The sequence below is a fragment of the Lactuca sativa genome, chromosome 5, assembly GCF_002870075.4.
Source record: "Lactuca sativa cultivar Salinas chromosome 5, Lsat_Salinas_v11, whole genome shotgun sequence".
In the NCBI taxonomy this organism is placed as follows: domain Eukaryota; kingdom Viridiplantae; phylum Streptophyta; class Magnoliopsida; order Asterales; family Asteraceae; genus Lactuca; species Lactuca sativa.
Genome location: NC_056627.2, coordinates 245,689,699 through 245,761,049, shown reverse-complemented (window position 1 = coordinate 245,761,049; position 71,351 = coordinate 245,689,699). Strand labels below are relative to the sequence as shown.

The following is a 71,351-nucleotide window of genomic DNA, read 5'->3' as shown; positions in this document are numbered from 1 at the left end:
TTTGATCTATCTCCATAGATCCTTATTATGCATGTGTCTTGTATCTCCTATGTATATCATAGCGAAACAAGTCTCATACCAAGCCAAGCTTTTACACCTGCCAAGTTAGAATACAGTTTCCTATAAATCGTACATTATCTATGTACAATACAAGGGTGACTACAGTGCTCCCACTAGCACTAACATATATATGGCTTATCTATGTTTCTCGAAATTCAAACTCCTTGAACTTTTCTCATTGAAACAAAGATTCCAATTACTCCCACTAGCTTTGACATATACATGGCTTATCTTTATTTCTCTAAATTCAAACTCCTTGAACTTTCCCATGGAAATAATGATCCCACTTGTGAGATGCTTATTTCGGTCTATAAACGAACTTATTAAGCTTACACATCCTTCAAAACCTATATTGGTTTAATTATGTGTTTGATCCTATCCATGATTGTCTCTACTTGAAGATCCGCTTGCACCTAAGGGTTAAGGTAAAGTGTTGTCTACCAAATAACAACATACATGGATTGAATCTCGCTTTCCATGTCTTCCTTCCATGTTGTAGCCTTTAGGGCCTACCATAACTTCTGATAGCTGGTATACTCTGATTGCTATCTACCAGTGACTTAAATACCTTAGCAATATAAACTCTTATATAACTAGGTCCATGACGTATTCTATCAGATCTATAAGGAAAAATGGAAATATGTCAGTTTCCTTGATAGCTCTTTCAATTCCAAATTGAATGTTATGTCTAACTTTAGGCTCTTCATTGGTTGACTCTTGAATCTTATCAAGATAAATGTGGCTCCCACTAGCCCTTTTGGAAATCAACTCCCTCTCTTGGAAGACTGCCCTTTGAGCAACATACACTTTTTTCTCAGAAGGTTGTTAAACAATTATCCAAAACGCTTGATGGGCTCTCCAACGAGATAACACATCTTTGATCAAAGTCCTAGATTGTCGAGCGCTTCACGACAAGCGTAAGCCTCATAATCGTAGACTTACATATATGGCAGTGAGGATAGAATCCCACTTCACATATCATAGAGTGTTTCAGGAACCTACTTAGTTGGCACAAGAACAAAGGACTTATTGTAAGACTATTCATGGTACAATCCATGAATTGTTAGCAAACATAGTGCGGCTCATCTAGTACAAAATCAATGAGCAATTAGTTTCTTTATCCAACTAACACTTCCTAGTGGTACTGTTTTGGGCAGAGATAGATCATGAAACTCTTTCACAATGACTTAGATGATCGATAAAGTTTGGACTGAGATTCTCACTATGAGTGTCTCATCCTATTGCCCAATTGATTCTTAACTTCGCTATATGAGAGCTCTGAACACCTGAGAGGTTCCAGACTCACATTCATACGAAGTTGGTCTCACTATGTATCGTGGTTAATCTGAATGGTCCATTAGTGTGAACTAATTCCAACAGATACTCACATCGCCCAGTGACACATTCATCATCTATCTTGATAAACAAGATATTCATTTATCATAAGACTCGAGGTTAAATGATATCCAAATTTTGATCCAATTGGATACTTGGTAATGCATTTCTCATTTATGTATCCAATACTATGATTCCACAAATACATTTCACCTAAACATTTGGATGTATTTGAATAAGTACTTATTATGGTCAATCTGAATGATCCATTAGTTGAACTAACATCAACAGATATTCACAATAATACACCTTATTCAAATATTCGAATCAATTTTGAAGTATTGCTACTATACTAGCCTCATAGATTTCATGACTTTCTTTTAACATGTTAGAATGCTCCACATTTAAATAAGTCAGAATTATCTCATGAATCATAGTATAAACAATTTCAATTATAATACCATAGACTAAACATTTTGAAAAGAGTTGTCTTTTGATCCTATGAATGTAGCAAGGGCTTGGCATTCATGATCAAATTATCTTCTCCATGTTTTAGTCTTCGTACTTCATTTTAGTGACTGCACATTCTTGCAAATGTCAACACTAATCCTTACCCAAATACTCAAGGTTTAGAAGTAATGTTTTGATGGCATTATAAATCCATATATTTGTTTGAATAACAAACAAGGAAGAACTAGTTATCTTTTGATCCAATGGAAAGTAGCACGGGCACGTGATCCATGATCAAATTTAACTTCTTCATGTTCCAGTCCTTTCACCTCAAATATACATTTGGGCAAGTTTGATTGCTTAGTCCTTTTCTTGTTATGGAAATAAGCAGCTATCAAAACATGTCTTAGAATAATCCTTCCTTTGTCCTAGGTATTTGGGCCTAGATTAGGTATACCAATGGCCTTTTAAACCATAGGCAATTGGCTTTCTTTTTCTTGACACTTCTTTCAAGATAGTAAAATATGGGAGTGTTTTGAAGTATGAGTTTCTATGATCGGCCATGCTAATTCCAAAAGGAAACCTCAACATGCTACACAACTCCTTAATGGACATTCCAAGTTGTTTATATCAAAATCAAGATGAACTGATCATATGTACATGTTAGCTAGTCGACTAACCATAGTCAACTCCTAACTCAAGGAAGTTCCATTTTACTTTAATATGTCAATTTACAACGTACATTTGATAATTGCTCTTTTTAACAATTTAGAATGCAATGTTTGAAGTAACCTAGGAAGAGCTTTAACAAAGGCGTGATCTTTCCTTTCGTTCATGAGAACTATTCCCAAACTATGAAATTGAAAAGATTGATCATCCTCATAACTAATCCTTTCAAAGGTTTTATAGCAGTAGATTTTAGTGGATAAGGTTTTCGACATCATTCAATAAAATTCCATTATAGTTTGTTTTACTTATCCTTAGAAATAAATCACCCTAAATAGTTTTAGAAGGCTAGGATCCATATTTGGCTCCATGATGAGTAAAGGGATGTCATAAACACACCATAAAGTTATTTAGGTAGGCAAATCTCTTTGCCAATTTCGATCACTACAAAACTCCTAGATCTTTGAGATTCATTAACTATCAATGGCATCTTAATCTCGGATTACATTCATCTCAAATTCAATGACGAGGTCATCGCGGATCACTGAACAGATGGTGAATCAACCATACAAAATTGCGTGGTCCCCGACTCAAGTTACGCTTGAGATTCGCGAGTTCCACATCATTCTCTATCTATACTCTCGAATTGACGTGCTGGTTAACCACATGAGCTCTATCAACAAGTTATAAAGAGAATGTGCAACTTTTATGGATAACATCAGATTCACATTAAATAGATTGAGAATTAACCTTGCAAAATCACATGGTCCCCGGCTCAAGTTACACTTGAGATTCGTGAGTTCAATATCATTCTCAACAATATTCTAGATTGATGTGCCGGTTAACCACATGAGCTCCACCAACATAATATAAAGAGAATGTGCAATTTTCATGGATAATATAAACTCACATTCTATTAATAAAACGGGATTTTGTTTTATACTTGTATTTAGAATACTTTTAGATTGACCATTATCACTATCAAACCCTTTCGGTAACTCCATTCTCAAAATGCAATAGGACAGTGAGGGTGGTAAGTGCGAAGCATATTAAAAACCAACCCCATTAGGAATCATAGAGACCTTCTTAAACCCTTACATTAGAACGGGTGAACCTAGTCGAGGTAAGACTGACAATGTCAATATTTAAACATGCGAGGGCGCATGTTGTAACTTTCTTATACATATAATAGACACAATTCTAATATATATATATATATATATATATATATATATATATATATATATATATATATATATATATATATATATACAAGGGGTAAAATTAAAAACTCTTTAAATTTAGTTGTCTATTATTAATTCTAATTAATTGCGAGGACGCAATGTAACAATTAATAAATCATGAGGGGTTAATATTCAAATTTATAATTCTCTATTAAAAATAATATTAAATATTAAATTCACTATTTAAATAATAGATAAATATCCAAATTCAAATAACATATTTAAATAATATTTATCAATTATCAAATAAATATTCAAATACACATTTAAATAATATTTATTAATTTTCCATATTCAAAAACAATTTAAATTAGGTATTTATCCATGTTTATCAAAGCTAAATATTCGAAAAATGGCAAAAAAACTGAAACCCTAAATTATGCTGAGCTCACGCCGTGAACTCCTAGTTCACGTCGTGAGCTACGACTAAGGTTTTTATCAATTACGAACCTTTCATCTAATCTTCTTCCATTCAATTTCAAACAAGTTTAAGAAAAACAAGGATCAAGGGTGAAAATAACCATGAACCAATGACTCTGATACCACTGTTGGGTTTTCTACGCATCAAATACACTCTAAAACTAGGCAGTGGAAAAATCGAAACAACGATATACCTAAGTGTATGTGCATCCTATGGATCTATGGCTTCATGCTAATTACATCAACCCTAGAAAACTAAAATATACCTCTTATGTATCCCTTGATCCCCATGCTTGAGATCTTGAACCTCCATGAAGTTGCTTGGATGAAATGATCCAAACCAGAATCCCTCTAATGGTATCACACCCGATGACACCAAATAGTGGAATAAAAATAACTAGGAGAAGGATCAATTTCACAAACCCAAAGGGGTTAGAAATCATCCCTAAGAGGGGGAGGAAGAAGGGTTGGCGAATACTTCAAGCCAAGGTGCAAGGAGGAATGAAATCCCTAAGGCCCTATTTATAGCCTTTGATGCCTCCTAGGGTTTAGTACTCCTTCCCATGTGGGATGGAGGCCTAACCATGAAATTTCACTCTTTTCCCATGTGGGATGGAGTGGTTTTCATCCAACCCTAATTTCATAAGGTTCTGGAACATTCCTGATTAACCAACTATCGATTAATGAACATTCAAGCCTTTAATTAATTAAACTGCTAATTAATTCCCAAAATATATTTCCAAAATATATTTCCAATTAGTTTCTAATTAATTATTAACCCTAATAATTAATAAACTAATTTCTCCTTTATTTATTCTACTCAATTTGGGTCTTGAGGGCAACCTAAATGGACCCTGCTATTATTAGAAATATTACCAATAGTTAATGACCTTGGACACTATTCCAACACCTTTGCTGTAGATCAAATTCCAAAAAGTTAAGGAAGATAACAACCAAAGTAGATTGCCTCTAATGGTTCACCCGCATCAAGAGAAAAGAAAAAGCTCCAAGTGTATAAGGGGTGGGACGTTATTGAAAGAAAGCAAATTTGAATAATTTAATAATCTAATTTAATCCATAATTCAAATCTTTTCCTTATTTATATCCTTGGATAGAAATTCAAGGATTTATCACTTAGAACTTTCGTCCACATCCAAGGGGATCCATAATGTTCCAACTATTCAATTATTGAACAATTGACATTTAGTCTTTTCACCTTTTAAGCAACACAAATTAATTCTAGTTAATTCCTATTGTTGAATGTGATTCAAGCATTTGGAGCATTTTCATGGAGCATTTGGAGTACTTAGAACTCATTGAGCACTTGAGGTTCATGGAGCATGTGACAAAGGAAAGCATCATCTAATATGGCTTTGGATCATCTGACAAAGGAACGGATCATTTAAAATGGGTTTGGAGCAACCTGAAATGGCTTGGAGCAACTTGGAGTGACTTGGAGCAACTTGGAGAAACCTGTAGCAACATGGTCCAACATGTTGAACCAAGTGAAGATGTTATGCCAATTGAAGATGTTGGACCTTCATGGAGAAGTTGAGCCACCTCTGGGAGATGTTGAGCCAAGCATGAAGGATGTTGCGTCATACTTACACAAGATGTGCTAACATCATACATGTTCTGCCATCTTGGTGCAAGATATGTCATATTGGTTTCTTGATGAGCCATGATATTTCTGATGAGCCACGTATGATATGAAGTCATCTATGATGCTCATAAGTTGGTGATGCTCAAGGAATACACCATGTTGTGCCACCACGATGGATGTTAGGCCACTAGTGTTCATGTTGTACCACTATGGATCAAGGTGCTCCATCACGTGTGTTGCTGATGTTCATGGGTTGTATACTTGTATGACATGGATGACCGTTCCAGAAGATGTTACATGGCGAACTATTATTGGTTGACACCATTCATGGGCTTATGGGCTAATGGGTTTGGTCCATTAGGGTTTTAGGTCTAATCCATAAAGTATAAATAGGGATCCGTTCTAAGTCATTTTGTATCTTGAATTCCAGAATGTTAGGCAAATCTCTGCGACATTCCAACAAGAAAGGAAGCAATTCGGCGACATCAATATGCTATTTCCTCCATGTTAGGGGTTTTTAGGGGATGGAGAACATAACATCATGAGTGAGAGATATAGAGAAAGAGTGATGACTAGGGTGCACTGTTAGGGTAGTGTATGTGTGTGTGTGTGTTTTGTCCTTTATTGAAATAGTAAAAAAAATAATTATAATAAATTTAAAAAGAAATATTTAAGGGTATATTCGTCATTCCAAGTTAGATATGGATCAAATTCACAAACAAATGCCAAACATAGGGACCAAAACTGTAACATATGGTTTTAAGACGTTCTTATTTTGAATTTTGTCTTGGTCGCGACATGGTGATGAAGGAACCATGATGTGGCATTGTCTGTTGGAGGAAAGCGCTTCTACGAAACGCCATGTCGTGGCAAAGTCTTGGCCACGAGTTGGTGGTTAGTTTGGTCCAAAACCCTAGACTTCTGAGTTTATACCATATTAAGAGACAATAACTCCTAGGGTTGCCTTATTTGGCAACCTCCACCCTCTGATATGATACCACATCCAAACCCTAGCCTCCATATGTGTGTTTTGAGTGTGTGAAGCCACTTTTGTGGAAGTTGAAGGAAGGAGTCCATTTTGGTGATTGTGTGCTTGGTTCCAGCTTAGATCTTGCATCTTCATCACATTTATGGTATTTTGGAGGTATAAAGTCTTCACCTTTCTCATTAGTGATGAGAATTATGCAAAACATATAAATCTTATGTGTGCATGCAACCCTAAAAATTGATCTATGATTTCTCTAATTGAACATACAATTTTAACAACAAATTAGAAACCCTGGAACACTAACATATAATCAAAATACACAATTAGGGTTAGAATAATCATACCACAATTGTTATATAGTAATAACAGTGAAAAAACTTGTGTTGTTAAAGCTTTTAGAGCAAGCATCACAAATGTCACGCCTCTAATGGTTCACACCCAACACTAGCAACCAAGGGGCTTTAGGAGTGAGGATGGAGAGAAGGGAAATTCGGCCTAACCCTAGGATGAATGGCATGGCCGAATTTATGAGGCTAGGAGTCTTATTTATAGTGTAACAGCAAAACCCTAGATAAGTCCCAAAACAATAAAATAACATTATCTTACTTTTGGTATTTATCTAACTTCCTAATTATCCTCTAAGGATAATTCTAGATAATCTATAACCATATCAAAACCGTCCAAGGCTTATGGATGGTTCAAGAATGCCTCTTGTTCAACTATTGAACAATTACACTTTCATCCCTGCACTTTTAATTAATCTAATTAATCCTAAGATTAATTCCAATTGATTTCTGATTAATTATTAATTAAATAGTACTATTTCCAATTAATATATTATTCTCATAATATATTAACAAATTATTTATTTTGATTTAATTTATTAACCATAAATTAATAAATCATTCTCTCTCTCTAAAACTTATCCTATTCAATTGCTAGGTTTGAAGGTAACCCAAAAGGACTGTGCTACTATCAATTCAAATATATACCAATTATAGTTATGTGTTTAGACACATAATCCAACAGTCTCCCACTTGGATTTCTTTAATAACTATAACTGCCAGTATAACTTCCAAATTGTAGCTCTCAAAAGTCGTTATCAAACTTTGACCTAGTCAGTTACGTGTCCTAAGATAAGTGATCAAATATTCTTTCGTTCTACAAGATATTGTACAAACATAAGACATGGATTATAATGAATCTCATTGTCCAATTTTTATTTCCCGATTTCTGACTTATGATGACTGAAATCGGACTACCAATTGAACACGTCAATTTAGTCCAAGCTTGGCCAAACACTTTTGATGTCATATCATCGAGGGACCCAAAGATATCGCTTTTACCATTATGGCAAAAGGAAAGAATAAACTTTGACTTACATGCTTGCACTATTTACTCATCAAATTACGCACAACAATACGTTTTATAACATCAAGTTACTGATGCGTTTATGTATTATCAATGCACAACCAACTTGTAAACAACAACTCATATATCTTCGTTTTAAGAATATAAAATATTATCGTCTCAAAATTACTTGTGATAAAATCCATGAAGTAATTCTTTGAGCGTGGGTTTTATCCAATACTTAAAATCCCCATTTTCTAAGTACTCATGAACATTGCAGCAAAGCTATTGTTATGTCTAATTCCCATAGAAAATCTACGATTCAATTCATGATAGCCTTGATTTCCTACTTACTTCCAAAAGTATGAGCGACTGTGGATGTTTTGAATAATCAAATTACTCAGGAAGTAAAACATGCAAAGTGAAACATAATAATAACCTGACTATCTATGGTCTCAAAATATTGAATTTAATAAAACTCTTATTATTTAATCATCATATTAATTAGACTTTATTCAATGTATAATGTTTCGAGTAATCAACTAAACACTTTAATTAAACATCAGTCATGTCATGCTATAAACATGCATACTATGTCTCTCTATGGTCCTTCCTATGTGAACAGATTGACTGGACATTATTCCAATGATGCTTGTTTCACAATTCTAAATTCTTGTTATTATCTTAAATGTATTGAAATTCCATCTTTACATGCATTGTCCTTTTGTGATGTCGAGGCTTCAAATTCACAAAGACTTAGCCAAGGATATTACAAAATGCTCCATTAGATCTTTGTTACTGAAAACAATTCCATGAGAAGAAGTCTCAAATTCAAGATACACTCCTTGAACACCTTCCTAGCATTAAAGTTTCCAATTCACACATAGATTTCAACTCCCATCATGGAAACATTTCCATATTTTCATATGACCATCAATTTTGATCAAGAATCACGTCAATCTAAAACATGTCACTGTGGTCATTCCAAACAATACTATAATATAAGGTGTATTTCAAAACATTTTAAAACATCAAGGGTTTAATCTTTTAATAAATTAAACTTTTAACTTAATTAAATTTAAACCATTTTATGGATTTATTAATTATCCTTTAATTAATCATTTAATTAAATTAATAATAAGATCTTTAAACTTTTCAAAGTAGTAGGGTTATATTTTAAAGTTTCAAAATTAATATTCAATTAATTAAATTAAAAAAAAAACAATCATGAATTCAAGACAAGGATATCCAATTACATAGATAATTATTCAGTTTTACTTAATTAAAACATTATTTAAGATAATTATCCTAATCAATTCGTGAGATATGCAAAAAGTCCGAATTTTAAGGATCTGAGAGCTCAACATGCCGTGGTGGATGAGCACCACGACGTGTAGGGACAATTTCGAAGGCCAACACGCCGTGGTGGATGAACAACATGTTGTGTTTGCGGAACATAATGACGATTATGTTTGCTTCTTCGTGTTTAAGTTCAACCATTGTATCAATTGAATAGAAAACTAAACCTACGCTCTGATATCACTGATGGAAATTATGCAAAACATATAAATCCTATGTGTGCATGCAACCATAGAAATTATCTATGATTTATTTGATTGAACATACAATTTGAACAATAAATTAGAGACCCTAGAACACTAACATATAATCAAAATACACAATTAGGGTTAGAAGAATCATACCACAATTGTTATATAGTAATAACAATGAAAAACCATGTGTTGTTGAAGCCTTGAGAGCAAGCATCACAAATGTCACACCTCTAATGGTTCACACCCAACACTAGCAACCAAGGGGCTTTAGGAGAGAAGGGAAATTCGGCCTAACCCTATGATGAATGGCATGGCCGAATTTATGAGGCTAGGAGTCTTATTTATAGTGTAACAAAAAATCCTAGATAAGTCCCAAAACAATAAAATAACATTATCTTAATTTAGCATTTATTTGGTTTCCTAATTATCATCTAAGGATAATTCTAGACCATCTAGAACCATATCAAAACCGCCCAAGGCTTATGGATGGTTATAGAATGTCTCTTGTTCAATTATTGAACAATTACAGTTTAACCACCACACTTTTAATTGATCAAATTAATCCCAAAATTAATTCCAATTAATCTTTTATTAATTATTAATTAAATAATACTATTTTCAATTAATATTTTATTCTCATAATATATCAACAGATTATTTCTTTTGATTTCCAATTAATTTATTAACCATAAATTAATAAAATCATTCTTTCTCTCTAAAAGCTATCCTATTCAATTGCTAGGTTTGAGGGCAACCCATAAGAATTGTGCTACTATCAATTCAAATATATACCAATTATAGTCATGGGCTTAGACACCCAATTCAAGAATTAGATCACTAGATTTAGTTCTAGATCATTTTATATTTTTGGTCCAAAATCTTATTGTTCTTGGAGTTGGAGTGAACTTTAGGACCTTGTAGTGCTCTATTTGGTTTCTAAACCATGTTGGTGGTTAGAAAAAGGACTTGTATGACTTAGTTAGGTGTTCATGTATTTGGTGTAACCATTAAGAGCGTAGGATTAGAGATCTTGGCTTATTGGGAAGTCTTAATGGATAAAGTTGGAAACTTTATCCATCTAGATCTTGGGAAGGTTCAGATATGAGATTTGTGGCTTACGGGGTTAAAGGTTAAGAGCTTAATTCATTAAGCTGTGAGAGTCTAGTTCCTACGACGTGGCAGTCTGCTCGCCACGACGTGGAGACTGGTGTCACTACGATTGTTTTGTCGTGTAACTGCCAAGACGTAGCCTATGGGCAGCCACGACGTAGAAGGCCAGTTGGGGTTGACTTTGACCATTGACTTTTTGATGTGTTTGACTTTTGGTCAAAGTTGGAGAGGTGTTGAGTTGTAGTATGAGGATTAGCTTGTCATTAGTTTAGGAGGTTCATGTATATGATTTTGTGAGACTTGGAGTAGTGGATTTAAGCTCTTCGATCAGGTGAGTATTCTAATTGTATTACCTATATCATAATGGCGTGCATGCTAGACTAGTTGAGTCTTATTTGCTTATTGTTGTTATGTGTATTTATTGAGTTGCTGATAATTTCAAGACTGTTGATAGTCTACAAGGTTGTTGACAACCTATAGGGCTACTATGAGCCCATAAGATTGTTGATAGTCCACATGACTGTTGATTGTCCCGAGGTTTCTAATAATGCATAGTTGTTTATATTGTTTTGTTGATATTTAGGACTGCTGATAGACATAAGGTTGCTGATAACCCATAACTGTTTATTATGTCGTGTTGTATGTGAACTTTTGGGAAACTCACTAAGCTTCGTGCTTACAATTGTGGATTTAAATGTCTTTCAGGTACTTCAGATGATTTTGAGAAGGCGAAGACTTAATTATACACACTCATCAACAATTTTTGTGATTCCGCATTATTATGATATTCTGATTTTAGGACGACTGTATTTGATACTCATGTTGTTCTTGACTGAGTTTTATGGAAACAATGTTTTTATTTAATTTAAAAATAAAAAATTTGATTTTGAAAATGGGATATTTCAAAAACCACACAAAATATTTAAAATTAGACTACTGATGCATCACCAAACATCATATCATACATACTTATAAAGCTAACATTTTTTTTGAATCTCATGCATTTGAAACCCCCATAAAATTTTGCCAACACCTCATTCATTTGAAACCCCCACACCCTTTCACCTTCAAAGTAATTAATCACACATAATCCTATTCCAAGAAAATCACACACTCTATAAGTTCAACACCTCATGCATTTCAAACCCCCACACCCTTTCACCTTCATTATATATGTAGTTATATTTGTACATTTTTCTCACAAAAAGTCGTCCTTTAGTTGAAGATATTATGATTCAAAAGTTTTCATATAGTTGAAACATTCACGATCCAAATATGATGATTTGAAGAAATGGGTTATGTCACATCGATAGTAATTGTAGTATGATTTTTTCTTTCAACCAAAACAAATGAAGCTTTTCTATTCTTTCTGTATATTGAATTTCTCATTTAACCTTTATATGTGATTTGTATGTATTACTCAATCTTGAACGTGACTCTCCAAACATCAATGTTTTGCTTGGAACATCTTTCTCATTCTTCTTTTTCAAGAAAAATATTTTGATTGTAGGTTAGTGAAGAATTGTCATTAAGTTTCTATGGTTGAATGATGTTCAATAAAGAAAGAAAATTCAAAAAACGGATATAGATTTTTTTTGTTTGAACAAAGTTGACGAATGTTAGTTTTTTCTTTTGATTTAAACGTATATTTTGTAGCATTTTTATTTATATATTCAACCACCCAATGTTCTTATTTATTTGATTGTAGTTTTTCAATTTTGATTATGTTTATTTTATATTATTTTTTTGTTGGGTTATCCTACACAACATATTTAAAAAGACAACATTTAAAAGATAACATAATTTTTAACATTTGATATGTAATTATGATGACTTATCATGATATGTTCTTCATATGAAAGTAATTTATCCATATTAGTACGACAAAATTTTCATATGACATTTACAAAAATGTATATTATATGTGATTTGTTTAACATATATATGCACCTATGTATGTTATAAATTTATAATTAAATATCTTTTTGTTTAATAATTGAAGGGATTAAAATGATGCGTCAAAACCAATTATTTAGACGAAATAATAATAATAATAATAATAATAATAATAATAATAATAAATACACATTTCCAAGTACTGTATTCATTTGAAACTCATACTACAACTCAATAGTTTTCTAATTTATGTATATTTATTAGTTACAACTAAAGAGTTTTTAACTTATGATTATTGATTAGTAATCAATAATAACTTTTTTTTTATAAGGTTGTAAAGTTTTACTCATTAAAAACATTAATGTATTTGAAGAGATTTGTGATTTAAATATGAAAAGTTAATTTAAATGTTATAATAAATGTTTTAGTGTTTTTATGTTATTAAAAGTTGTAGTGTTTATTTTTCATATTTTTATTATTTGTTGTATATATATCTTTTGAAACAATTACTGAAATCGTCTCTGTGGTTTGGGTAAAATTACGCGTTAGGTCCTAACGTTTTTTTTGTACTCGGATGGTCCCTAACATATCATATTCTTGCGTTTTTCGTCCCTAACATATCATATTTTTACGTTTTTCGTCTCTTGTAAAGATAAAAAGACTATATTGCCCTTTGTATTTTCTTTTTCAGTTTTTTATTAATTATTTTAATTAATTAATTAATATAAATGAAATATGAGTAATTTATAAATAAGGGGTCCGATCTACTCCACACCCCCGTCTCCCTTCCAATCCACTGCCCATCGCTCACCTCCACCGGACACCTCCGACAACTATTCCGACAGCACCTCCATTCAAACATGGTTCATCTCCAGCAACCACTGCAATTTACACCAAATCAAAAGAAATTAAACCAAAATCAAGCACCAAATCAACTACCACACCCACCACTTTTTACAAAATCATAACCAAACAAAAACAGTAATCAATGTATACAAAATCAAAACCTACGATCAACACTAAACCAAAACCATAGATCAAAACTAAATTCAAAGCTCAGAACCAAACCAAAAAAAAAAAGATAAAACCAAACCATGTAATCAAATCTAAAATCAAATCTCAAAATTAAACATAAAATGGGCATTTGTATCTTAGTACAAGCTACAAAATCAAACTTGAATCAAAATTAAACATGGAAAACGAACTTGATGAAATTTAGAAATAGGGGTGAACTGCTGCAACCAGGGTGACGATGAGAAACATGGTTCTGGCAAAACTTATCTCTATCAGGGAACCGAACTTGATGAAATCTACTTTGTCACCATCAAGAAATGAAAAACAATGAGGTTCTGGTAAAACTTATCTCCATCTCCACACATCAATCTTCGTAACAGATCTGAAACTGAACGTCGGTGGGAAAATCGAACGAAGGCGATGGTCTCGGCTAGGGTTCGATATTATCAAGGAGAGGGGCAGAGGGAGGATAGGCGATGTTCTTTCAGGGGAATCCAATGATCTTTGAGGATCTGAAGTAGAGAGAAGTGGGGGAAGAGAGAGATGAGAGAGACGAAGTAGACGGTGGCCCGTGGGTTTAACCGAGATGAAAGAGTTTAGTGGGCCCCACATGTTTTATTAGTTTTTTTAAATAATATAAATAATAAAAAAAAAACTTAAAAATAAAAAACAAAGGGTAATATAGTCTTTTTAATTGTGTTAGGGACGAAAAACGTAATAAAATCATATTACAAGGACGGTCCGAGTGAAAACAAAAGTTAGGGACCAAACACGCAATTTTGACCAAACCACAGGGACGATTTCAGTAATTTGTTCATATCTTTTTTAATACGAATGTTATAATATATGTTTTTGTATTTTTATGTTACTAAAAGTTGTAGTTCATATTTTTGTTCATACATTTTGTTACCTGTTATATATAGATTATCATACGTTTGATATATAATTACACAATTTTAAACAGTTTATAAAATTATCAAATAATTGTATATATCACAATGACTTTAAAATTAAAACTATAATCACCATATCATATCATACTATATTAGAAAGGAAACATTTTTTCTTTCACCACATTCATTTGAAATTCCAAACTTTTCATATTTCCATATAATATACTTAATTTATTAACTAAAATATGCTTTTAGTTGTAAACATTATCATAAATGGAAGAATTTGTGACTTATCAATTTGATATACTTAATTTGTTAACTTTAATATATAGTTAAATAAATAACCTACATTAATATATCAAATAAGCTTAAAAATTTAGTTTAAAATTTAAAACCTAAAATAAAATATCAAATAATGTTTAAAAAAATTCAATAAATATTTTTTAACATAGATAAAAGGAAAACATTAAATATAATAACAATAAAAGAACCTAAATTGATGAATTGAATTAACTAAAAGGTGTCTGGAAACTATATTTTAACAATATATTTTTAATCTGTGTCGCGCAACGCGCGATAATTCGTGTAGTATACTTATAAAGGAAACATTTTTCTTTTCATCACATTCACTTGAAACTCCCATGTATTTTTTCTTTCACCACATTCATTTGAAGCTCCTATGACTTTTCAATTTATTTCTAATAATAGTTATGAGTTGGTTAATAAGATTAAATAAATATCAAACCTAAAGTGTAATCATATATAAACTAAACTTCAATATTAAGATAATATCTTTACTTCTACTTATAAAGTTATGTTTTTTAACTTTTAACATATTATACTTAATTTGTTAGTTTTAATATATTGTTGGATGTAATCCATTATCATTTTAAAGATATAACTTTGGGACAATTAGTATAAAATATTTAAATTATTAATTTAAATATAACATTACAGGGTCAACTTAAATATTAATTTTAGTTTAACTTAACCAACTCAAAAAATATTTTGTAAATAGTTAAAAGTGATAACTGGTAGTGTCTTTCCAATAATGATTATAAGTTGGTTAATAAGGTTAAATAAATATCAACCCTAAAGTATAGTCATAAATAAACTAAATTGCAATTTTAAAATAATATCTTTACTTCTACTTATAAAGTTATGTCTTTAACTTTTAACATATTATACTTAACTAGAGGGGAATCATGCGCGCCGTTGGCGTTGTGGTAGTTTTTTTCTCTTGTTTCAAGTTCTATCATGTAGTAGAACATGTATAGCATAAGCAATCAATAAACATCTCAAAGAATTTCTTCCATTATCAGCCAAATCCTGGAAATGTTGGAGGCAAATCCTGCATATGAAAACGTACATATGAATTAGGAATTAGGGGTGGCAATAAAAATAAAATTTATTATAATCTAAGAAGTCAAGTTAATTTATAGTGACAACATCGACACATATTGAATCCATCCAACAAATCCCTTTCATGAATTACAGACAACACAACATAACAAACACACATAGCAGAAAATCAGATTCACCAAAATCCAAATGATACTGTACTTCCTTTTCGTGTTTAAGAATTTTTTGGAATTTGTTGCAGCTAACTGTTGTCCAAAATCAACATACTTTTAATTTTTAACAAAGTAATTTAACTTTCATCCATTATAGCAACCTACATCACTCATATTGATAAAAAGAACAAAAAGCAGATTGTTATTTTCTGAACTTTATTTAAATTGATACCTGTATAGAACCAGTTTCATGATTTTCTATGAAGGTCGGGGGATGGCCACCATGCAACGACACCTGGCGGTTTGTCTATAGTTATCTTCATTTTAATCCATCTCACCAACATTCTCTAATAATAAAATATGATTCACTTGCATGCATGTAATCTTTTACATAACCTCACAAAATGAAGCCTCCTCCATCAATCATATCCTATTTCCTACCTGTAAATATCAAGATTCAATAACGACTTAAAAAACTGTAGGATTTTATAAAAAAAATTTATCTATATTTTCTCTTATTACATCTTGACTAACCTCATTCAACATAAGTATTCTTTATGATATTTCCTTACATAGTCCTGTGAATGATCAATATTCAACATAAGTATTCTTTATGATATTTCCTTACATAGTCCTGTGAATGATCAATATTTGGAGCATCATGAAAATTATCTCCACTACTCTTCTTTCCTCAACCCTACAAGATAAACTTCAAATTATTACAAAAAGGTAATGTAGATTTCAACATTTAAATATATAAAGAAAGTATTTATACGTGGAAGTGAGGATCATCACCAACAATTGCACAATCATCTCAACTCAAACTACCACCGAAAATATTCCGAACACCTTTTTGATTCTAAAAAGCCTTGTTCTTAAATATTGATGTTTTATCTAGATATGATCCACTTGGAATTTCCCATTTTTTATTCTCATCCTTGCATACAACCCAATCAACAACAACTTCAGTTTATGTATGGAGAATATTATTGGCAAATTCAGGACATATCTTTATGTAAACTCATGGAGTTATCAACCAAAGTTTGTTTTACTATGTCAAATTCCTCATAAAAAAGATTCCTCTTATGTATAGATTCTTTTGCATTGAAACCTCCAGATTTCTACAAAATGTTCGATAAATGTCCGAGAGTCCCTGGTTTGACTAAAATAGATCGGTCAGTCAGGTTGTTAGAAGCAACAAACGTTGAAATAAAAGAAAATGATAAAAAAAAAAATTAGCTTTAAGATCAATATTGGCATTGAATAAAAATGTTTCATAGACTGGCCATATGGAAAAATCTTGTTTACTTTCTATAGTATTGCCAATTGCCATCATCATTAGATACATTTTTAAGAGGCACCTTAAAATTCTCAATCTTTTTTTTTATGGTATGTGTATTACTACTCATTGAAGAGGAACAAGTTTATAGAATTTGTATCAAATTACTTAACAAAAAAACAAAAGAAAACAAACAAATTTATAGCATAATTAAGCAAAACTGAAGCGAGACTCGCAATTATCCAGAGCAAAATCCATATAGCAATTTGAAATTGAAAATGATTAGAGTTCAATATAGAAAACTAACCTGAAGCAAGGTCGTTAAGGACAGTAAAAGAAACAGTGGCATCATTCTACAAATCTATCAAAAAAATTCATGACCAATAAAAAATATAGTCTTTGAACAAATGACTTTAAAAGAAGAAACAAGAAATTATGATAAGGACAAGCGATAAGGAAGTAATCACCCAATATTCTCCTAGGGGCATTTGGGTTTTTTTTCTTTGGTTTTGTTTTTTATCCACCCGTGCATTTGCTTTGTTCTGCTTGCATGCTGTTGCTTTGGGGTTTTTCCTACTTGAAATACATATATAAAAGGTTAAATTTATAAGATGCAATCAAAGTATGATCCATAAAGGAATAAACATAATAAAAATTCATAAAACAAAGAAACAATGCTTGTGATCCTACCATCCATTCACAAAGTTGTTGTAGATCTCAATAACAACTGAAAGTGGAAATTCATCAAAAGAGGAGAACAAAACCGGAAGATTGACCCAGCTACTATGGTAAGGTTTTTTTCTCCGTAAGGACTTTCCATCAAACATCCAATGTGTGAAATCAAACATCTCGTTGATCTAGCAGGTTTTGACGTTCTGTATCCCCTGAAATCTCATACATATAGAGATATTAAAAAGGTTATTATTACTAATAAAACTCACGAAAACAGTTAACATGCGTAGTTAAGAAGGCTATTTGTTGATTTATAAGGATGGAATCGAATATCTTTAAGAAGCCATTCATCACCAGCAGCAGTGAGATAAGTGATCAAATTCCTTGCAGGAACAAAGATAAAAAAACATAAAAAAAAAGTCAAAAAAGTTACCAGGACTAGGAAGAACAAAAGCCCCTTTGCATATTGTATATTTTTTTGGTACCCTCCCATTTGACTCATTAAATACCTAAAAATAACGACAATCACAACTATAGACAAACCTGATGAAACTATTTAAAAAACGATAAAAATCATGATACCTTTACAACTGTTTTGAAATCAAAAATCAAAGAATTTGTGCAACTTTTCATCTGTCACACAACAAAAACAAAATAAATTATTAAAAAGATAGAAAAAACTACTTACCTGATAAATATTCATGGCATCCAATGTAACGCTCTAAAAATTCAACCAATTTTAAGCTTTTCAAAAACAATCTGGTTTCATAAAGTTATTACAAAAAGGTTTTCAATACAATTATTTCAGAGTCTTCCCAGAACCACATCACAAAACATAATCATGAGGAGCGGTACGATCACGCCTTTGCCTTGCCACGGTCTCCTGAAGAACTTGAAAAACATTAAACCACAACTGTAAGCCCGAAAGCTTAGTGAGATACCCCCAAAATACTAACCACATATACCATACACGCATAACATGTCATATCATAATAGAACATAGAACAACCATGCACTTCGGGTCTACTATGTGACTGGTCCGCCGCACCGGCCTTCAGTCCACCTGGTCCACCCTCCGAGTCTAGCCACATACATCGAGTCTATAGTGTGATTGGTCCGCCCGCACCGGGCCTTTAATCCACCTGGTTCACTCTCCGAGTCTACAGTATGACTGGTCCGCCCGCACTGGGCCTTCAGTCGGCCTGGTCCACTCTCCGAGCCTCGGCACGTCTGGTCCGCCCTCTTAGGGCCTACAGCCTATTCGGACCGCTCGCTGGGCCTTCGGGATAACCGGTTCGCCCTGGATATGTTGGCCTACAGCATAAAGCAGGACCTTCCTCAACCCAACCCTAGTCCAACAACCATGTGCACATAAACATTCAATCATATAACAAATCACATTCAATCAAACCGATCTAACAGATCACATAGCATAACATCATCCTAACCAGGATACCGACCTAACCGGTCACTAGCATAGCATCATCCTATATACCAGGATACCGACCTTAACCAGGTTTCTACCATATACCATCCTAACCAGGATGCAAACATAGCAAAGCAATAACATAACAACGATACCCGGATCACAATCCGATAAAGGGCCGGCCTTGGTGTCGTAGACCCTGTCGATATAGTGAGGATAACTCACCTCGCAGCTGCCGACTGAAAAGATGAGACCAAGATGCTCCGACCACTGACACGATCTCCACCACTATCCACCACCAACACTAAACTCAAAACAAAAGCCAACAATTACCAAAATGCCCCTGAAAGTCAACCGGTCAACCCTTGGTCAAAGTCAAAGTCAAAGTCAACCTCCTGACTGACTCTACTCGCCGAGTCAACCCGATGACTCGTCGAGTCCCCATGCTCAGAACTTCCCCAATCCGCGACTCAACTCGCCGAGTCACCCCGAGACTCGCCGAGTCCAACAACTCTGAGTCCCCTCGCACTCAACTCACCGAGTCCTCCCTTGACTCACCGATTCACGACTCAACCAGAAGAAGGTTAGGACCTCACGACCAGACTCGCTGAGTCCAAGGCTATCTTCAACCAACTCGCCGAGTTGTTCTTCCAACTCGTCGAGTTCCTGCCCACCTTCGTGCAACTCGCCGAGTACACCTTTGTGACTCGCCGAGTACCCCTAGATCTGAAACTATACAGAGGCTTTCCAAGCCATGCATATGCTTTATACCATAGATCTACCATTCTACAAGCCATCGATCACGTAAAGTGGCAAACTCTACGTGAATCCACGTAGATCTAATTTACACCCTAGGGTTTGGGTTTGGGACAAAAGGGCTTCATCAACCATTCAAGAACAGGGACTTTAATGCTCTTTAGACCTCCTCCATTCCAGATCTGAGGTAGCAACCTCAGATCTAACCTCCAACTCACAATACCACAAGCTATTCTTTCCACATGCTCAAAAAATGATGAATCTAGAAGAATAACAGCCCAAGAAATGAAGTAATACCTCAAAAGAAAGCTCCAACAAAAGAGAAATCTGAATCCTTGCAAAGCCCCTTGCTCCAAGCCTCTTAACTCTCCAAGATCTCTTCCAAAATCTCTTCTCCAAGGATCAAAAGCTCTTAATCCACTCACAAACGCGTCTTAGGGTTTTCTGGACTTCAAGAGAGGGTAAAGAGGCTGGGAAGAGGGTATAATGTCCTTTAAATTGTCACACCCCCGAACCAGACGGCGGAAACGTCCGGGGGCTGTCGTGACTCAATTGAATACCGTAACATTGAATATATATGAAACATAACAACATTCGTCACCATTCATTAATACAGTACAACCAGTAGCGTTTACATGTCATACATTGTTTAAACATTACATTCCCAAAAATTAAATTGTTCGGTTCGTACATAAATAAACTGCAAGTCGTCACTGAATATGATTTCCTTTGATTCACTGGTTTCCTGAGAATACAAGTATTTTGAAAAACGTCAACATGTGAAATGTTGGTGAGTTCATAAGTAGTGTTTGAAATCCAATGTTTGTATTGTTTGAAAACCACCAGAAAATCCGATATTTTCTGAAAAGAAAAAGCTTTTGAAAACGTTTGTGAAGATCCATAGGTATGCTTGTTTATTCCTATACTTTGTAAAAAAAAATGTTCATTGAAGTTGTATGCATTTCGAATCTGTATGTATTGAAAACCCTAGGAAAACCCGATGTTCTCCTAGTTCCTTGAATTACATGAAGTTACATTGAAACCATTGCATAGCGTATAGTGTCAGTCCCAGGCGACGTTGGAAAGTTCTCGAGCATGATTAATTACTACAAACCCGCATTACACAAACGCCCAGTTTATAGCTATACTAACGATCCCGAAGGCGTCGTTCGTACTAATCACGTTATCCAATCGCCCTGACTAGGTGTAGTCCCACATCCGAAGAGAAAGAGGTCACGAAGACCCCGGTGACTCCATTAACCGGTTGGGGATAAAAATGTACGAGGGGTCCCCGACCCGCCTCGCATAAAATGTAGACTCTACTAGCTATACCAGAGGACCCTTGGGGACCAGTAGTATACAAGCCATTGAAAGTCCATTTACGTTGTGTCGGATCGGTAAAACCCAACACTCCGTAAAAAAAATGTCTTCGGGCTTTAAGATCAGGTCATTGGGCTAGCTAGGCTCAACGAACAAGATTTTACACTTTTGGGGCCCAAAGATGGTGCGTAGACGTCTGTGCACACTAGCATGTATAATGTATTACCAAACGTTACTTGTATAAATCGTAGTGTCGTAGTGTTAGTAGTTGTAGATTTCTATTGGCTCGAGACCGAGCCAATTCGTTTAACAACGACTTTTGGTATTGTAATGTATTGTATTTCGTCGATAGCCACGGTGCCATTATTTGATCAAATTGTGTATATTGAATTAGCCTTGAAATTTTTCTGTTTTCAGCCCCTCATTGTTTGTAAAATTTACATTTTCAACCCTTTTATTAAATACTTCCCGGTTTGGTCCTTAAACTAATTTTCTTGACATTTTAACACCAAAAATTATTGAAATTAATATTTTTCAGCATATTTTTCATAGAAAACAGTTTAAGTCCCTGAAAATGCAGTTTTCTCGGTTTTAACCCTTCTTTTTCGCAACTTTGGCAATTTTGGCCCAAATTGGAATTTTTTTTGCAACTTTGGTCCTTTTTAAATTTAAAAAGCATTTTAAACCTTTGAAAAGGATTTGGAACACTTATAGTCCACTGTTTTACAGAAAATCACAGTTTTGGCCCTCCAAAACAGAAAAATTCGCATAATGGGCCTCATTGGGCCAAAAATGTCATTTTTAGCCCATTAAGCTTGGAATTTATGTTTTTAATCCTCTAAATGAGTATATTTCCAGAAATTGATTTATGGAAACTGTTTTGGCACACTTCATCCAGCAGAATTCGTGATATGCCATTTTGGACCCTTAATTTTGTATTTTTCACATTTTAGGCCCAAAATTTGTGTTTTTAACCCAAAGAAAGTTATTACTAAACCACTTAGCCATTTTTCTTGAAACACTTTGTATGTAGAAATATATTTGAAGCTAAAATCATAAAACATAAGTTATATCTCGGTTTTGAGGGGTTTTATAGCTAGATCCAACATTAAAACACATAAAAGCATACATATAAGCATGGAAATCATACAAAGCATACAAAACACATATAGATCTACACTTTTACTTGTATTCCCCCCCCCCCCCCACAAAACTCATAAAAACAGAAAATAGGGGGTATGAAGCTCACCTTGGGTGTGGTTTCGGTTTTTTTGGAAGAAAAGATGAAAGAAAACTTGGTGATTTTTGGCCTTAGCACCTTTCCTTGGTAGATCTCGAGTTTGAGATGGTTCTAGGGTGCAAGATCACGATTTTTGCATAGTTTAGGAAAGGATTTTGATAACAAAAAGAATTTAAATCATAGATCTATGCATAATCTTACCTTAGATGATGATTAACTTGCAAGATCCTCTTGAAAGCTCCTAATTTTCGAGATTTTTGGAGAGGGGAGGAAGGAGTGTTCTTGAGTATTCTTGAGAGAGAGTTGAGAGATTTTTGTGGTGTGTGTGTGTGTATGGCCGAGAGCAAGAGAGAAGAGAAGAAGAAATGACTTTTGAAGTGATACTTGCATGGAAGAATGGGATATCTTGCATGGAAATCCTATGGGTAATAGTGAGGTGGCATCCAAAGTCAACACTTCCATTTCTCTTTGGGTTTGGGCCTTGGGCCGAGAATGGGAATAGAAAAAAAGGATTTTTGGGCTTTTTGCCCTTAAGCCCAATACTTGAGGTAGTTTGGGTGTTCATTGGCCTTATAAAATAAAATTGTGATTTTTATGCTTTATTAAGCTAGGTTAGGTTAAATTATGGATCAAAGCTTGTGATTTATTTCATTCTAGGCCCAATATGGCCCAAAATATTGAGATAAATAAGTGTGGGTCCAATTAGAGCCCAATTAGGGTTCTAAGCCCATGATAGTCTATTTGGAAGCTTATTGGTCCATTTGGATCCAATAAGGAAGTTCTAGTCCAAGGTGTACCTAAACAAGAACTTTTAGGGTTTCTAATTGTTTGATGACTATTTGTAGTACTTGTATGATGCATTTGATTGAAGTTTTTGATTCACATAACTTGAATGTATAGATTACATGACACAAAATTTCCAGTTGTGACATAAATAGGGCTCATCCTCCGAAATTAGGGTTTTCTCCACTCAACACCAACTCGCCGAGTCCAGCCGTCGACTCGCCGAGTTGGCCGCTTAACACGCGACCCTACTCGCCGAGTCCACTCGTGGACTCGCCGAGTTGCCCTTTCACATTTACACTTTGAACCCTAAACTTGCACTCCTGAACTCGGGATGTTACATCCAAAGCACTAAAATCTGTAAATCATACAAAGCTAATAACATTTGAGGAAGTACAGGTGGATACATAGGACAACATACCCAAACCTACAACAACGGGTATAAGCAGGACAATTTGGACGTGATAAATACTGAACTCATCAAACCAAAAAAGAGCCAAACATGAATTACAAATAAAATCACAATCACCAACATCATCATAATCAAGCAAAATCAAACACTTATCAGAAACATATGAAGATCGAATGGGAGGAGGAATAATAGCAGCTAAACACCGAGAGAAGGAACGCTTGGAGGATAAAATTCCCGTCATCAAATAATTATATAAGAAGAATTATACATACCTAAAGAAGAAACGCGAAGTTGTTACAACACAAGAACAGAAAACCGCAGAGAAATTCGCCTTAGAACACAACAATAGAGAACCCCAGAGAAAGTATTGTGAAAACCTAAAAAAACAGACAAACAAAATTAAGAAACGATGGCGGTGAAGGTGAAAAAGGATAAGGAAGAAAATAAAATAAATTAGACAACGATGCGGGTCAAGGTGAAAATGGGTAAGAAAGAAAAGAAGATAACGATAACAAAAACATATGCGGTTTGGGGAAAAAAGGATTTTTTTAAGACAGTGGTGGTAAATATTGGAAATCTTCGAAATTGGGTGGCAGAAACGCAATTCATAAAACATAACTGTTCACGAAGGTTTTAACAATTAATGGTATATATAATTTATTAGATTTAAAATGTTGTATATTTAACCGTTATCAGTTTAATGCTACAACTTTTGAACAGTTTAAAGAAAATACTTAAATTGTTAATTTAAATATAACATTATAGTGTCAACTTAAATATAAATTTCAATTCCATTTTTAAAAAAGCAAAGAATATTTTGTAAATATCTAAAAGTGATAGATTGTAATAATAAATGCAAAAACTAAATTATAATATCAATTTATCTAAAACATTTCCTAAATATATTTTTATAATCGTTAAAAGTTTTAAAATAAGTAGCTTAAAATAACTTACAATAACAATAGTTAAAAATAATTCTATATAAATGATTATATTGTTACATTTAAAATAAAAAATAATGTTTGTTGTTTTAAATAATTATAATGATTGAAATTAAAACATTAAACAAATAAATTTTAAAAAATTAATTAAGAATAACAAATATAAATAACATTAAACTATATATTATATCTAATTTTATTCATGTGTAACTCATGAGTAGAAGTCATTCAAACGATTAAGATTATGTAGTTATAATAAATATATATATATATATATATATATATATATATATATATATATATATTATCATATAATTTAAAATAATCAATATATTATATCAATTTAATATACGAATTATTATATAAATTTAACAATAAAATTATTTTATATTTAAAAAAATACATATTTATAGATATTTCTCTGCAACCAAGGACGATTTAGTTTTTGAATTAAAACCATGTATTTTTAACAACAATAGAACCATTTATGCAATTTTGTCAATAAATTAATTTAATTTTCAAACTTTCGTGAGTCAAGTCGAAATTACGTTCGGGGGTATCGGTGTTCATCCGATCTATCGGAAATAGAATTAGGGTTTTAAGTTTAGCCCCAAATTGAATAAAAACCTTCTCCGTCCTCTTCTCTCGTGCGTAATAAGTAACATCCAGCCATAATCCAAGATTTCAGCACCAATTTACATCCAGTGTCGATTTTAATTGACTGAGAAATACCACCTGGTTCGTTAAGCCCTAATTAATTCCAAGCAATGGCTCAGCCCAACAATGTAAGCTTCCCCCTCCCTTCATTTAATCAGAATCTGTCAGGGCTTGCAAATCACAGATTGGATTAGTTTATTCTATTGTTTGGTTTGTTTTAACAATAGTTTCAATCACTGTATGTAGACTGCTGGAGTTGACAACACTTTCAGAAGGAAATTCGACAAAGAAGAGTATCTGCAACGCGCTCGTGAGCGTGAAGAAAAGGTTCTCAATTCGGTGCTTGCTGATTTTGTTAGCTTTTGCGCATTTCCATTTTGATTTCTTCTGATGGTTTGTTTTCTTCATTTGTAATTCAGGAGTTGGAAGGCCGTTCTAAATGTAAGTAAAAGAGTTCATTTTCTCTCACCTGTTCTCCCAGAAAGAATACATACGTTTGATCGCTTTATGGCTTATTAAACTTGATTAAGAAGAGAGTTCTATTATGAGATAAAACATAAAGCTGGCGTGTTTGTGTATATTTTGTTCGTTTTCAGTTTTGGATCTGAAAAGAAAAATCCTCCCCTTTCCCACATTCTTGTTTTGCACATTGCAACCTAACTATCTTAGTGTCTTCCATATTGGTCTATGCATGCATACAAACTATTTTTGTCTAATCAAGATTTTTGAGAAGATTCAATCAAACTTTGATTGCAGCAAAAGGTCCTCCAGTGCAAAGGAAACCCTTGAAGCATAGAGATTATGAAGTGGACCTCAACTCTCGCTTGGGGAAGACTCAGGTTAGCCCTTTCAGTTTTTGCCCATATAAATATATAATTATATTTATAAGTGGGTGGTTTGTGAGTCATCCAGAAATCGTGGTTCTGAATTAATGAGGCACCCAAGATTTAAATAATGATACTTAAGTGTGTTTTTGACTTTTTGTATCTTTGATCTTACAAGTTTATGGCCTTTAATAAGTAAGAGCAATATGTGTACTGTTCATGTCCCTTCCAAAGGAAAAACATATGGATTAAAATATCATGGATATGAAATAAGAGCTAGTGTTACTTTGTTATTTTAGGATTGATTGTTTTATGAACTTTAGCTTGTATGCTCTTTGTTAAGAATATGGGGGCCCACCAACAGCAGGAAACAAGAACTACATTAATTTAAGCAACTAGTGTAGAAAAGAATGAATTGACAACCAACAGACATAATTTAAACCTCACTTTTTGATGTGTTGGAGTAGACCAATATTGCTGTGTATTCCAGCTTTACAACAAGGCGTCACACCACCATTTATCTGTGTGGTGATTCAAGAACTTGTGTTCTCTTTTTTCATTGTTTTTATCCACTTTTCTTGACACATTTATATCCTCACACATATCTATGTACGTATTTGTATATAGTATACATGTGCATTTATTCCATGTGACAAGATTAAATCCCTTCAAACTCTCACCTTTAAAGTTGTGGTCACTCCTGATTTTTATGCTTTAATGAAGCTTGTTATAAGTTATAATAGAATTTTTTTTGGTTCTTACTGAACATTTTATTCTGACTCCTTCATGCCTCTCTTCTTTGATAGGTTGTCACTCCAATTGCACCCCTTAGCCAGCAGGTAAATTTGTAAACTTTATAATCAATCATGCATTCTGTTACCCTTTTTTGTGTTGAATTGACGAAAATTGAATTCTAATAAAATGGTTCTAGAGTTCAAAGTATGATGAAAATTGATGGGTATGCTAAGATTTAATTGATTCAATGTAGGCTGGATACTTCTGCTCTGTTTGTGAATGTGTAGTGAAAGACTCTGCAAACTATTTGGACCATATCAATGGGAAGAAACGTAAGTAGTTAATTCATATGTAAAGATATTATTATTATTATTATTTATAATTCATGATTTACTTTCTTTTTATTTATATATTTGTATTGTTATTTTGCTACAGATCAAAGAGCCTTGGGAATGTCTATGCGTGTAGAACGTGCATCTCTTGAACAGGTACAAATCCAGCCTAACATAAAAATACTTGAGCAAATATTTAAAAGGGAAACTTGCATATATATAATTGAAGCAGTTTCAGGTAGCTTATTAGGTTCCTTGATAACTTGATTCACCAAATTGTTGGAAATGTAAAATTTTTAGGAAAATATGTGTTTTTGAGGCACATTATTTATTGGAAAAACACAGGTACAGCAGCGATTTGAAAACCTGAAGAAGCGAAAAGATCCTGGAACCTTCACTGAGCAAGGTATGAATAAATTGGATCATGATTTAGTAACAAATGTAAATGAGAAAAGGTGATGAAAGAAAGGGATAGGGATGGATTCAGTCAGTGTAAAAGACGTAAATACCCTCCCTAGACCCATTTGGTGAATACTTGGTAGCTGATGTTGTTCTATAAAAAACAGATCTTGATGACCGGATCTTAAAACAACAGCAAGAAGAGGAGGAAAAGAAGCGTCAAAGGCGAGAAAGGAAAAAGGAAAAGAAGGTAATATAATTTTCACCAACATTTGTGGCCTCACTTAATAAAGTTATATAATAAAAAGATAATAGTAAATAGTAATGCAGGAAGGATGTGTTGTGTTTTTTTTTTGTTGAACAGAAAGAGAAGGCAGTAGAGGAGGAAATCGAGGTGGACCCCGATGTTGCAGCTATGATGGGATTTGGAGGTTTTGGTTCTTCCAAAAAGTAAAACAAGACTGACTATACCTGTTTTAAGTTCTTAATCACAACTGCATCAACAAGTTGATCTGTAAGTTGTATATTGTATTGCTCATCTTATGCCTTATACAAAGCACCAGAACATGTTCCCTACATGCATCTTTGCCAAATGCCAATATTCTTTATTATTTTTATTTTTTTTCATAAACTTACTAAGCAGCTTCAAAGCATAACTTCAACCTTGCCATCTATTCACATTAATCTATGCAATCCGTTTCCTCATTGGATGTTTTCCCCTGATAACTTCAAATAGCAACATACTACAAAAAGTCATAGTTTGATACAATTCAACCAATCTAAATAGTTTAATACAACGCAACAAATCCTAATAGTTTAATACAATTCAAGTTTCAACAAAAGTAATTATCATTTATTTCTCCAATGCCTTCTTCCCATCGCCTAGTCATCAACTTTGTTTAAAGCTTCTTTAATCTCTATATAAATTATAAAGCACAAAACAAAAAAGTTATTAGCATTTAATAAAATGTAAAAATAGTATCATAATAAAACAAGAATTAAAATAAAATTACCAAAAGCTACACCATTGTCATTTAAGATGTCACCTAGGTTTTCTATTATAAAATTTGTACTCTTTCTAACCTAATTTTGGGTATACAACAAAGCTTGCACTATCATCGTTGACAAGTTAGTACGGTAGTCGGTTAAAACTATATGGGTAGTGCTAAATGTGGACTCATATGCTATGATTGAGATTTGTATCCCCAAAATGTATAAAGTGAAACAACATTAATTAAAGAAATATGAAATATTAAAAAAAGAAGTCGATACCTTTAGCAATTTGAGGTTGAGATTTGTATCCCCCAAATGTTATAATGTTAGGGTGGACGGTATCACAACGGTTTTAGCAATGGCGGGGTTGACCAGGGAGGATGAGAGAGATCTGCGGGAGGAGAGCAAGAAAGAAAGAGAAGGGTTTGCAGGTTCAATAAACCTCTGGAGGTTGGAAGCAAAGAAGGAAAATGGGGAAGCCGAGTTGAGAGGGATCCAGGTTCAGCAAGATCACGACCCCCTCCACCTTTGGTTTGGCGGTTTCAGCGGCTTCAGCAGGTTAGACGGGAACGATTCCGTCCACCCTTTTAGTATGAATCTTAAAAAAAGTCAATACCTTTTGCCATTCCAGCAACTATTGGGAACCGTAACCCATTAAGTTTCCATCAATCAAAGATATCAACATTTTTGTTGTACTTTACTGGCGGTTCTTTCAGATAATTTTTAATTTATTGTTCATCGCGTCCGAATTATCACATTCCGCATTAAGGAAGTTGCCAAGAAAGTCGTTATTATCATCATAATCAACCACTTGTTAAGAACTTTATTGTTGAGAAAGACCCACCCGTTTTCGTATTTTTCCAAGTATATCTTAAATTTTTTCTCAACCTTTATCACCGAATGAAGTATTTGAAGTGTTTTCAAGTCTGGTCAATTTGACAATTTATCATCTTTATAACCAATCATTTCTTTGAAAAATATATTATAATAATCTTGACTTCATGGTAGGATAGGATCTAGCAAAAACCGCAAAGTACACAAAATCACTCATCTCTTCATACATTTGTCGGATTTTTTCTCCATTTCGCTTATAAAATGAGCAGAGTCAACTTTGATTGACCATTTTCTTAGATGTAGCTCTAAGTCTAAGATTTCCTAGGTAAAGAGATGGATTAAAAGTCTTGTTGAAACCGAAACTTTCAAAGAAATCCACCTTTTCTTTTATCGCCTTGATAAAGGCCAAATACTCCCGTACTCTTTCTAGATCCTTCTAATACGATTTTTCTATCTAAATTAAAAAATAAAAAATAACTGAACTTCCATATATAAAAATGATAAGACTTATTATATAAGAATGTTAATTGATATCTTTAAAAAAATATATATTTATAAGAATTTCAAATATATTATTATATTTTGTAAGCGCAGGTTCGTTAGTTTTAGATAAAAAACATTTTTGGAGTATATTAGGAAGTTAATTTTTTCTTGACCTTCATGTTTGGACATATTGACGTTTGGCAATAATAAGGTTTTCTCCACTCTCCAGGCCGATCACTTTCTAAGAAATTGATAACGGAAAATGGAAATAGCCGCAATTAATCAATTAGATATCATTTGTCCAAACTAGAAAATACGTATACTGCATGTATACATAATTATCAATCAGAATACGTACAGACATGCAAATGTATATACACATTTAACATTACGTATACGGTATACCCGTTATATGCAAAGGTCCAAAAATCTAAACGTCCATTCATGTAAACTTTTACATACAGCTGTCAAACACTAAAAACCTGAACACCAACATAGACTACGCAAAAGACTGCAGTTTATTCAGATAAGTAGTAGTAAATAGTAATCTATCCGGTGCCGGTAACGCCAGGGTCTGGCTTGTCTGGACGGCCTTGTTCTTGAGCTTCAACGGTGGCTGACACTGCATCACCGAAAATGGGGCCACCACGTCCGGCGCAATCTTCCACCTTGTCTTGTAGTTTGTCAATCTGAACCTTACCCTCGTCCTCTTTGGAGTGAATATCCATTCGACTCTGGTTCTCTCCTCCCGGCACAGAATGGTATGTTGTCGCCGTCGTGCTTCCCGGCGGCAGAGTTCCTTGGGCTCCTGACATGTTGACTTCTACCTTCTTACTTTTTTGCCGTTCTTGCCAGTAGTGTTTAATTATAGTTGGAGTTGTAAGGGATAATGAACCCTTATTTGCCACGTGGTGGTTACGTGGCAGGAATATATTACACGTGCTCAGCCCTTATGTGTCTTGCAATTGGGTGCTGGGATCTTGATCTTTATCTTCATATTGTTTAATATCTTTGATGCTTAACAAATTGTTAGTTTGATTCGTCAACGTCGGTGAAAGTTTGCAAGTGGATAAATTAAATAACATACAAATATACAATGCATATATATGTATATATGTATATTTACTTTAGATAAAAATGAGGATATTATGTTATTTGATATATATATATATATATATATATATATATATATATATATATATATATATATATATATATATATATATATATATATATATATATATATATATATTGAGAAAATAAAAAAGGTTGAAATGGGGGAATCATTCTCAGCCACTCATTTAATCTAAGCATAAAAGACACGGTGACAAACTTGTAAATATCGTAATAACCTTCAATCTAAAATACGTAACTATAGAGAATTCGATAACTGTTCATTCATCATCAAAATTTTTCCTCCAACCTTCAATAATCATCAAGATTTCTTCAACTAAACCGGAATTTCTTCGCTGTTCATGAAATTGGAATCGGAGTTCTGGACTCGCAGTCACAGTCGACATTGAGGGACTTAGAATCGGTACTCACAGGTTCCCAATCGGATTTTCGGAAATCAAAATCAAATTGAGAAATCGATCAGAGATAGGATGTCGCATCTGAAGTCGAAATCGGAAGTATATGATGATTTGGAATTGATAACTTGATGTTTTTAACATTTTAAAAATAGTTAACTTGTTTGCACTCCAACTGTTTGATGAAATGCATAAACTAAATTACCACGTTATATTCACATATGAATATGTTTTTCTCACTTGAATCAGTATATCATTATTAAAAACACAAAACAAATATGCAAGTATGTATGTTATTCATATGTAAATAACATATAAAAATTATATATATTTGTCAAAATACCTTCAAATATTCATAAATGAATATATCATCTAATATTCACAAATGAATATACTCTGTAATATTCACATGTGATATACCATGTAATACTATGTAATATTCACATATGAAATATAATTTAATACTCATAAGTGAATATACCATCTAATATTCACAAGTGAATATACTATGTTAATATTCACAAGTGAATTCATCGTCCAATATTAAAATATGAATATACTATGTTTATTATATGCTATATTCATATATGAATGATACTTAAATTGAAAAAAAAAAATCATATTTTTTATTCATAAGTGAATAACGAATGTACTGTAATAAATCATGATACATCATTATTCACTTATGAATAACGATAGCTGAAAATATAAAAAAAATAAATTTTTTATTTTATCTTAAAACTATATCAATATGGATGTCTATTTGTAGAGAATAAAAAGTCATGAATTTTGGTATATTTAAAATCATTTTTTGATAAAAATAGCTTATAAAAATTAAAAAAAAAACGAAAAAACTATGTTTTTGTATATATTAAGGTAATGATTAGCATAGTTTAAGGAAATATGTTATCTTGGAAAACACATGTGCATTCGTTTCCTATTTCCGCCGGTACGTTGGAGGCTTTTGCGGCAAAAATAAATGATTAGCTGAGAATGTCCCCCATTCTCAACTTTTTTTTTTTTTTGTCAATTGAACCCTCCACTATATATATATATATATATATATATATATATATATATATATATATATATATATATATATATATATATATATATATATATATATATATATATATATATATATATACTTTAGATAAAAATGAGGATATTATGTTAATTATTTGAAAATAAATCATGACGTATGCAAGAACTAGACACTCTTGAATATTAAATGTAAATGCACGTATCAAAATTGTAATTCACGATTTTTGCAACCTATTGACCTATTGTCTATTCGTAAATACTAATACTTTACACTTTCACTGGACCTCCGTCAATGCTTGCCAACAATATACGCTAAATTTCAAAGGTTGTTTAAAGACTTATATCATGTTTTAAAAGGTGCAAATAAAGATTGTCAACTGCAAAACAGCCACAAGATGGGAATCGGGGAACAAGACTAAGTAGTTCATCTGCTAGTAGAGGGTAAAAAGAGTAACACAAAACCTATTCAATTGATCAAATAATGTGAAAAGATAAGCGGAAAACAATTCAAATTTAGATGAAAATTTAAGTATGTACACTGTACACACAAAACCTATCCAATTTGCTTTGAACTATTTTATAATGACGATTTTGCCCTTGTTTTTTTCTTTTTTAGTTTTTTTTTATTCAAATATTTTTATGATTAAAAGAAAATATTACCCCTACCCTACCCTCTCTCTCTTACAATGCACAAGACCACCAACACCGGCCACCACCACTGCCAAGTGCCGACACTAACACCGGCCACCACCACTGCTGACACTGATGCTTCCTTTGTAACCTTAAACACCACACATATATAGAGCTTTCTCTTTCTAGATGAACAAACACATGAAAATCAGAAATCTAACATACAAGAACACATTAAAAACCCAGAAATGATTAGACACAGATGAAATGATATCATCTATTCAAGAAGATATGATATACAAAGCTAGAAATCTGATATACAAGACCAAGCACATAAACTTGATTCAATACATAAAACTCGTCGGAGCAACATTATCTTTAAGCCATCTGTTGATCAAAGAAAAAAAATCAAGGGTTTCCAAATCTTCACGTCTGTAGATCGAAGCAAAATCGAGGGTGGAAACAGATTTGAAAAGCTGGGGTTTTGAAAAACTAGAAGGGTGGTGGCGTTAGGGTTTTTAGAAATGACGGCACCTCGCCGGAGAAGGAGAGGGACGGACGGCTGAAACCCTAAACAGCGTCGGATATCTCACCAGATCTGTTCAAATCCAAAAAACGAGGGCGACAACAGATCGTCATGTTAGAGCTGCCATACGATGCTTTTCAAACCCTAAACGGCAGAAACCGAACCCCTACAACGTTGCTCAAACCCTTGTGTCGTCCGAACCCGAGCCTTCATGGGTGCCGATGCCTCTATAAATCCTAGATATCTTGTCAGATCTGTTCGTCTCCATGCTTGTCTTATCGTCAGCATCGTTGAGAAGTGGCAATTTTCTAAGTGTAGATGTCGTCGAAAAACAAATAAATCTTGTTGGTCTCGATGATGGCGGATTTGTGTTTCATCGGACATAGCAGATTTGAGGGAAACAAGTGTTTGAAGAAGAAATGAAGAACATGAAAGAGAGAGAGAGAGAGAGAGAGAGAGAGAGAGAGAGGTTAGGGGTATTTTATTTTTGGTTTTTTCTTAATTGTTTTTAAATTGTTGTAATAAAAGAAAAATATAAAATAAAATAATAAGGGGCAAAATCGTCATTATAAAATAGTTCAAAGCAAATTGGACCAAACCTGCAACAAAATGAAAATTTTGAACCTCTGATGCTAGTCCAAACTTTTTTGGACCAAAGTGACAATTTTGAGCTAACCACAGGGACCATTAATGCAGTTTAGTCATAAATAAATCATTATCTTTATAGAATTCATATAATACCCTAAACCTCACCGATCTAGGGTAGAGTGATGAAGTGAGGAAACAGTAGCACAAACTCATTTTTTCTTTTAATGAAGTTTTTAGATGCATTGGATGATCCCAATATTTCTCCTTTAGGATACCGTGACAAAGTCCTGGGGTCAATAAATATGAAATAGATGTATTTATCCATATTTACTAAGAAAAATTAACAAATCTAAAGAATTAGAAACTCATGTACCAGTTCTACTGAAATGAATTTCATCTACAACACCTACAAACTCTTCCGTCCATCGATTTCCTTGTGCCCACATTCATTTCCTATATATCGGCATGTCATCGTTACATCGTATCTGTGAAAAAAATGAAAATCATAAAATGGTTCATGAAAAAGTAGGCAACAACATTGTTCTCGATCTGTCCAATATTTCAGTATCGCAACTTATGTCTTTTTATATTATTTGGTTTCATCAGGTGTATATTAGGATGTAGAAAACTTTATAATGATAGGTAATGGATAGTTGAAAATATGAAATAAACATCAACTTTTATATTCAAATGAAGATGCATTTATGTGTAGACTATAGCCAGAGAGGGAGACCCCTAAAAAGGAAAATTGTTTGGTTCGCATAGTGTCGTGGAAGGAATTGAATCTGTCTAGGAATTTGAATATAAAAGAATTAGAATGGAGATGAATATGCTTTAACCAAGCATTTGGTTGGCAGGGAATGGAACAGATTCAATTCCATGCCTTTATCTATGTGGAATTGCATATCTAGGTACATTATTACAATAAAAAATTAACATTTTAAAAATATAATGTCCTAATATTCATAGATTTTTAAAGTAAATTGGGTTGATAAAAAAAAAGTGAACGTAGTCACATGAAACAAAATTCGAACAGGTCGAAGGTCAAAAAACAGAAGCTTTCTTTTTTTCCTGCCCAATAAGTTATGGGGCAGGAAAAGAAGGAAATATGGAGCTAAATAATTGCAGATGCATTCATGTTTCTTTGACAATCGACATGAAACCTACAGACAAAAATATATCATAATTGAGCTAGTTTTTGGTTATTTTATTTTATTTTTTTTACTTTCTTTTTAATCTGATCAAAGTGTTATGGTTTTCATTTTTCGTATTTTCTCGCATTAAGTCCCGAATAGGTTAAATGCTTCAATGGGTAATGATGGATGACCATTTTATCCTTACTTTCCATCAAAGAAATTTCAAAATTAATATGCATCGATTTTAACAATTGTAAGCGGTATTAGTGTGTAAAATCGATGATACCTACTTAACTACATTGGATCAAGCAACCTTTATGCCATGAACTTGAGGAATTCTTTATTCTAGACCTCAAGATTGGACTCTTCATATGCCAAAAGGCGTCCTCTCTCTGGATAACCATGTCATCCATCTTGCTTTTCTCGTTGAACTTGCACCATTTTGCTTAAGCCACCAAGAAGCTAAATAGTTTGTTAATTTGTATGCTATCTGTAACATCTTGATTTCCAGATATTTTCAAATTTGACCCTTGATTTGAGTTTGGTTTTCAAATTTAGTCCCAAGGGCTATTTTCGTAATTTTGGGCAGGACTCTCGTACGCTGGGCGTTTGTGGCCAGGGTGCAAACCTTAAATTTTAGGGTTTGGACCCTATTTAAGCATCATTATAGCCCCATGCCCTCCCTTATCTTCAACCTCCATCCCTATCTCAAAACCCTAAAGCGAGTGAGTGTGTTTTAAAGCTTGAAGAACCTTTTTGGTGTCATTTTAGTGCTCTTGGTGGTGAAGGAGAAACCTAGCATTTGTGGTGTTTCACTCAAGGCTTTGGATTCAACAACTACTCTCTCTTGTGCATCTTCTGGAGGTATAAAGCTCCAACCTTGATGAATATTTCATTAAGATCTAGTTTAGCTTAAAGTTAACACTTTTTTTGTCCCAAATCTTGATCCTTGTGAGTATGGACTACTCCAAGATGTTTGATTTACCCTTTCAGATGCTATAGGGTGTGTTAAGTCATAAAAATATGATCTTAGACATTAGTTCCTTCCCATGCATGATTTAGATTGTCTTAATGGGTCAAGAGACTAGGGTTTTTGGTATTAAGGTCTTATTAGCCATGGAAAACCATAAAGTTGGAGACTTTATGGTTAAGAACACTTTTTAGGGTCTATATCTGGATTTTGAACATGAGTGCTTAAGGATTAAGCACTTATTGGATTGAGTGGGTGGCAGCCACGAACACTAGGCGTACCAAAGGGTATGCTGCGCGTTCAAGGTCAGCCCCTCGACTTTTGGTCAAGCAAGCAGTACGCCCCGCGTTCAAGTTAGGAACGCCCAACGTACTCACCGAGTTAACTTGGTTGACTTTGACCTAGGATTATTTTAGGTGTTTTAACCTATTTTCTGAGTATTGGTCACTATATTTATAAAGGTGACTGGTAGAGTTGATTTCGGAGCAATGTGCTATTTCTGTTTTCTCATCTGTCTGTGAGGTGAGTTTCTCACTATATACACGGGTCGAAGGCATGTCGACCCATCTTCCGGTTATATAGAATATTAGCTGATGTGTGATGTGTACTTGTTTGATTGATTGTGTTGAAATGTACCCCAGTGTGGGGCCCACTATGTTATGTCGGGTTGAAACATATCCCAGAGCGGGCTCCACTATGACATGTTTGGGTTGAAACATACCCCAGGGCGGGGCCCATTATGACATGTTTGGGTTGAAATATACCCCAGATTGGGGCCCATATTTGTTTATTGGGTTGAAATATACCCTAGGGTGGGGTCCATATTGGCATGTGGTGCTTTGGGGAACTCACTAAGATCAAAATGAGGGTTTTTGACATGCATGTCCAATGCATGTCTTGGACCCTTATCAGGTCAAAATGAGGGTTTTTGACCCAAAGATCCATGCATGGCATCAAGGCTCACTAATACTTCAGATCCAAGGCACCACATGCCTTAAATGGCATGGAGATTCATAAAGTTGCAAACTTATGAGATATCACCACCCAATAATCAAGAACATGAAGATTAAGGGACAACATAGTTAGATCTAGTCACATAAAGCATAAAGGTTCGATTTTTAAGGACTAACAAGAGTCTAGGAGGTTGCTACAACAAGGATGATAGCTTGCATGCAGATTCTAAGCTCACTTCTTCTTCTTCTTCCTTTATTTAATGTCTTCAAAAATCACCAAAACAAGGCTCAAACAAAAGAGGAAAGGATTAGGGTTTTCAAATCTCAAAGGGGGATGATGAAGGATGAGGGTGAGCAAACCATATCCTCCTCATTCCTTTAAATAGGGAGCAAAACCCGGAAATAGGGTTTGTCATTTGCCAACTGCCACGCCGTGGCGGCCTTAAATGATCCCGTAGTTTTTTTCTTGAAGCGCCACATCGTGGCGCCTTCCCCCATGTCGTGGCGACCTAATTGCTTAAATTACTAAATCACCTCGGGATCTGGGTGTCACATACAATCATTCCTACATTAGTTAATGTAGTTTCTCCTACTTTTCAAGGTGTTATAAATGAACCGATCACTACATTATTCTCTTCTCAGTCAACAGATGTAGAGGTGCAAACTAACGAAGATGAGGATGAGGATGAAATGGTTGGATTTGCTGAGTTTGAGTTCAATCCTAAAGAAGAAAATATGGATGGCAATGCCATCATGTTTGGAAAATAGTACAAGATTCTTATGTAACACCCATAAAATTGAAGCCAACTTAAAACTTTTTAAAACATTAAAAACCATTAAGTTATTACAGTTTACTTTCAAAATAATTTAAACATCAGAGTATCCCCAGAATCAATCATGAAAATGTAAGGAGGTGCACGATCACGCCTTCGCCTTCCCGCGATCATCAGAATACCTGAAACAATAATCAATAAATGTAAGCTCGAAGGCTTAGTGAGTTACCCCCAAAATACCAACGCCATACAATCATAATCATATCATATAACATATAAGCAAACAACATGCATAATGAGCCATCAATCTGACTGGACCGAATCCCGATCCTCAGTCTATCTGAACCGCTCTCCGAGCCTTCAGCATGTCTGGATCGCCCTCCTCGGGGCCTTCAGCCTATCCGGACCGCTCGCTGGGCCTTCGGCCTGACTAGATTTGCCCGGCCCGGGCCTGCAGTCTACCTGGTCCGCCCAGGGTGTCTTGGCCTACTGCACACAGCAGGACTTGCCTTAACCCTTTCCCCAAACCAACAAACATGTGCACATACATATAAACAAGTAAACATGCAGATCTAACAGATCACTAACACGACAACCATCCTCTAACCAGGATACCGATCTAACCGATCTCTAGCATAACAACCATCCTAAACCAGGATGAAATCTAGCATAGCAATAACATAGCAACCATTCTAAGCCAGGATGTAATCTAACATAGCAACCATCCTAAACTAGGATACCGATCTAACCAATCTCTAGCATAGCAACCATACTAAACTAGGATGAAATCTAGCATAACAATAACATAGCAACCATCCTAAGCCAGGATGTAATCTAACATAACAACCATCCTAAACCAGGATGAAATCTAGCATAGCAATAACATAGCAACCATCCTAAACCATGATGAAATCTAACATAGCAGTAACATAACGACCATCCTAACCCAGGATGTAAATCATAACGGGACGACCTTGGTGCCGTAGACCCTGTTGATATAGTGAGGATAACTCACCTGACACTGCTGAAGTCCCGCGGATGAAACTCCAATTGCTGGTTGACTGCTTCCCGAACTGTCAACATCAAACAATACCTAATTAGTAATTGGGTTCCAATACCCAAGACCAACTCACACTCCAAAAGCCCAAAAGTCAAGTAATGGGCCAAAGCCCAATATATGGCCCGATTTTCCAAATTGGGCCCAGACCTCAACATGGTCTTTCTTTAAAGCCCATCCAATTATTCTAGTCCAACTCTTTGTATTCCCATGGCCCAATATCACATAACCATAAAGGCCTAAATATGGCCTATCTATGGCCCAATTTTCCTAATTGGGCCCAAGACTCTCACATGGACCTTATCCTAAAACCCATACATTTATCTAGTCCATTTACTTATTCTTGGAAAGCCCATTAATAGTCCAATCACCAAAGCCCACTAGAAAGGCCCAATTCAAGGCCCAAGTGAAATTAGGGTTTTCCACATGAAATGACGATTAAGGTTAAGTGTTTCTTACTTAACCCAATTAAGGGCTTAATCCATTAACGACTTAATCCATTAAGTCCATTATTGCCTTAGGTTAATTTACCAATGATTATAATTTATTATTTTAAATGTATTAAATAATTCCCATGTATGTGTGTGTGACCCGATCAATTCCCAAACATTAGGGTTTTCCAAACCCTAATTAGGGTTTCCAACCCAATTACTAGCCCATCAATCAAGTGAGTGGGCTTTTAGGTCCATTAGATCTTTATTGGGCCCATTAGGGTCTCATTGGGCCCACTAGGGTTTCTTTGGGGCCCATTTTGTCTAAACATCCCAAACGAGTCCAAAATGCAAACAAGTCTTCTTGGGCTGGTTGTGTATTAGTGGGCCCACTAGGGTTCCTTTTCATCATTCAAGGAAGATTCTCTGAAATTTTCAAGTTGCGGCAGTTGAAGTTCTATGGATGTGTCAACCTATCATCAAGTTCAGTATATTTTATATTCCTTTGGTCTTTGGGTATGTTTACTCTCAATGGTGGTGTGGAATTTTGGTTTATAGCATACTCATGTTTTGGTAGCATTCAGGATCACCTTAGAAGTCTTCTTGGGCTGGTTGTGTATTGGTGGAATCCGTTCAGTCTCAATCAAGGTATGGGGTCTTGTTCCAGGCGTCCATGAGAATGTCTTCAGTTAACAATTGAGGTTTTTCATTCAATAAAGCTATGGTACTTCTTCCCTTTTTGGATGAGGTTATGGGTTCCTTAAGGATGTGCATTGTAGTAATTCATTATATGTATTGCCGAGAGGGGGTGTGTGTGGTTTGGATAAAGGGAACCGTTTAGGGTTGTTGGGAGTGTCAGTTGTATATCAGAAAGTCTCTGCCGAAGGGTGCATCACAAATCCCATTGTACGCAAGTTGTTATTAGGGTTTGGTTACCTAGGTTGGGTATCAATTATGTAGTCTCGAATCATGAATTTCATTGTAAATGTATTGAGTGATCTGCCAGGTGGGGGTACACCTGAGTTGATAAGGGTTGGAGGTAAAAGGGAAAATTCTTGGATTAATCATATTTGATCGTAGGAGCAGTGGTTGGAAATTACATGTTAAGTAGTCAATGGATCATTTAAGGTTTTAAGTACATCTTATGGATTTGAGATTCGGTTGAAATTCGCAATCGATGTGTTTGGGGTACTTCATTCCATGTGTGTGGTGGTGTTGTTAGTCAAAGCCAAGGACGTGGGTTCAAGGGAAGGATGAATATCAGTTATGGAATATGGGTTTCGAAGTTTAGATCTGTTGGGTTCCCGGTCTAGGGGATCATATTGATTGAGGTGATTCAGTCTTATAGTTAGGAAGTTGTAGAATATGTTGGCGTTGCACGTCGTCCTCTGCATCGGTTATATAGTTGATGCTCACGTTGGGAGTCATCATGATATTTTTGAATCTCATGTTTTCATCAGCAAGTTAAGGTTAACGAATTTGTATGCCAGGTTATCAGTTGAAGGGTTCAAAGTCAAAAGGATGTTTTCAGTTCTATTGGTAGAAGGAGAATCTTTTGATTTGGTTCAGATTGATTTCACCTGTATGGAGGTTAGGCAAGTTTTGGGGCTTCAAAATTATAGCAGTAACGTTTTGGTTTGTCTGTAAAAGGATCAATATTTGTTCTCAGTTTGGAGTGTATGGTTTCTAGGTGCGTGGTAAGTAGTGATTTCGAGGACGAAATCTAATTTAAGTGGGGGAGAGTTGTAACACCATGTTCCAAATCAATTCCTAATTCGAGGCTGTGGACCGAAGATTGGTTATCATTAGGCTTAGGGCCTTTGGAAAAGGAGATATATAGACCCATTTGGGGGAGAATAATGGAATTGAGGTGATCTGGGTGTTCGGTTTGTGTTTTGGAGCCTAGGGGTATTTTGGTAAAGTGTCAGTTCAAGATTTTATGGAAATTGGATTTTTGTTTGGAAGGTCTTAAGGCCGGTATGAGTTGATAGAAGTGTAGAACTTTTCATTACCTTTTTCGTGGATAGAAGAATCGTCAGATACAGACTTATAACGAAGAAGTTATGACCTTCGGAAGATTGGTGAAATTAGGGTTTCACCGGGCATGTGGGGCGTACACAAGTGTATGCATGGCATACTAGGGTGGAGGCCAGTACGTGGGGCATACCTTGGTGTACGTTGGGTGTACTAAGCCAAATGGCCGCAAACGTTCTTTAGAGTACGCACGACGTACTCCAGTCAGACCGAAACCCTATTTTAGGGTCTTGGACCCTATTTAAGCTCCTTATCTCATCACCTAGCTTTAATATCTTCAGCCTTCATCCCTTTAAACCCTAAAAATGAAACCTTAGCCCCCTTTTGAGTGGTTTTTGAGATTTTTTGGTGGTATTTCATGCTTTTTGGTGCTCATTGAAGAAGAAGGAGCTTCTTTGAGAAGTGTGGGATTGCTTGAAGCTTTTGGACCTAGGCTTGTTGCATCTTGATCTACATCTTGGAGGTATAAAGTTTCTACCTTGGTGATCTTATATGTTAGATCTAGTTCATGGAGTATTTTGTGCATTTTGGAGTCGTTTTTTTAAAGATGGGTTTTTGATCTACTCCAAAAGCAATGGGCGCTAGATCTTAGCCCTATCCAGTCCCTAGGTTCATAAAAATGCAAGCTTTATTGTGTATTTTGGTCCATGCAAGCATTAAGACCTTTGTTAATACCTTATTGAGCTTTTGAGTCCCTTTTTGACATGAAAGCACGTAAAGTTGCCAACTTTACTTGATAAGTAGTCTTTTAGAATCAGATATGAGAGTTTGGCACTTTGTCTTAACCAATTAAGGGCTTTTTGGAGTGAAAAGGGGTTTGAGGAGTACGCGGGGCGTACGTAAGTGTACGCTCAGTGTGATGTTGAGTTTATGCATACACGTCTTGTACTCTGTGCTTCGTGGCTGTGTATGTGGGGCGTACATCTTGAGTACGCAAGGTGTACTCCCCAATTCAACATTATTGGGCCTTTTTGAGTTTGGGCCTCGATGGGCCATTGGGTTTATGTTTTTGGGCCATGGTTAGGCTGAGGACTTTCTTGGTATTAGTCCCATGAGAATTTTTTTGGCCCAATTAGGAAGTTGGGCCATATTGGACTTGGGTTGCCATCTTGGGCTTGTATGCATTTGGGTTTAGCTTTGGTTTTGGGCCAAGTAAGAAAATGTAAATTGGTCTTTTTCCCTTTAGGAAGTTGGTTTATGGAGTGAGCCTTGAATTTTGGGCTATCGGGTTATTTATTGATTAAGATTGTATTTATTGATAGTTGGCATGAGGTTATCCGGTTCGATGGTCCGAGCAATGATTTGATTATCAGCGGATTGAGGTGAGTTTTCCTCACTGTACTTTTGGGGTCGAATGTACCAAGGCCAGCCCATTGGATTGTTATCTTGGTTTACCGTATGTTGGTGTGCTATAGTGATCTGCTAGATCTAGATCCTGGTAGATAGGATGATGCTATGCCTAATGATCTGTAAGATCTATCTAATTGTCCGTTGACCGGTTATATGTTTATCTGTTGCATATGTCGACATAGTGTGATGGGGTTGAGACTGTATTGCTTGTGTTGTCACTCAACAAACCCTGTAATGTTTATATCGATACGTTTTTATGTTATGGTATGTGTGGATATGTTTTGGTTATTGGGTTGAGGCGGACCAGGTGGGACTGAAGGCCAAGAGACCAAAGGTGTTCCGAATAGACTGCAGGCTTGAGAGGTGTACCAGTCAGGCCGAAGGCCCGGAGAACGTACCAGATAGGCTGAAGGCTCGGTGAGGCATTCCAGTCATGCTGAAGGTTTTGTGAGCGTTCTAGATAGTTTGTAGGCCCAGTGAAGCGTTCCAGTCATGCTGAAGGCTCTGTGAGCGTCCCAAATAGTCTGTAGGCCGGTGCGGCGTTCCAGTCTGCCAGAAGGCTCTGTATGCATGTTGTTTGTTTGTTATGTTTATGTAGTGGTACTTTGTGGGAACTCACTAAGCTTTGTGCTTACAGTTTCAGTTTATTGTTTTAGGTGCTTTAGGTGATTGTGGCAAGGCGAAGGCGTGACCGTACACATCCTTGGTTTTACTACTGACTGGATCTTGGGAGACTCTGATTTTAAATCATGTTTTGGAAACAATGGTTTTGTAAACATTTTTATTAGTAGGGTGGTTTTGAAAAGTTTAAATTTGTTGAATTTTTGGGGATGTTACATATACAATATGATCTGAGAAAACAACGCATTATGTGATTTCACCATTGCAAATTTCCCATTGATGAATCTTAATGATCTTATTGATGGGTTTTAGCCATAAGAACTTTCCTATGTGCGCATGCAAAACCCTAATGCTTGGATCTAGATTTTCTAATTAAACATGCTTTAAATCCAAGACTTCTAATGACTAATTAGGTATAAAACAATACAAAATCAGATCTAGAAGTTTACCTTTGAATGTCTTGTTTTATCTTGTTGTCTTGGAGCTTCTAGAGTCACAATTGTCACTCCTCTAATGTCTTACAAACACCAATAAGCAAAGAAGATGATTTGAGAGAGAGAGGGGAGGGAAGATTCGGCCAGGGTTTCTTTCTTCTTAAGAGGTGCCGATTTCCCTATGCCATGGGGTCTATTTATACTTGTAGACTTCTTAAGGGTTTCACCTTAAACCCTAGTTGGATAATCCTTTCCTTAAAGCAATCCAAATCCTTACCATAGATAAGCCTTGGACGATTTTGAGCTATCCAAAGCTCTAGAATCCGTCCAATCCCTATCTCTTAAGGATTTACAGTCTAAAGTGTAACTATCAAACAATTGACAGTTTATACCCTCTTATTTAATTAATCTCTTTAAGTCACCAAATTAATACTAATTATTTATGACTTATATTAATCAAATAACAATATTACTATTCCTTATATTATTCTCATAATATATTAATAATATTTATTCTCTCTTAATAAATCATCCTATCAAGTTGCTATGGTGAAGGCAACCAAAAAAGACCATGCACAATCGGGTCAAATACTTGCCTAATATAGTTGCAGCCTTAGACACTATTCCAACAATCTCCCACTTGGATATGTCTAGTAACTATATGCAGAAGTACAATTCGATTAGCAATCATAGCTCTCAAAGACGCTGTCAAACTCTGATCTAATCAATCTTGTCCTTTAGATAAGGGATCGTACAGTCCTCTGTTAGATATCATGCTGACAATTCTATGGAACGATTAGTCTAGCATTTAGGTTTCTCGATCTCTGATTTATTTGACATAGAACTTAATCGAACACATCAATCCAGTTCTGACCGGGCCCGACACATAAGTCAAATCAAATCATCGAGCGGCCGAGATATCGCTTTTACCTTCTTAGGATAAAAGTTATAGATAAACTTTGACTTATATGCATGTACTTATTCATTAATCAACTATACACAACAATGCGTTTTATAACACCGAGTTACTGATGTGTTTTCTCATTATCAATGTACAATCAATTAACAAATAACAAACCATATATATAGGTTTTAAGACTATATGATATTATCGTCTTGCGATCACCCTTTTTATATCATATTCCATAAGGTGATTCCAGCAAGCGCGTGTTTGTTCCAATGCTCAAAACCAGTTCATAAGCACTCATGAATGTCGTAGCAATCTTTTGCCATGTCTAATACCATTTAGACAATCTACGCACCAATTCACGACAATCTTCATTCATATCTACTTCCAACATATGAACGATTGTGGACAATTTGAATAATTCGATTATTCTTAATAAACTTAATTATTCTGGAAGTCAAAACATGCAAAAATGAAACAATAGTTAAACAATTAACATAAGACAGTAACATTACACATAAATAAAACTCCTTTATTTAATCATCAAATGTTAATTACATTTATCTATTACACGTTTCTACTACTATCTATCTAATCTATGCTAATGTCATCCTTCAGCCCAATACTCCTAGCATGCTGCAAGTGCTTAACCCTACTCAGTCCCTTCGTAAGCGGATCTGCTGGGTTATCTTCTGATGATATCCTCTTCACTACAAGTTGTCCTTCTTCTACACGATGTCTAATAAAATGATATTTTCTGTCGATATGTCTAGATCTACCATGATCCCTCGGTTCCTTGGTCAAGGCAACCGCTCCTTCATTATCACAGAAAATCTCCATGGGCTCCTTTATGGCAGGTACAACTCCAAGATCACTGATGAAGTTCTTCATCCATATTGCCTCCTTCGACGCTTCGCTCGCTGCAATGTACTCTGATTCGCACGTTGAATCAGCTACGGTTTCTTGTTTGGAACTTTTCCAAGTCACTGCTCCTCCATTCAGGGTAAAGACCCAACCCGACTGCGAACGGTAGTTGTCCCTATCGGTCTGAAAGATGGCGTCACTATACCCTTGCACCTCCAAGTCATCACTCCCTCCGAGGACTAAGAACCATTCCTTCGTCCTCTGAAGGTACTTAAGGATATTTTTCACCGCAATCCAATGGGCTCTGCCAGGATTTCCTTGATATCTGCTAACCATGCTCAAAGCAAAGGCTACATCAGGGCGAGTACAAGTCATAGCGTACATGATTGAGCCAACTGCGGAAGCGTATGGTACTCGGCTCATTTCTACTATTTCAGCTTCGGTACTCGGACTTTGAGTCTTACTCAACTTGGCATTACTTTGTATTGGTAATTCTCCATTCTTCGAGTTTTCCATACTAAAACGTTTCAGTACCTTCTCTAAGTAAGTGTTCTGACTAAGTCCTATTAGTCTCTTACTTCTCTCTCTTACTATCCTTATTCCCAAAATGTAAGAAGCCTCTCCGAGGTCCTTCATAGCGAAGCACTTCTCGAGCCAGGACTTAACTTCCTGCAGAGTCGGGATGTCGTTTCCTATGAGTAATATGTCATCGACATATAGAACGAGGAAGCTTACTATACTTCCACTGGCTTTGACATATACACATGATTCATCTTCGCTTCGTACAAATCCAAACTCTTTGACTTTCTCATCGAAGCAAAGATTCCATCTGCGAGACGCTTGCTTAAGTCCATAAATGGACTTCTCAAGCTTACGCACTCTATTCGGATGCTTCGGATCCACAAACCCCTAGGGCTGTTCTCTATTTGGATAAAACCGAATTGTCCAATTGGACAATTTGGATTGGACTATTTGGTTCGGATATTCGGATTTTTGGATTGGTTTTCAACAAAACTGAATTATTATTTTGGATTTCAGATTGGTTTTGGTTTATAAAATAAGAACCGGATAGTCCAAAAAAACCGAATAACAATTTGTTATGTTTTTATTTTCAATATATCTATAATTATTTATTAATTTTATAATTTTTTTTAATAAGTTCAAAAGGTTTTACCTAATGTCAAAAGTTTTTTATCTATTAAATAATAAACTATAATATGTCTTCTTAGTGGTTGTTTATAAATTTTAAATCACAAGTAAATAATTTGTTTTTGCTTCTTCTGTAAAATTATATCATATTATAAATCTATGTCCTTTTAAAATGTTATGGTTTTTAAAACCCGAATTATAAAAACCTATCCAACCGAATTGTAATTGGATCGGAACGGATCAGATTTGAATTTAGTTTGGACTATTTGGATCCATATTTTGAAAACCGAAATCCATTTGGATTTACTTAATTGGATCGGATCAAACCGATCCATCCAAACGAACACCCCTACAAACCCCTCTGGCTGAGCCATGTAAACATCCTTAGCCAACTTCCCATTAAGGAAAGCGGTCTTGACATCCATTTGCCAAATCTCATAATCATGAAATGCAGCAATCGCTAGCATCACTCTAATAGATTTTATGTTCGCAACTAGTGAGAAGGTCTCATCATAGTCAACTCCTAGAGTTTGAGTAAAGCCCTTCGCGACCAATCGCGCTTTATATGTGTGTACGTTTCCATCCACGTCGGTCTTCTTCTTGAAGATCCATTTGCACCCAACGGTCTTACTTCCGGGCACATTATCAACCAAATTCCAAACTTGGTTATCATACATGGATTGGATCTCGCTATCCATTGCCTTTTTCCATTTCACAGACTCCGGGCCTGCCATGGCTTCCTTATAGCTATTAGGTTCATCAAGATTTATTAGTGTACCATCACTAATATACGTATCCCCTTCGGTAGTAATATGAAAACCATAAAACTTGGGTTGAACTCTAACTCTTTCGGAACGTCTAAGAGGTAAGGACTCGTCAATCGGTTTAACCGGAGTTTCCTCCTCGGGTTGAGTGCCAGCGGTGGAGGTTCCTTCATCTATCGACTCTTGAATCTCTTCAAGCTCGATTTGCCTCCCACTGTCTCCTTGGCTTATGAGTTCTCGCTCTCAGAAAACTCCTCTCCTCGCATCGAAGACAACATTGTCCTTCGGTCTATAGAAGAGATATCCAAAGGATTTCTGCGGGTAGCCGATGAAAATACATCGCTCACTACGAGGTTCAAGCTTGTCGTGAGTATCTCGTCTTATGAAAGCCTCGCAACCCCAAACCTTGATATGTGCTAACGAGGGAGCTTTCCCTGTCCACATCTCGTGAGGTGTTTTGGCAACCTTCTTAGTAGGGACTCGGTTAAGGATATGGGCGGCAGTCTCTAAGGCATACCCCCAAAAAGAGATCGATAGTGAAGCACGACTCATCATAGAGCGAACCATATCCAATAAGGTTCGATTACGCCTTTCTGCCACACCATTCAATTGTGGTGTCCTAGGAGGCGTCAATTGTGAAACTATTCCACACTCCTTGAGATAATCGTGGAATTCAAGACTTAGGTACTCTCCTCCTCGATCGGATCGAAGCATCTTGATTTTCCTGCCCAATTGATTCTCCACTTCATTCTTGAACTCTTTGAACTTTTCAAAAGTTTCTGACTTTTGCTTGATTAAATAGATATACCCATATCTACTATAGTCATCGGTAAAAGTCACGTAGAAGCGGTTCCCATCCTTCGTGGTTGATCTAAACGGTCCACATACATCGGTATGTATTAGGTCCAATAGACCCTCACCCCTTTCACATGTACTTGTGAAAGGTGACTTAGTCATCTTTCCAAGTAAACAAAGACTCGCACGTGTCATCTTCCCTAAGGTCGAATGACTCCAACACTCCATCCTTTTGGAGTTGGGCTATGCGTTTCTTGTTGACATGTCCAAGACGACAATGCCACAAGGATGCTCTATCCATACTATTGGAAGAATCTATGTTCAAAACATCATTTCCTAAGTTATCAGCAATCATAACAGTTTCATATATTCTATTACATGGTATAGCTTCAAAATAAAAGACACCATTTAGATAAGCTAAAATAGAACCATTCTCATTATTAAAAGAAAATCTAAAACCTTGTCTAAACAAACCATGAAATGAAATGATGTTTCTAGCCATTTCTGGCGAATAGCAACAATTGTTCAAATCTAAACATAAACTATTCCTAAGCACTAAAGAATACACTCCAATCTTGGTCACAGGCGATGATCTTCTGTTCCCCATGATTAGATTGATCTTTCCTTGCTCCACATCCCTACTTCTTCTTAGTCCCTGCACATTAGAGCAAATGTGGTAACCACAACCGGTATCAAGAACCCAAGAAATAGCATGATTAGAATCGTTAGATTTAATTGTGTATATACCTACAAAAGACGGCTTGATCTTTCCTTCCTTGATGGCTTGCAGGTACTCTGGGCAGCTTCTCTTCCAATGTCCTATCTTGTGGCAGTGGTGGCACTCTGCCTCCTTTTGGTTAGGGCAGGGCTTAGCAGGATCAACTTTGGTCCCACTAGAAGAGGAACCATCTCGGGCTTTAACCTTACGATAGTTCTTAGACGAAGGCTTCATCTTTTTTCCCTTTCCTTGTCCAATAGCCAAGACAGGAGCAGCGGGTGGATTGGGAGTTGGTGCAGCAGACTTGTCCTTGAAGTTGCTCTCAGCGACCCTCAAGAGACCTTGGAGTTTGCTTAGGGCGACCTCCTCTTTGTTCATGTGGTAGGTCATCCTAAATTGATTGTAGCTCGGAGGCAAAGAGTGAAGCAACATGTCGATCACCAAGTCTTCCCCAAAGTCAACATTTAACTTGCGAAGACGGTCGACATACCTTTGCATCTTTTGCAGGTGCACGGTAAGAGACTCTCCATGACCCATCTTAGCGGAAATCATGTTAGTGAAAATCTCATAACGCTCTTGCCTCACGTTTTGGTGGTATCTCTCCAATAAGTCTTGATGCATCTCGTACGGGTACATGTCCTGATAGGACTTTTGGAATTCGGAGCTCATGGTGGCTATCATGATGCAATGTACCTTCGTTGCATCGCGCTCATGAGTTTCAAAAGCGGTCATTTCAGCCGGAGTAACGATTTCAAGGTTAATTTTCTCGAGCTTCTCATCGAGGACATACTCCTTATCCTCATAGCAAGCAATGGTGCGAATGTATCTTATCCATTCGCTAAAGTTCGTTCCATCGAAGGTGACCTTTTGACAAAGGCTCATCAATGTGAAAGAACTAGCAGCAACGTTGTTCGCGTTCGACATCTACAAATAGAAAGGACAAAGATAGATTAGAATATGAATCCCTAATTATCACCCAATAAGAAAAATTAGGGCTAGGATCCAACAACAATATTTACATATTAGAAAAGGGATTCCGTAATCTAACATGCAAATAATATGAAGGTAAGTGAATGACGATTCACTAATTCTCCACCATAAAAAACATAACTTTAAGTCCTAAATGTATTGAGAATTCCTAGGTTTGGATGAGATTCATTGAAACTATTCAATGGCATGTTTAAATCTCGATATGCCCCTCTAGTTTGTGACTGGGATACCGAGGATCACAAAGCAGGTGTGAATTACCATGCAAATTCACATGGTGCCTTCATTGTAACGATCACCTATTCGATGTGCCGGTAAACCACACACGCTCCATCGAACTATGGTAAACAATGAATCACTCTTTGCCACCTTTGCTTAGAACCAATTAGTGTGCCGGTAAACCACACACGCTCCACTAACTTCTTAGCAAGGGTGCAAAGTGTAATTTCATGGGATTGCATCAATTCACTTTTCCTAAAGTAACTAAGATTGGGAAATTTAAAAAAAATGTGTAGTTACTTTGTATTTCATATTATACTTTTAATGAGAGGATGAGGTTGCCCTATCCTACCCGTTCGGCTAACGACCCTCCACCGATCAAGCAAGCGGTGGGCGTGAGTGTACACCCATTAAGCGCCATTTTATAGGCCGCAACCTTATACCCACCTTATAGATCGGCTTCGTGAATGAGGCCTACTAACGGTAAGACTAGCATTTCAGTTATACATACATATATATATATATATATATATATATATATATATATATATATATGTATAACTGAAATGCTAGTCTTACCGTTATATATATATATATATATATATATATATATATATATATATATATATATATATATATATTAATCTTGTAATATTATATTAGTATAGGGTTGTATTTTAAACTTTTAAAAATCTAGGGTTTGAAATTTAAATTGTCTAAATTAAAATATTTAATCACAAAACATAAATTTCAAAACTTGAGGACAAGTTTTAAACATTTAAAACATGGAGGATCAAATAACAAATAATTTTAATTAACAATCAATTCCATAATTATCCATATTTGATTTATTTAATGATTTCTTGCAAGATAATTACCAAATTAATCAAAATAATTAATTAATTATCATATAAGGAAATTAAATATTTTATTAGTTGATAAATATCTTTAATTAGATCAACATTATATCAAAAAATCGGATTAGGGTTGATCTAATATGATTAAGGTAAGTTTCCATAAGATAATTATCAAAAAATCCCGAATCTGGCCTTTCCTGACGCTCGAACTCGTCGAGTTCCCAACTGGACTCGTCGAGTCAGGCCAACTCATCGAGTCCACCATGGGACTCGTCGAGTTCATGACACAAACACAAAATTTGAATTTTGCACACAAGTTTCAAACAAACAAGCAACAATTTAATAGAAACCAATCTAGGCTTTGATACCACTGATGGGTTTTAGCCATAAGAACTTTCCTATGTGCGCATGCAAAACCCTAATGCTTGGATCTAGGTTTTCTAATTAAACATGCTTTGAATCCAAGACTTCTAATGACTAATTAGGTATAAAACAATACAAAATCAGATCTAGAAGTTTACCTTTGAATCTCTTGTTTTATCTTGTTGTCTTGGAGCTTCTAGAGTCATAATTGTCACTCCTCTAATGGCTTACAAACACCAATAAGCAAAGAAGATGATTTGAGAGAGAGAGGAGAGGGAAGATTCGGCCAGAGTTTCTTTCTTCTTAAGAGGTGCCGATTTCCCTATGCCATGGGGTCTATTTATACTTGTAGACTCCTTAAGGGTTTCACCTTAAACCCTAGTTGGATAATCCTTTCCTTAAAGCAATCCAAATCCTTACCATAGATAAGCCTTGGACGATTTGGAGCTATATAAAGCTCTAGAATCCGTCCAATCCCTATCTCTTAAGGATTTACAGTCTAAAGTGTAACTATCAAACAATTGACAGTTTATACCCTCTTATTTAATTAATCTCTTTAAGTCACCAAATTAATACTAATTAATTTATGACTTATATTAATCAAATAACAATATTATTATTCCATATATTATTCTCATAATATATTAATAATATTTATTCTCTCTTAATAAGTCATCCTATCAAGTTGCTATGGTGAAGGCAACCCAAAAGGACCATGCACAATCGGGTCAAATACTTGCCTAATATAGTTGCAGCCTTAGACACTATTCCAACACTTATTATGGTTACAAAGCTATTAGGTGATTTGAGCAAATACCAAGTACATGATAAAGCTTCGTACATCGTTGAATATGCAAACATCAAGACCTTATTGGACGATTATTTTGCTCACTTGGCTCTTACATGTATCGATCTCTCCATTGCATTCAATATAAAGTTGAAAGTTCCTAAAGCTTTGTTGAAAGGAAAATTGAATATAAATAATTACAAAGATGGAGAAATTATTGATAAACCACTAGGTGTGGTTTTCCAGGGCAAAGACAAGAAAGGAGGAAATAAGAAATTCTTATTTCGTACTGATGATGTAGAAAGATATTTCAATCAACATCTTTCTAGTATCGTTCTTCGCATCAATAACTTTCAGAAGAATTTGAATGAAGACACGGAGGAGATTAGGGAGATAATTTATCGTTATATGAAGAACCATAGGTAGTTATCATGATTACGAATGCCAGTTAATGACGAAGATCCACAAGACTTCATTATGTATTTACTAGGCACATTTGTAAGTTCGTTAATTTAATGTCGAGACTTAGTCTTTTTTATATCTGTGTAGCACATGGTTCTTGGTACGTGTTCTTTTTATTAAATTTTTTAATAATTTTGCATTTGGCCTTGGACTCGGCGAGTTGAAGGACCAACTCGCCGAGTAGAAGCTGGATGAGGCGCGGAGTTTAAGTTGTGGACTTGGCGAGACGAGTTCCAGACTCGGCGAGTAGACCCTGTTTGGGCAAAAACCCTAATCTGAGGGTTTGCACCCTGTTTAAACACCTTAAATCGGCCTCCTTAGTCCCATTTGCTCCCAGAAGACCCCCATATCAAACCCTAGCCGTTATTGAAGCAATCTAAGGCTTTTGGAGTGATTTTGGTGCTCTTGTGATCCAAGGAAGGAAGGAAAAGCTTGAAGGATCAAGAGGAGGCTAGAAGGATTCGGTTTTGAGCATCATTTGCTAACTTCAGAAGGTATAAAGTCTATACCTTGCTTGCTCTTTTGATAGATCCCATTTTGTGGAGTTTTAGGGCGTTTCTAAGCCATTTTGGTCACCAACCACGATTGCAGGCATGGTTTGAGGTTGATGTTTCGGATCTAGGTTCTTTGAGGGGTTACAAGGAAGAAAGGAGTGACTTTTGCACTCAAAGAAGGCCCCATGCATTGTGAGAGCTTGTTTTAGGACCTTTTGAGCTTAAAGTCCCATGCAAGAACGTAAAGGTTGTAGCTTTACGTGCTAGATCGATTGTAGAAGCATAAATCTACATTTTGATCAAGTGTTGTACATCAGAAAGCGAAGATTCAGTCAGTGGTTGTGACCAACTCGGCGAGTCCAAGGTTCTGTCCCATATCAGTTGAGGGTCATAAGGACCCAGTTGAGTGTGGAAAGGTTTTAAGGGGGTCCCAAGGGGCGACCCAACGTTATGGACTAAGCCATTGTTCTGGAAATTCATGGGACTCAGCGAGTGCATGAACAGACTCGGCGAGTCCAAGGCAATCTTCTTAAGGATGAAGTTGAACTCGACGAGTTGTTCATACAACTCGGCGAGTCAAGGACAGGACCTGAGTATCAGTTGATGATGAACTCGACGAGTTGTTCATACAACTCGGCAAGTCGGATGAGGATTCAGTCGATGTTCATTTAGAAGGAAAACTCGTCGAGTCATCGCCTAACTCGACGAGTAGAGATGGGTTTGAGGTCTAATGGAAGGATAGGGACTCGGCGAGTTGGCGAGCCAACTCGGTGAGTCAGGTCAACTTGAAGTTGACTTTGACTTGGTCACGGGGTAAAATGGTCATTTTACCCTAAGAGTAGATGTCAGTTTCTGACTAAGTGTTTTGTGGGAATTTTAGTCGGAGGATTTCCGGAGCAGCAGCAGCAGCAGTCAGAGGATTCCCGTACAGTTAAGCAGCTACTACGAGGTGAGTTACCTTCCAGTATCGATGGGTCTACGACCACAATGCCGACCCATCAGTAGGGATCGTATGCTAGATGTTTGTCTTTGTGATATTCATCTGTGTTGTTACTACCTGATATGTTATATGCTAGTGTGATATGGTATGTGATAGTGATAAAGTTCGGTTGTTAGGACCGAAGGGTAGGTTAGGCACCCCAGATATGCCGAACAGTATGTTATGACATGTTTAGCTGCTAGCATGATATGTTACATGAGATAGAGGTAGTAGGAGGGGGAAGATTCCCCGAGATTCAGTTGTTAGGACCGAAGGGTAGGTCGGACACCCCATATATGTCTAACAATATATTATGCTATGATATATGTGATAGTAGTAGTAGGGGGTGAAATAGTCCCCGAGGTTCAGTTGTTAGGACCGAAGGGTAGTTAGCACCCCAGAATGGCTCGACATGGGTAGGTCAACGCCCCAGAATGGCTTGACACGGGTAGGACGGCACCCCAGAATGGCCACATAGGTAGGTCGGCACCCCAGAATGGTCGTACCGGTTAGGTCGGGCACCCAGAAATGCCTGGCAGTATGTATATGATATGATTGTATGGTATGTGGTACGATGGGGGAACTCACTAAGCTTCGTGCTTACAGTTTTCAGTTTTGGTTTCAGGTACCTCTTCAGCGAAGGGGAAGGAGCTGGCGCGGTAGCGGCACATCATACACACACACTTTGATTTTCCGCATTATGAGATGTTCTGGGATTGTACTCTGACACTATTATTATTTTGATGTTTTGGGTTTTCAGACACGAGATATGTTTTATGAAATGATATGATCGGATGATGTTTTACTACAAATGTTTGACAAACTGCTTAATTTAAATGAAATTTTTGGGCGTGAAAATTGGGTCGTTACAAGTTGGTATAAAAGCCCTGGTTTGAGGGATTCGGACACACTTTCGGGGGCGTCTGGACTCAAACTGAGGGATTAAAAGATTTTATAAGAAAGTGGTTTTCTAAAGAATAAAACAAAAGAAGTTTTTAGAAAGAACAAGTGTGTGATGTGCGTGACCGGCTGAGCTCAAGTAAGTATTCCCCAAAGTACCCATACAAGCTTATGTTACGTTTATCAGTTTCAGTAGAACACCATGCTAGAATAGGACTAAGGATCTAGGAGTGATGCCTTATGTGCCTGCTTTATGTGCTTCAACTTATGAGAGTTGCATGCTAGAATTGAGTAGACAGCAGTAGGATAGCTTGACTAGGTTATGCCTGATAGTATGAGCTTAGCATTGTATGCTAGTGCAGTTCCTGTTATGAGGATAGAGTTGCTTGAGATTGTTCCCTTTTTTCCGAATGCTGTTTGCTTTCTGCTATGAAGGCTTTGAGTGATGGGAGTTAGCTGTTAGGTGAATACGTTAAAGTCACATGTGATCAGGGTTGAATAATCTTAGAGTGTTGGATTTGACCCTATTGCGTAGCTCTTGTTTGAGTCCTAACCGTTGTAGGGATGAGTCCCTTACACGAAGGATTATCCGAGCCTCGTTGCATGTGATTGTATTCAGGTAATGGCTAATTGGCATTACAAAGAGACCTTCAGCAGTTGAGGACTGGGTTGGGTGGAGTCAGAGGTTTCCAAGGGTAAGCCTAGGATAAGAGTAGCAGAGATCAGCAGTGGTAAAAGGGACCTGGTGGAATCAAGGTAGTCCTTGAGGAAGGTACGGATAGATGTGGAAGGTAGTATGGGCCCGTACTACTGAAAGCAGAGGATCCGTACCCAAATTGAGGAAGGCTAAGACAAGACCGAGGAACTTGTAATAGATGTGATCCCTTTAGAGGTATCAATATCACTAATAGTTGCTTGTATGTATTGCAGAATGGTGGTACTACGTCAGAGGCCAGCAGTTGGCAGTTCTGGAGAGGGATCGGGTTTGGGATCAGGTTTCGAGCCAGTAGATGAGAAGCTATGCGAGTTCATTGCGTCATAGATCACCAGAGGCATCCTTGAGTCGACCCCCATCATTTTTGGGTCGATCAAGGAAGGGATAGTTGAGCTGATGAAGGACCGCTTCAGGGCGTTCTGGAGTGACATGGCATCTGGCCAGTCAGGATCTCGTACACTGTCCTTTAAGGACTTCAGGGGCAGTGGTGCACCAGATTTCTATGGGGCGAAGGACCCCATTGCTGCCAGACGATGGATTGCGGACATTGAGTCCGCACAGCTGACCAGCTTCTGCCCCGAGGGGTCGAAGGTGAGATATGCAGCAGGATGTTTACAAGACCGAGCTAGAGATTGGTGGGAGTCCGTCGGTGACTCTTTGGGAGCCTCGGCTATTGAGGCTATGACCTGGTCGGACTTTGTGACCAGGTTTAGGGCGGAGTTTGCGCCGACGGTCGAGCTTCAGCAGCTGGCCAGGGAGTTTTTAGATATGAGGCAGACAACGGAGACTGTGGCGGAGATCACCGCCAAGTTCCGGGAGAGGGCACTGTTAGTGCCCCAATATGCGGGGGATGAGGATATGAGGATGACCCGCTACCATGACATGCTACGGGCTGACATACGAGAGCATATTAGCTTTTCAGCTTGCCTTACCCTAGAGTCCATGATTGCCAGGGCGAGGGAGAGGGAGATCGATCTGGAGCATGTACGAAAAAGGAAAGTAAAGGAGGGGTAGTCGATTGGGGCTTCGGGGAAGAACCCAAGGGATCAGATGGTAGGCCGAAAGGCCAGTGAGGACCGGGCCGCTGCAGAAAGTGCGGCATGCCACATGAGGGGGCGTCTAGACTGGGATCGTCGGGCTGCTTCAAGTGTGGCAAGACGGGGCATTTCAGCAGGGATTGTACTACCCCTGCACCGGTTATTCAGACGTCTGAGTTGCTGTGTTTCCACTGCAACCAGAGGGGCCACAAGAAGGCCAATTGCCCCCAATTGACAGCAACATCGGCGCCAGTAAAGGCGCCAGCTCCAGCGACCCTGCGGATCACTGATGGTCGGCAGGGCAAGGCAGAGGCTCCATTGGTGAGGAGCCGGGCATTCCAGTTGACTATCGAGGAGGCACGCGCTGCACCCGATATGGAGACGGGTATGACTTCTTATTTATGCTGTTATGATATGCTGCTGTGATTTTGATATGTTTGTATGTGCTCTGTTTAGGATCGTTCCATGTGAATGGTATCCCAGTTCAGGTATTGTTTGATTCGGGTGCTACCCGATCGTTTGTTTCTCTTGCGCTTAGCAAGAGATTTTTCGAGTCTTCAGGCATGTTGGATTGCCCTCTAGACGTAGAGATTGCAGATGACCGTTCGGTGCGAGCATCGACGGTGTTCCGAGATTGTGTGCTGAGGTTATTTGAGGAGCGTTATCTGGTGGATCTGGTTCCCATACCTTTGCGGGGGAACAAGGTTATTATCGGTATGGATTGGCTAAGCCCCAATGGGGCAGTGATCGACTGCACGCAACAGTTGGTGCGGATCAGGACCCTAAGTGGGGGAGAGCTGGTGATTCAGGGTGAGAGGCCACAGCGAGGACCAGCCCTATGTTCAGCAGTGAGAGCTAGGCGTTACCTCCAGCAGGGTTGCGCAGGTTATGTCGCGTATGTTATGGATACCCGGGAGGCGGGTAGAGCGACGGTGGGCGAGGTGCCCGTAGTACGAGAGTTCGCGGACATATTCCCCGAGGAGCTGCCTGGGATACCTCCAGAGCACCAGGTGGAGTTCAGGATCGACCTAGTCCCTGGTGCGGCTCCGATAGCCAAGGCACCCTATCGGTTGGCTCCTCCCGAGATGCAAGAGTTGTCTACGCAGCTGCAGGAGCTACTAGACAAGGGATTTATCAGGCCAAGTAGTTTGCCTGGGGGAGCCCCGATTTTGTTTGTGAAGAAGAAGGACGGGTCGCATCGTATGTGTATAGACTATAGGGAGCTAAATAAGGTAACGATGAAGAACCGTTACCCACTCCCGAGGATTGATGACCTGTTTGACCAGCTACATGGAGCATCTTGGTTCTCCAACATTGATCTGCATTCAGGATATCATCAGATGAGGGTCAGAGAGGAGGATGTGCAGAAGACTGCGTTTCGGACGCGCTATGGCCACTACGAGTTTGTGGAGATGCCCTTCGGGCTCACCAATGCTCCTGCCGCGTTCATGGACCTCATGAACCGCGTGTGTAGACCGATGTTAGACCGGTTAGCGATAGTGTTTATTGATGATATATTGGTTTATTCCAAGATGCAGGAGGAGCACTTGCGGGAGGTGCAGTTTCTTGGGCATCTTGTCAACCAGAACGGGATTTCGGTAGACCCGGTCAAGGTGGAAGCCGTGATGAGATGGGAGGTTCCGAAGTCTCCATCTGAGATTCGGAGTTTCCTGGGATTAGCGGGCTATTATCGGAGATTCATCCAGGATTTCTCCAAGATAGTCGTACCATTGACCAGGCTAACAAGGAAGGTTGTGGTCTTTTGTTGGGGGCCTGAGCAGCAAGTAACGTTCGAGACACTGAGACAGAGATTGTGCAAGGTGCCAATCTTAGCCCTGCCAGAGGGCATCTAGGATTTTGTTGTGTACTGCGATGCGTCGATCTCAGGTTTGGGCGCGGTGTTGATGCAGAGAGGGCATGTCATCGCCTACGCGTCGAGGCAGTTGAAGCCTCACGAGGCGAATTACCCGACGCATGAATTGGAGCTGGGGGTTGTTGTGTTCGCCCTCAAGATTTGGCGTCATTACCTCTATGGGGTTCGCTGTACCATTTACACGGACCATAAGAATTTGAGGTACCTCATGGATCAACCGAATCTAAACATGAGGCAGCATCGGTGGATGGATGTGGTAAAGGATTACGATTGTTAGATCCTTTATCACCCGGGTAAGGCCAATGAGGTGGCCGATGCGCTTAGCCGGAAGGCGGCTTTGATCAGGGATATTTGCATGCGGATGACAGTGGTGACTCCGCTACTGGAGCGGATTCGGGAGGCCCAACAGGAGGCCATGAAGGAAGAACATCGGATGAGTGAGCGCATTGTGGGTCAGGTTTCCTCCTTCGACTATGACAGCAGGGGATTATTGATATTACACCACAGGGTGTGGGTGCCATACCTCGAAGGCGTGCGCCAGATCTTGATGGAGGAGGCGCACAAATCCCGATTCTCCATTCATCCCGGGGCGACGAAGATGTATAGGGATCTTCGTCTGGACTATTGGTGGCCCTGCATGAAGCGGGATGTGGCATGGTACGTGGAGCGATGCTTGACCTGCAGGAAGGTCAAAGTCGAGCATCATAGACCTCACGACAAGATGCAGCCGTTGGATACCCTGCTGTGGAAATGGGAGGATATTACGATGAATGTTATCACCAAGCTTCCCAGGACCGCGCGGGGAGTGGATTCAATATGGGTCATCGTGGATCGATTGACCAAGAGCGCCCATTTAATCCCAATTCAGGAGAGCATCTCGGCCGAGAGATTGGCCGATATCTATATCAGAGAGTTGGTGGCCCGGCACGGAGTGCCAGTTTCGGTGATTTCGGATAGGGATGCGCGGTTCACATCCAGGTTTTGGAAGAAATTCCACGACGAGTTGGGTACTCGTCTGCATTTCAGCACCGCCTTTCACCCGCAGACGGATGGCCAGAGCAAACGGACCATCCAGACTCTGGAGGACACGCTGCGGGCATGTGTTTTAGACTTCGGAGGTAGTTCGGATACCTACCTTCCGTTGGCGGAGTTCTCGTATAATAATAGCTATCATGCGAGCATCGACCGTCCTCCCTTCGAGATGTTGTATGGGAGGAGGTGCAGGACCCTGATATGTTGGGGCGAGGTTGGCCAGAGGGTCATGGGGAGCACCGAAGTAGTGCTCAAGACGACAAAGAAAATTCAACAGGTTCGAAGCAGGCTTCAGACTGCTCAGAGTCGGCAGAAAAGTTATGCCGATAAGCGTCGATCAGACCTGGAGTTCCAGGTCGGAGATATGGTTCTCCTGAAAGTGTCGCCTTGCAAAGACGTCATTCGATTCAGGAAGCGGGGCAAGTTGGGCCCAAGGTATATTGGACCGTTCAGCGTTATAGCCCAGGTGGGCAAGGTGGCTTATAGGCTGGATTTTCCATCCAAACTCAGTCAGATACACAACACTTTCCATGTTTCTCAGCTGCGAAAGTGTCTGGTGGACGACTCAGCAGTGGTACCCTTGGAGGACATTCAGGTTGATGGCAACCTGAATTACATAGAGCGGCATGTAGCAATCCTTGATTGGAAGTCGAAGGATCTGAGGAACAAAAGAGTAGAACTCGTGAAGGTGCAATGGCAGCACCGGAAGGGGTCGGATTGGACTTGGGAGCCGGTGGATGAGATGATGGAGCATTACCCCGAGTTGTTTCAGGATCGAGCAGCAGACTTCGAGGACGAAGTCTAAAATAAGTGGGGGAGATTTGTAGCACCTGATTCTTGGTACGTGTTCTTTTTATTAAATCTTTTAATAATTTTGCATTTGGCCTTGGACTCGGCGAGTTGAAGGACCAACTCGCCGAGTAGAAGCTGGATGAGGCGCGAAGTTTAAGTTGTGGACTTGGCGAGACGAGTTCCAGACTCGGCGAGCAGACCCTGTTTGGGCAAAACCCCTAATCCGAGGGTTTTCACCCTATTTAAACACTTTAACTCGGCCTCCTTAGTCCCATTTGCTCCCAGAAGACCCCCATATCAAAACCTAGCCGTTATTGAAGCAATCTAAGGCTTTTGGAGTGATTTTGGTGCTCTTGTGATCCAAGGAAGGAAGGAAAAGCTTGAAGGATCAAGAGGAGGCTAGAAGGATTCGGTTTTGAGCTTCATTTGCTGACTTCATGGCTGTAGTCTTCAAATGTTGACCCCTAACGCTGTCAACAAAGTGGTTGCCTTCGAGATGATCTATAGAGCCAATGGGTATGTTCCCGACTACTTCGTCTTCAAGTTCTTCTTCCGGTTCTGCCTTACCGGAGATAAGTGTACGTTTTCGGCCCAGTGAGGGGGACATGCCCAAGTTCCTGATGGGCGCACCCCCAAGAATTGGCAAGACAAATGGTTGTGGGTGAATCAAGAACTGGTTGGGAGTGGTCGTTACCGTGCCAATGCTTTCGCTGATACTGTCCCTAAGCTCTTCCCTCACAATCAAGAAGTCGCCGATTACTTGAAAAGTGTGCAGGTAACCGCTAAAGATTACTCCGAAGCGCTTCTGTTCGGGGTAGGGATGAGCCCCTCCTGGAGGCGGCGTGACAAGATGGCGGTGTTCTACTCCGTCATTGATGGTGAGTGTCGCATTCGTCCTGTTTCTCTCTTTACTTTACTTTTTTGGTGTTTCTCTTAACCGCCTCCATGTGACTTACATTCCATTCTACTTTTCTTTAGGTGTTGAGTCTTCCTTATCCATGGATGAGGTGCTGCGTAAACGCTATCGAGGCAAACTGGAGTTTCGTGAGGTGGATCTGTTCGAGCGTCTTCCCCCTCCTCGTCGGCAGATCGTCTCAACACCCCTACTCCTCCTGTCCCTCCAGCGGGCTCGTCGGCGTCTGAGGGAGGTCCATTGCTTGCCCGCCCAATTTCCTATGTTATGCCAACGGGCGGTGTTCCTTCCCCTTCCCCGGAGGACAGTGAGGACAGCAAAGAGGGTATCATTGCTGACGTTCGGCGGATGCAGGCGAAACGGAAAGCTATGCAGGCGATGGGTGAGCCGGTGACTGGTGCTCCCTCTGCCCCCAAGAGGGTGCATACTAGGCACAACTTTTCTCGTCTGCTGAGCTCGATGAGTTCCACGCCAGTGAGCTCCACTTCCGCTGGCGTGGTTGTGATTCCCGATGATGACGTGCAACAGTCTGAGGGAGTCGATAGGGCGACTGAACAGCCCGGTTTTCCAGATTTTTCTTAAATCCCTTCTCCAAGTGTTCCGTTTATCCCTTTCAAGCTTTCTCCCGCGAAAGGCCTTGGTCCCCACGGGCCAGTTACAGTTTCCAAAGATGATGGCCCTGGTGATGGTGCTTCTGGGTCGACGGCTTTTGTGCCGTCTTGGGATCTTCGCACCGATTCTCGTCTTTCTGTTCGTGCCAATGCCTTGGAGTTCTCGCGCCATGCCTTCCCTCCAACTGTAGTGGGGGATATGGATGTGATGGGTAGCCCTGCCCTTGCTCACAACATGGCCTATGCTGCTGCGCAGGCGATGTTCTATCTTGTTGCAGGTTCCCGGTGCATCCATAGCCTCGACGAGGTGGAGGCTGCTCATGCCACCTGTGGATCGCGTGTGGCAAGCCTGGAGCGCCGTCTGGGTGAGCTTGGTGACGATCTTCGCTCAGCTGAAAAGAAATGTGAGTTGCTGGCGTCTGAGAAGAATGTTCTTGATGAGGCTAGGGCTGCATTGGAGGCCAAGGTTGATTCTCTAACTCAATTGAATGAAGGTTTAATGATCCAGGTTGAGAGTCTCGAGTGTGACGCCATTGACCATGACAAGCTTGTGTCGTCGCTGCAAGCAGATGTGTGCGCTGCTCGTCGAGACTTGGATTGGCTGTTGCAAATTGGTGTTGTGCGTATCATTGATAAGCTGATAGAGCATCCTGACTTTACCAATGATATCAGTCTTATCCGTCATGCAGCATATATGGCTGGGGTTGAATATGTCCAGAAAACTTCAAGTGGTGGTGAAGGTGGGGAGGCGGGCGCTGGTTCGCTGTCTGTCGGGCCTGTGGTTAGCGTAAGTGATGCTCTCTTGTCCTTCGCTAGCATGGATCACGCAGGTCTATTGGGTCTAGGAGAGATGGGTATTGATGGTTTGCGAGAGTTGTGTTCTTTTGGTTCAGAAGGTACTCCTGAGGATGTTGCGGGTCGTGAGATGGTGCTTGTGAATGACCAAGGTGTGGGAGGTAATGGGAAAGATCGTGGTGCTAGTGGTGATGATCGAGCAGGTGTTAGAGGTGATGATGTTGATGAAGTGGTGGATGATAGGGAAGTTTCTCGTGGGTTGGCTGGGAAAATGGGTGAGGATGATGCTGTGGAGGGGGCTGTGGTTGGTGGTAAGGCTGTTGGTGATGGTTCGGAGCCATGATATTTCTTCATTTTGTTTAGTCTATGTGTTTTGCTTTGCGTTGGTTGAACGGCTAAGAACAATGTTTTATATATATATATATATATATATATATATATATATATATATATATATATATATATATATATATATATATATATATGTGTGTGTGTGTGTGTGTGTGTGTGTTTGGCATGCACTAAGCATTATCTATTATCAACTTTTGTTTTGTGCTTGGCTTATTCGTTTATTGCATGTTGCTCAAGATGTGCCAAACATGTTGCCTTGTTTTGTTACCACTGACACACTAAATGTTCACATTGAATGCACTTAGCACTCATCATTCAATCATTGAAGATTATTACACTAAGTATGAGAGATCAGCAATTGCATTATTATTTAACCGCGGGTTTTTTTTTAAATACACTAAGTATTAAGCTCATGTCACTTATGCATGAAATTCTATATATGTCGAGTACTAAACTCATGCCTTTAAACATAGAAATACACTGAGTATCAATTCTCATGTCACTTAGCATGGATAGACGTACTCTAAGTACTCTAGGGTGCAACATACTAAATGGAACATCAACCAACTAGGGTTACATCTTTCCTCTTCCTTAGAAAAAATATTTCTTTAGGTTCCTAGCATTCCATGTTCTTGGAATGGGCCTTCCTTCCATCGTCTCTAACACGTATGCCCTGTTCCTGTTTGCCTCTGTGACCCTGTATGGGCCTTCCCACGTTGGGCCCAGCTTTCCCTGGGGTTGTGCCCGACTGGCCTCATTTTTCCTCAAGACATACTCGCCCACTTTGAAGGCCTTATCCTTTACCCTTTGGTTGTAATACCTTTCTGTTGCATGTTTATACGCGGCTTGGCGTACTTCCGACTCTTCACGTTTCTCCTCTAGGATATCTAAGTTTATCCTCAGGTCTTGTGTGTTGCTTTCCTCATTTTGGTTGGCCACCCTTAGCGTATTCACTGCCACTTCCATGGGGAGCATGGCTTTAGTCCCATATGTCAAGCTGAAAGGGGTTTCCTTTGTGCTTTTTCGTGGTGTAGTCCTGTATGACCATAGCACCATTGGTATCTCCTCTGCCCAATTCCCTTTTGCTTTGCCCAACCTCTTTTTGATCCCATTGACAATGGTTCGGTTGGACACCTCCGTTTGACCGTTCGCTTGAGGGTGTGCCACTGATGTGAAGCGTTGGCTTATCCCTTTGGCAGTGCACCATTCTCTGAATGGGTTCTCAGTGAATTGCAAACCATTGCCTCCCAGATATGCATGCTAGTGGCTCAGCTTCAATCCACTTTGTGAAGTAATCCACGGCTACCACCATATACTTCATCTTCCCTGGTACTTCTCGGAATGGACCCACTATGTCTATGCCCCATTGGTAGAAAGGCCATGGGCTGGATATGTTGCTTAGCGGCGCCAGGGGTTTCGCCTGGACTGGGGCGTAAGACTGACACTCCCAACATTTCTTGGTTACTTCTACCGCGTCTTGATGTATCATCGGCCAGTATACCCCCATTCGTAGCACATTTCCTGTCAAAGCCCTCGCCCCTTCGTGTGCGCCTAGCTGCCCTGAGTGTGCTTCCTGCAATATCTCTCTCCCCCTGGCTTGATCTACACATTTTAGCCATGGAGACGTGAATCCCTTCTTGTATAATGCCCCGTTCACCATTGCGTATGAGGGTGCCTTTATACATATTTTTCTGGCCTCGTCATGGTCATCCGGCAACACTCCTCTCTGGAGGTATTCCCGGAACGGTGTCATCCATGTGGGTCCAGCGGGGGTCAAGGTGTTCACCTGCTGTTCATCGATGCTTCTCTCCCGGAGCACCTCCACTAGAACTTTCTTTGACAGGTGGTCAAAACAAGTGGACGCTAGCTTGCTTAAAGCGTTTGCCCTCTTGTTCTCACTTCTGGGTATCTGCTTGATTGTAAATTGGCCGAATGATCCTACCAGTTGCTTTACCATCTTTACATACTTTCCCATTCTTTGGTCTCTTACCTCGAAACTCCCATTGACTTGGTTCACTGCTAACCTTGTGTCAGTTAGTGCTGTTACAGCTTTCGCACCCATCTGTTTGGCGAGTCGCAACCCTGCAAGCAGCGCCTCGTTGTTCGATGTATGGAAGTCGAAACAGAGGGTGTAGGTTACCTCTTCTCCTTCTGGGCTGGTCAGGATCAGCCCCGCGTCTGAGCCTTTCCTGCTGGACGCCCCGTCCGTGTACAGGGTCCATGAACCGTCGCCGGTAGGGGCCTCTTCAACTACCCACACTTTTTCTTTCGCCGGGTTCCCTCCGTCAGGAATTTCTAGTAAGAAATCAGCCAGCGCCTGCCCTTTGATACTCTTTCTTGGGCGGTAGTTTATATCGTGCTCTCCCAGTTCAATTGCCCACTTGGCCAGCCGACCCGACGTCTCCGGCTTAAGCAAGATCTGTTTAATGGGGGTAGCTTGTGAGTACCTCGATTTGATGTGCCTGGAAGTCTCGCCTTAATCGTCTCGCCGCGTAGATGAGTGCCAGCACCAATCTTTCCAACGTGGGATAGTTGAGTTCCGGTCCCTGCAGCGCTCTGCTAACAAAGTATACCGGTCTCTGCTCCCCTTCCTTTTCCACAACCAATACTGATGATATCGCTTCGCCTGATGTTGAAAGATACACTTGTAATGTTTCTCCAGGGATGGGGGTTGCCAGAGTCGGTAGCTTGTGCAGTGCTTCCTTGATTCTCTGGAGCGCCTTCTCGACTTCATCCGTCCATTGGAAATTGTTTTTCTCGATGCATCCCTTTAAGGTGTGGAACAGTGGCATAGCCTTGTCGGCAGATTTCGAGATGAACCTGCTTATAGCTGTGAGGTTCCCATTCAGACCTTGTGCATCTCTAAGAGAGTTTGGGGTTGGCGTCTCAATGAACTCGTCGACCTTGGTCGGGCTAGGCTGGACGCCTTGTCTAGTAACATAGTAGCCCAATAATTGCCCCTCTTCTACTCCAAACATGCATTTGGCTGGATTTAGTTTCATCTTGGCCACCTCTAATGTCTTGAAAGTCTCTTCGATGTCTTGCAGCATCTTCTCTTCATTTGGACTCTTAGTCGCCATATCATCTACATATACCTCAATATTCCTTCCAATTTGCTTGGCGAATATCGAGTCAACTAGTCGCTGGTATGTCGCCCCTGCATTCTTTAACCCGAAAGGCATCTTGGTGTAGCAGAACGTGCCATGGTCTGTATAGAAGGCTGTTTTCTCTTCGTCTTCTTTGCTCATCAATATCTGGTGATACCTTTTGTATGCATCCAAGAAGCATTTGAGCTTAAATCCTTGGAGCAACTCTACCTTCTGATCGATTTCCGGGAGTGGGTAGCAATCCATAGGGCATGCCTTGTTTAGATCAGAAAAGTCGATGCACATGCGCCACGACCCATCCTGCTTGCGGACCATAACTGGGTTTTCAATCCACGTTGGGAACATCGCCTCCCTTACTATTCCGGCCTCTGTCAGCTTAGACACTTCTGCATTGATCGCCCTGTTACGATCTCCTCCTTGTACCCGCTTCTTCTGCTTAACCTCTTTTACTCCCGGTTTGATCAATAGCTTATGTTCAATGACCCCATTTCTACCCCTACCATATCCGTGGGGGTCCAAGCAAATACATGTTTGTAGCGTTTTAGCAGATCGACCAGTGCTCTTCTTGTGTGGCTTGGGAGGTCGCTTCCAACATTGACCGGCTGGTCGGGGTATCCCTCATTGATTACCTCCTTCCTCTTGCAGGATTGCCCCTGGGCCTCTTGGGCCCTTTGGTTATTTCTGCTGGCTTCATAACTGTATAGCATCGCAATTCTCTGGGCGGGGTGGCCAAAATCGTGGCTTCGCCTTTTGGTGTGTCGAATTTCATGATCCCATGCATGGTTGAAGGTACAACCCCTAGCTTCAAGAGGGCAGTCCTTCCTTAGATAATGTTGTGCTCCGCCGAGTGTCGAATGACCACAAAGTCTATCAGGGCAGTCTTCTTCCGCTGTTTGTCGTGGCTAGTGATTGTTAATGGGAGGTGGATCGTGCCCGACGGCCACAGGCTGTGGCCGGTGAATCCCACCAGCCTACCCGTCGTAGGTCGCAAATTATCTTTCCAGCGATCCGGGAGGAGCCGGAAACAATGCTCATAGATGATGTCTGCTGAACTCCTGGTGTCGACATAGACCCTATGGATGGTCATGTCTTTGATGGATACATGTATTATCAGAGGGTTGTTACCTTTCCAGCCGTCCGGCCGGGGATCCTGTATGGAAAACGTGAGCGTGCATGCTGACGGTTTTACAATGACTTGCTCGCCTCGCTGTTCCTCCCTGCTTCTTTTGGTGCGTATCATGAATATTTCCTTGGGCTGAACTCCTTCGCAGGGTGGACCCTTGGCGTTCTCAGCATCGAATTTGGCGCGTAGGCGTCGCGCCACCTCCACCAGGTCTCCCTTAAGTTGTTTCTCCTCCATCTCCTTCTTTAGTACCGAACAGCTAGCTGTATCATGCATTTTGCTTTTGTGGTACTCACAGTACCGACTCTTAGGCGACTTGGTTGGATGCTGTTTCTCAGACACTGCATATACTTCTGGGCGGCGACCCCGTCTGTCGTCTTTAATAAATGGTCGGAAACGTGGTGGTGGTCTTCTTGCTTGGCCATAGTGTCTTCCTCCCCCCCCCCCCGGAAATCCGTGTGGGTCGGGTGGTGACGTCTAGTCGCCATAGCATTCAAGTAGGCCTGCTTGGCTGCTTCACCATCTTCCTACCGTAGGTATCGCTCCACTCTTTCTTTCAACTCAGCTCGTGTTAGAGGCTTATTTCCCATGAGTTTTTGCGAGAGGGGCCCAGGCAGGAGTCCCCATGTGAAAGCACCAGCAATAAGCCCTTCGTCATGCCCCGGTACATCCAACGTAGCATTTATGAACCTTGTAAAGTATTCTCGAACAGTCTCCCCCTCCCGTTGTTTACAACCTATAATTGAGTGAGAATCGCCTTTGTATTTACGTAGCTGCATGAAGTTGGTGAGGAAAAGGTACTTGAGATGAGCGAAGTTTAAAATGCTGCCCGGTTGTAGCATTTTGAACCATGTGTCGGCGTTGCCATCGAGCGTCGCCGGGAAATATGTGCACCAAAACTTCTCGTTAAGCTTTAGCGACGTCATCGTCTATTCATATGTGTCAATGTGGCTATCTGGGTTGGTAGTCCCATTGTACGTTTTAAGCGCCGGGAGCTTTGCAGTGTTTGGTATTTTGTAATCGAATAGCTCTTTAACAAACGGAGATGTTACGCTCCGGGAAAAACCATCCTGGTTTGGAGCAGTCGATGTCCCTTGCTGGTATTGAGAACTCATTCCATGCTGTAGGGGCGTAAGGTAGCCTGAACTTGGTCCATAAAAGGGGTATGGCTGGAATGGTAGCTGGAGGGGATAGCTAGTGGAGAAAGGGTGCATGGATGTAACAGGGTTGATCATTATCGGCTGTTGTAGGTTGTTGTTTGAGGGAATAGTCGGTCCAGTCCATGCACCAACCGTCGGGTAGACGGGTGGTGAATGGTTCATCATGGTTTGCGCCAATGGTGGTAGTAGCGTTGTGGAACTCTGTCCACCAGTCGTCTGGAACGATGTAGGTGTTACGAATGACGGTGAAAGGTTGAGAATATGGCTCGACGGGGGTGCAGTTGAGTGAACTGTTCATGCCTGTTGCAGCGGCGGCGCAAAGAGCGGCGGCATCTGAAGCTGTGTAGGCGAAAGTAGCCCCACCGCAGTTGTTCCTTGCTGAGAAAACAACGGTTGCGAAATGTTTCCGACGGCTGTTGTAGAACTTCCTTCGCCCAAAACTGGCATGTTGGTCGTTGTAGGCGGTGGCGTTTCGTCCAACGTCGTCATGGGACGTATGGGACTAATTGGTCGTCCCTCACTACCGTTGGACGCCATTGATGCTTGCTTTCGTGCTTTTGTTTGTGTTCTTCGTCTCACAAACGGATGGCGCCAAATGATGGAACCTTGTCCTGGATGAGATCTTGCTTCTGACTCTGGGATGAGATCTCCTCGGTTGCGTGGTTATAACTGCAAGATCACAAAGAACAAGGGCCGTCAGCCGCTTCCCGGGAGGGGTTCCCGGGAGAACGCTTCGACGGTCAAGTTAGGATGACTTTAGGGTTTGTGTCTGTTCTCTTAGGATTGGTTAGAGAGCTTACCTCGCTGATCTTGTGTGCACATCCTTTTATACCTAGCGCTCCTTCCTGGTCCGTACCAGATAGGATCACTTTTGGAGGAGACAAGGTCAGAGGCGCTGATTGGAGGGTCGTGCGCCCTCAACCGCTAGAGCGCTCTCATTGGCTCTGACGGTAATGCTATGATCCTGCCCTTTGTCTCCTGACCGTATCTTTTGTCTCAGAGCAAGGAGCATTACTTGGTGGGCGCGAGCCTTCCGCCTGTCCGTTCCGCTCCCGGGGGCGCCAGCGGGCGCTGAGCCTGGCTGGTGTGCCCGGCTCCAGGGCTTGGACGCGGTTCTGCTGTGCTGCCCTAGGCACACCAACACTCGGCGAGTCGGATGAGGATTCAGTCGAGTCATCGCCTAACTCGACGAGTAGAGACGAGTTTGAGGTCTAATGGAAGGATAGGGACTCGGCGAGTTGGCGAGCTAACTCGGTGAGTCAAGTCAACTAGAAGTTGACTTTGACTTGGTCAGGGGGTAAAATGGTCATTTTACCCTAAGAGTAGATGTCAGTTTCTGACTAAGTGTTTTGTGGGAATTTTAGTCGTAGGATTTCCGGAGCAACAGCAGCAGCAGTCAGAGGATTCCCGCACAGTTCAGCAGCTACTACGAGGTGAGTTACCTTCCAGTAGCGGTGGGTCTACGGCCACAATGCCGACCCACCAGTAGGGATCGTATGCTAGATGTTTGTCTTTGTGATATTCATCTGTGTTGTTACTCCCTGATATGTTATATGCTAGCGTGATATGGTATATGATAGTGATAGAGTTCGGTTGTTAGGACCGAAGGGTAGGTTAGGCACCCCATATATGCCTAACAGTATGTTATGACATGTTTAGCTGCAACATGATATGTTACATGAGATAGAGGTAGTAGGAGGGGGAACAGTCCCCGAGATTTGGTTGTTAGGACCGAAGGGTAGGTCGGACACCCCAGATATGTCTAACAATAGATTATGCTATGATATATGTGATAGTAGTAGCAGGGGTGAAATAGTCCTCGAGGTTCGGTTGTTAGGACCGAAGGGTAGTCAGCACCCCAGAATGGTTCGACATGGGTAGCTCAGCGCCCCAGAATGGCTTGACACGGGTAGGACGGCACCCCAGAATGGCCGCATGGGTAGGTCGGCACCCCAGAATGGCCGTACGGGTAGGTCAGCACCCCAGAAATACCTGGCAGTATGTATGTGATATGATTGTATGGTATGTGGTACGATGGGGGAACTCACTAAGCTTCGTGCTTATAGTTTTCAGTTTTGGTTTCAGGTACCTCTTCAGCGAAGGGGAAGGAGCTGGCGCGGTAGCGGCACATCATACACACACATTGGTTTTCCGCATTATGAGATGTTATGGGATTGTACTCTGACACTATTATTATTTTCATGTTTTGGGTTTTCAGACACGAGATATGTTTTATGAAATGATATGATCGGATGATGTTTTACTACAAATGTTTTACACACTACTTAATTTAAATGAAATTTTTGGGCGTGAAAATTGGGTCGTTACAATCTGTGATT

General features: G+C 38.7%; 3 protein-coding genes across 3 annotated transcripts; 1 reads left to right on the top strand and 2 right to left on the bottom strand.

Annotated features, from left to right (window-relative positions):
• The first annotated feature begins 25,442 nt into the window (after window positions 1–25,442).
• On the top strand, window positions 25,443–28,448 carry LOC111908717 (uncharacterized). Its single transcript, XM_023904520.3, has 10 exons — window positions 25,443–25,710; window positions 25,829–25,909; window positions 26,002–26,023; window positions 26,339–26,421; window positions 27,213–27,245; window positions 27,395–27,473; window positions 27,577–27,629; window positions 27,819–27,879; window positions 28,040–28,122; window positions 28,237–28,448. Exons 1-10 carry the CDS (start codon window positions 25,693–25,695, stop codon window positions 28,324–28,326), a joined length of 603 nt encoding a protein of 200 aa, XP_023760288.1. The 5' UTR covers window positions 25,443–25,692; the 3' UTR covers window positions 28,327–28,448.
• Window positions 28,449–30,603: 2,155 nt separating this feature from the next.
• Window positions 30,604–31,032, bottom strand: LOC111908716 (uncharacterized). Its single transcript, XM_023904519.2, has one exon. The coding sequence runs from the start codon at window positions 30,995–30,997 to the stop codon at window positions 30,731–30,733; it is 267 nt and encodes an 88-aa protein (XP_023760287.1). The 5' UTR covers window positions 30,998–31,032; the 3' UTR covers window positions 30,604–30,730.
• Window positions 31,033–64,844: 33,812 nt separating this feature from the next.
• Window positions 64,845–68,277, bottom strand: LOC111908692 (uncharacterized). Its single transcript, XM_023904492.2, has 3 exons — window positions 68,105–68,277; window positions 66,196–67,225; window positions 64,845–66,041 (listed from the first exon to the last, which is right to left on the bottom strand). Exons 1-3 carry the CDS (start codon window positions 68,275–68,277, stop codon window positions 64,845–64,847), a joined length of 2,400 nt encoding a protein of 799 aa, XP_023760260.2.
• Between the last annotated feature and the right edge of the window lie 3,074 nt (window positions 68,278–71,351).

Bases quoted from the DNA above. Each gene is read 5' to 3' on its own strand.
- LOC111908717 (XM_023904520.3), top strand. The intron at 25,910-26,001 runs GTTCTCAATTCG...TTTGTAATTCAG, and splicing joins CTCGTGAGCGTGAAGAAAAG to GAGTTGGAAGGCCGTTCTAA. The intron at 27,474-27,576 runs GTAAGTAGTTAA...ATTTTGCTACAG, and splicing joins CCATATCAATGGGAAGAAAC to ATCAAAGAGCCTTGGGAATG.
- LOC111908716 (XM_023904519.2), bottom strand. From the start codon at position 30,997: ATGTCAGGAGCCCAAGGAACTCTGCCGCCGGGAAGCACGACGGCGACA.
- LOC111908692 (XM_023904492.2), bottom strand. From the start codon at position 68,277: ATGGCCAAGCAAGAAGACCACCACCACGTTTCCGACCATTTATTAAAG. The intron at 67,226-68,104 runs GTACTAAAGAAG...CGGATATGGTAG, and splicing joins ATGATACAGCTAGCTGTTCG to GGGTAGAAATGGGGTCATTG. The intron at 66,042-66,195 runs GTATACTTTGTT...CCCATTAAACAG, and splicing joins AGGAAGGGGAGCAGAGACCG to ATCTTGCTTAAGCCGGAGAC.